The 72,089-nt window shown below is 35.9% G+C and overlaps 1 protein-coding gene and 2 long non-coding RNA genes across 4 annotated transcripts; 2 read left to right on the plus strand and 1 right to left on the minus strand.

Annotated features, from left to right (window-relative positions):
• Nucleotides 1-2,471: 2,471 nt before the first annotated feature.
• LOC111472826 (probable isoprenylcysteine alpha-carbonyl methylesterase ICMEL1) lies at nucleotides 2,472-9,614 on the plus strand. Its single transcript, XM_023118440.1, has 11 exons — nucleotides 2,472-2,742; nucleotides 3,162-3,238; nucleotides 3,310-3,379; nucleotides 3,452-3,544; nucleotides 3,664-3,738; nucleotides 3,988-4,089; nucleotides 4,205-4,342; nucleotides 4,449-4,514; nucleotides 4,578-4,721; nucleotides 9,172-9,262; nucleotides 9,359-9,614. Exons 1-11 carry the CDS (start codon nucleotides 2,504-2,506, stop codon nucleotides 9,518-9,520), a joined length of 1,257 nt encoding a protein of 418 aa, XP_022974208.1. The 5' UTR covers nucleotides 2,472-2,503; the 3' UTR covers nucleotides 9,521-9,614.
• Nucleotides 9,615-28,977: 19,363 nt separating this feature from the next.
• On the plus strand, nucleotides 28,978-39,852 carry LOC111472828. Its single transcript, XR_002715493.1, has 3 exons — nucleotides 28,978-28,988; nucleotides 32,409-32,410; nucleotides 39,725-39,852. It is a non-coding gene; the product is annotated as an uncharacterized LOC111472828 (long non-coding RNA).
• LOC111472827 lies at nucleotides 39,531-40,945 on the minus strand. Of its 2 annotated transcripts, XR_002715491.1 has the most exons (4): nucleotides 40,812-40,945; nucleotides 40,475-40,619; nucleotides 40,328-40,399; nucleotides 39,531-39,631 (listed from the first exon to the last, which is right to left on the minus strand). It is a non-coding gene; the product is annotated as an uncharacterized LOC111472827 (long non-coding RNA). The 2 variants fall into 2 exon arrangements; XR_002715492.1 differs by lacking the exon at nucleotides 40,328-40,399 and having other exon boundaries at nucleotides 40,812-40,936.
• Nucleotides 40,946-72,089: the final 31,144 nt, after the last annotated feature.

Below are 72,089 nucleotides of genomic sequence, written 5' to 3' on the forward strand. Positions count from 1 at the left end.
CAACTTTTCTCTTGAAGAATTTTCGGATGAGACACCTACAAAGATCTATAAATCTTTAGTTGATATATATGCATCATGTCAATTTGCTCCTACTGTTTCAAACCCAATAAGTTATGAAGAAGCCGCAAAAGGAGAGTGGAAGAAAGCCATGGTGGAAGAGATGCAGTCCATTAAGAAAAATGGAACATGGGATATGGTTGACTTGCCAAACGAAAAGTTCTATGGAGATTTACATGGGACATGCAGCCCATTGGGGTGGCCTGTTTATCAGTTTGATGGAGATGAGAGGTTTATGTAACACCGCCAGAGGGATTCATAAAAGAAGACAAAGAAACAAAGGTATACAAGCTGAGACAGACATTGTACGGGTTAAAGCAGACATACTTACGAAGGCCTTGTCAAAAGAAAGCTCTATACTTAACATCTGCAACTTTGAATCAAGGGGGTAGTGTTGAGATATGATTAAAAGTATTCAAAATGTAGATATGATTTAGAGTAGTTGAGATATGTTTCAAATATTCAAACTACCAAGATTTTAGGAAATTGTTATAAGATTTGAATTTATCTAGATTTCCATAATGTACTAGATTTCCATAATTTACTGTTTTTGGTGTAGTAGTATAAGCCTATAAACATTGTAATTGTGCAACTTTTTAAGCATTTAGTTAGAAAACAATAATAAATCATTGCACCTTTGATCTATTTTATCTATTCATATCTCTCTCACTATCCCTTTTTCCAACATTTCCAGCGTCGATTTTTCTCTCCTCCGTTCGTCGTTTTTGACGTCTTTTTCCGTCCTTTTTGTTCCTCTTCCTCTTTTTTTGCTTCTCACCCTTTCTCCCACGAAATTTCATGGCTAATGGACGTCGGGGAAGGCAGATCTCATTTCCTCCAAAATTTCGATTTTCAGATTCCTTTTTCGATGGTGGCCACGATGATTCGCGACGTATACTTGCTTTGTGTGGTTGTGTATTAGGTTGGTGGGCACTATCGCGGTGTTGGTTGGTCGGTTTAGGGGTCGGAGTTGAGATTTAGTTCGTAGGTCTCTTGCCAAAAAAACTCAAGATTTTCTCTCTCTCTCTCTCTCGGTTTTTCTAATATTTTCTTCCTCTGTGCTGGCGATCGAGGTGATACTTAAGTCTAGAGGAGGAGGGAGGGGTGCTTTTGGGGATGGTCCACTAAGGTCATGGTTGTGAGATTCGAAAATATGGTGATCATCGGAATTTTTTTAAAATCCTTTGGTCGTTACAGATTAAGACCCAAGATCTAAAGACAAAAATAGTATTAAGATCCTCATACCAGAACCAAGATTAGACCTCAGAATCCAAGGACCAAGGTCCGTAATAAGAATTCGAAGCTAAGAATTGAACCAATGGTTCCATTCTTTGTCCAAACGATCCCAATCTCATTTTTTTATTGGTTTTTGTATTTTACGATGATGTTTATACTTGTATAATACATACATAAATCTATAATTTGAAGAACATTAAGATATTATTGTTCAAAGAAATTCCTTTCAAGGGCATCTAAAGAGGGTGTATTATGGTATCTAGGAATATTATATTAGGTTCTCATGACCTTCATAGGTTATACATTTCTTCATTTAATGTATCGGTTCAAGCACACCGCTAGTAGATATTATTCAGAAGAATTCTTTTACAATAATGTTTTTAATGTTTATTTATGTATAAGAGATGATGATATAAAAAGGTAGTGACTTTAGGTTAGTAAAAAATCTAGAGTCGTTACAAATGGTATTAAAGTCAAACACCGATTGATGTGCCAGCGAGGAAGCTGAACTTCGAAGGAGGGTGGACACGAGGCGGTGTGCCAGAAAGGACGTTAAACCCCTAAGAGGGGTGAATTGGGGGTCCCATATTAATTGGAGAAGGGAACGAGTGCTAGCAAAGACGTTGGGCCCCAAAGAAGAGTGGATTGTGAGGTCACACATTGGTTGAGGAGGAGAGTGAAACATTTTTATAAAGGTGTGGAAACCTCTTCCTAATAGACACGTTTTAAAAATCTAAGGTAAACTCTAAAAGAGAAGCCCAAATAGGACCATATGTTTAGGCTTAATTCATTAAAAAAACACTCTCTACTCAATAAATAAATAAAGATACAGAAATAAAAGCAATGAAACTATATTCAACTCTTTAAAATTATATAAAAAGAAAAACAAAGACATCGGCATTCAGCCAAATTAATTAAACACTAAATCATTTTAAAATAAAGCTGATCCGAAATAAGAAAAAAGTAAGTCAATGTGTTGCACGAGGTAATAAGAAAATACTAACATTTCTTATATGTTTTGAAATAAAAAAATTGGAGAACCGTCGTTTTCAAAATCTCATTGTCACAAAAGTCAGAATATCATTTGCGTCTTGGAAAATATGCGTGCGTGAAAACGGCAGAATCAACAAAATATGAATGAGATGAGTACGACAGGTGCAGATGTTTTGGAAGGGAACTCAGAAATTAAGATTAGAAAGTTGAAGAAGCAATGATATCTTCTTCTTCTTCTTCTTCCACCATCTCCGCCTCTGCAGACACAATGTTACTCAAAGAAGATTGTAATAAGGAAGGAAAGAAACATTCCTTTCTTTTCCGGCGGACAAGTCAAGCCACCGCCGCCAGCAACCTCAACCGGCAGCGCTATTCATTGTGCCACAATGTTGGGGATGCTGTGGCCGTGACCTTTCAGGCGGTGCGCTTATGTTTCAAAATTCTGCGATACCTTTGGTACGTTTCTCATATTCGCAATTTGCTGTTTCTTTTGTTCAATTTTTTTGAACTTGTTTGCTTTTTAGTTCAAAAGGGTATGATGGGACCTCTTTTTGTGTATGAAGGATCATAGCAATCTTGAGTGTACTTTAGATAGAATTCATGCTGGGGCCTCCTTTTTTAATTGCTCATAATTATTGATAAAAATTGTCCTTCAACAAAACCTCCAAAATAGATTAAAACCATGTGAGAATTGATTTTCCAATCAACCCACTTGAAGTTTGTAAAGCATGACATGTTGTTAATAAGTATACTTAAAAGTTCATTAAATATAACTTTATTCGCATTCTTTATCAACACCCAATTGAGAATAAATTACAAAACATTCTTAGAATACTACTACAATTTACTTTAATTAACATAGGATTTGTATTCAGGGTAGGGTATGAATGGATGGCAAGATTTGTATCCCTTGGATGTTATGCTGTGCTTATTTTCCCTGGTGTTCTTCAAGGTAAGTCCCTAACTTGCGTGTGCCTCTTTTGAACATTATCGCTTATTATAATCTTTACTTTTACATTGCAGTTGCATATTATTATGTTTACTCCAACCAGGTTCGACGAAGCATAAAGTACGGTGATCAGCCAAGAAATAGGTAGGACTTGCATCTCTTACTCCCTTCATACCCTTCTTGTCTTTCATTTTCTGTTCATTCTTCATTGTGCAGCTTGGATCTATATGTACCACAATCTAGGGATGGCCAAAACCCAGACCCAAAGCCAGTGGTTGCATTGGTAACAGGTGGAGCCTGGATTATTGGGTAACAACACACCCCTTTTCTCTCTTCTCTCCATGGGACAACTCTCTTCTCTCCATGGGACAAAAGTAAATATATTTTAAATTACATGTTTACTTTGAGAAATGCAATTTTCTGCGCAGTTATAAAGCATGGGGTTCCCTTCTTGGATCCCACTTATGTGATCGAGACATTATAGTAGCATGCCTTGATTACAGGTGAATTGATGTTATTTAATGATAATAGATTGATTTGCATCTTAGGTGTCAAATAATATTCTAGAATTTAAAATTATGATACTATGTTGAGGATTGTTGGGAGGGATGATCGCGAGTTTATAAGTAAGAAATACATCTCCATTGGTGTGACGCTTTTTGAAAAACCGAAAACAAAACCATGAGAGCTTATGCTCAAAGCGGACAAAAAGATACTAAACCTTTTACTTAAATGCTCTTCCTTTCTAGTAGAAATTTTCCTCAAGGTAGCATGAGTGATATGATCAAGGATGCTTCTCAAGGCATCTCATTCGTATTCAATAATATTGCCGAGTATGGAGGAGATCCTAACAGGTAGTATTATTATGTTTGCATCTCCCTCCTGTGGCTATCTATTTTATGTTTTGAGTATTTCTGGGTCTCCCACTAAAAAAAGAAAGTAACATAATAGGTTGTGGTGATATTGTAGGATTTTTGTGATGGGACAGTCAGCTGGTGCACATATTGGTGCTTGCACAATTGTAGAGCAGGCAATGAAAGAAGGTGGTGGTGAGAGGGTGTCTTGGAGTGTGTCCAACATAAAAGCTTTCTTTGGTTTATCAGGAGTGTAAGTGCCATTGAGATTGTGTTTTTTGGTTGCCGTGAGTTTTGAGGTATACACGAAACTTGACTATTTCTTCTTGGTGTATGCAACCACCAACATATGGACATAGGTACAATTTGTACAATTTAAAGGACTACTTTCACAGTCGAGGTCTTCACAGATCTATCTTTTTAAGGTACATACATTCTTCTTTTCCTTATTCTCCATAAATTTGTGATGAATTAGATGTGTAATGTAGCATCATGGAAGGAGAAGAGTCGTTGGAAAGATTTTCCCCCGAAGTTATGGTGCAGGACCCAAAGATTAAAGATGCAGCTTCCCTGCTCCCACCCTTCACTCTATTCCATGGAACTGCAGATTATTCCATACCATCACATGCCAGGTCATTACTTTCTTTCATAACTTCACTGCTTCCTATGCCTTACAATAAAAGGTAATATGTCTTTTAACAATAGGCCTTATAATAATGTTTAGAACTTGAATTATCCAAAGGAGTCCTAAAGGCATTTTCGTTATTTTACCTTCTAATTCTTGATTTAGTTACGGAACATTTTCGAATAATTTTCAAAATTCACCAAGTCATTATTCATCATAAAATAAGGCTTATTAAAAAGTTTCATAGCATTTGGAGATCATTTAGATCATGAACGGAAGATAAGTTATCTTAAGGGCATTATAGTCCTTTTATTCTGTTACTTGGTTTAGCTACTTAGCTTTGTCCAATGACCACCAAATTTCATATACAACTTTAACATTCCATAATCTGCTCAATATTAAATTTTCATAGGTAGTAAAGTTCATTTAGTGGGTCTTTTTAACATTACTTAAATCCCGAGCAATTCAATCGGTTGAGTTCTTGTGTTTTTCTTTCATATTACCTTAATTCATACTTGGTTTAAGTTTCTTACTAAAATAAACCAAGTGATTCCTACAAATATTTCTTAAGAAAAGTCTAAGATGGCTACTTACCTCTCGTTGATGTTTGGACCTTTGTTCTCAGCTTCGACACTTGTATTACTTCAATTTTTCTTTGACAAAATTCTTAGGGTGTCTAGTTTCTGGAACCATAAAATTTTTCATCAAATCAGTCCAGAAGAGGGTTAAAATTGAAAAAATTGAGGGAGGGTTAAGTTTGAGTTTGACATGTATGGTTCAGTTGAACCGGCCATGTCTTCATCTTCTTCCTCTAGACGGGAGAAGAAGATGTGTGCGACATTTGCGCCGCCGCCTAGAACTTCGCCTCCTCTGCTTTGTATACGGCATGAATCCCCTCTATTTCTTCATGAAACTTAAAGATGGTGTTACAAGGAAGAGCTAGGAATTATGAACCTTCTCGTGGATTGTAGCCTAAGTTATTCTCCTCCAAAGTTCGTTGGAAATCGTTTTCCTTGTCAAAGCTCCACCTAGAAAAAGCTTATTGGGTAGCTATTTCTAGGAATTTTCAAGGCCTAATTTTTATCGAATCTCTTCTTTATTCTTCCCTCTAGCTAAAGGAATTGGTTTAGATGATCTTTAAGTGTGTGGCCTTAATTTAGAGAAATTGTTCTCGGTCCGCAACTCACCTGAAAACGCAGAATTCAACTTTCTTGCGCAGCTTGATCTACGAAATTTTGGCTCTCGATTTCATCATCAAAGTTGCTCATCTCAATCCTCTTAAGCTAAAGGAATTCTAAATTTGAAGAAAAATGGACCGTATATGGAAATTCGATACTTACCCCCAATTTAAACTCGAAATTGACTTTCTTCAATTGAGAACGTTCTTGAGGTTAATTCTTTTCATGGTTTTCTGCAAAAACAATCCTTGGATGTGTTGAAATCGAATGGGATTGACCTTACTCGACAAGTTTGCATGTAGGCTCGGATTGAATTTTCAAGCTTTTACTTCCTTCTTTAATAGCAACAATGGTTGGGAAAATGTGTTCTAGGCTCTTTCAACATTCGATTCCTTCATAAAACTTGTGGGTAATCTTGTTTAGAAGTCGTAGGAACAAGTATGAAAGAAAATAGTGAAAAATTGATCTAGAACTTGGAAGAGATTCGAGAGCAGGAAACCTAAAAACTAAACAGCTATAACTCATTGATCTAAATGAATTATCATACTTCAGACTTTATAGAAGGAGTTTAAACTGATGTTGAAACCTCTAGAATCCTCGTGATTTGGAGATTTTATTTTATAAATTTTTCGTTGGAAATATCCTCTTTGATCAATAAGCTATCAATCTCTAATTTGAATTATAGTCATTGGACGTGATGAGGTGTGTCTCCTCTAAAACATACTCAAATTTTAGGAAGATTCAACATTTGTATCCGAAGAATTGGAGATAAGATCATTGCTCACTACAGATCTGATTTTTTGATCAATGGTATTTTCATAATTATCTTGAAGTTTAGGGGTATTTGGGTAATTTATTAATTTATGAATATTTTATTATTATTTTTCTAAAAAATAAAAAAAAAAAAATTCTCAAAATTCTTCCTCATTTCAGGTGATTTTCTCCTTCTTGAACATCTTAAAATTCATTTTGGATTAGAAATTAAATATCTGGGAATTTCCTTAAAAATTTTGAACGCTTTAAATCCCTAAGATTATTTGTTAAGGTATTGAAATGACTTGGTTAAGACCTTCATCCTTGTTTAATTTTTTTAATTAGTTTCATTGGATCCTTTAAATTACTTTTAACTTAAAGTACTGATTTTATAGGTAGCTTCAAATTGAACCACATTCCTTTTGTTTGCATAAATTGGCTTACCATGCTAGATGTGATATAAATAAATGGACTTTCATCGAGCGTTTTTCTATCCTTTCTTATGCCTTATTTTTTTTTTTTTGGTAGCTTATAGTTTAAAATTTTGTTCATGAGGAGTCCCAACTATCTTATTCCCAAGTTAACCTGTTTCTTCTAGTAATTAATGATATGTTGCTGAATCAATTCCTAGGAAAAACTCTAGTTTTCTTAGGTCTTTGCTTGCAGCACAAAGTCTTAGAGCATTGATTTGCATCCCATTGTTTTCTTATCTCTTGGAAAATCTACCGATTTCCATGTAGAATTTTGGCTTGGAGCATTCATATCCTCCATAAGTTAGCTCCGATTTGGATCATATTAGTTTTATGGTATATAAAAGCTCTATGACTGTTTTACAATTTTGAATATAAAAATATAGTTTGCATTAAGACATTTGGAATTTTGGAATAAAGTTCAATTACTTTGAAGATATCAAGATCATAAACCATAGGTCGACATCTTGAATAGAAGAGATAAGATCAGAAGCTTTAGTACCTAATGCATAATCATTCATGAAAGTTTTAGTTTGAATCAAATATTATTTTGCTTCTATTATAGAAATTCAAATTTTTATAGTCATTCTCCTCCTAAATTAGAAGTTTCTACAAAACTAGTGAAATTAGAAGAAGGTGACAAATGATATTTAGTATTTGATATTGAAAAACTAGTAAAACCCTTGTATAGTTGAGACAAATAAATTTTGAAAGAGACAACATTTCAAATATTATCTTCCTCTAAAGTTGGTTTCTTCCTTTTGATTTCTTCTCGGAAGATAATTATGGTTACAAAGAGGTTGATTTTCTAAAAAATGATATCCATCGAGTAAAAACATTTTTTTTTTAACATTATCGCTCAAAGAATTGCATTTAATCCCTCTTTGATCTAATATAGACTAAAAAGAACAAACTATATACTCCTCAGCAGCGCACCCAAAAGTTTTTAAAATGACTTTACTAGATTGCTTCCCCATAAGTATTTTTGAATATGCATAGAAAATATTATTGTTTGAGCAACATTTAAAATGTCTATTTTTTACTTCGACAATATCACTTGGTTGAAAATAGATTAATGAACATTTTTATCCTTTAAATTAAACACTCTAATGTTAATTGAAACTCTTAGTTTCACCAGCAGATATTGATTTTGATTTGAAATTGAGTTTCAAACGTATTGTAAAAACCTTATAAGATATTGTGCAATTCTTTTTCTTCTTCTTTTGACACCATATAAAATTATTGACTCTAGAGATATAGTAATATGGAGAAGACTAAATTAATAAACCCAAGACACATGAGATCACCAACGAAAGTCGCGAACCATAATTCTTTGAGTCACAACTTTAGAAGAGCTCCTCATAAACCTTTATGAATATTTTAACTCCTAAATCACAATTATTAGCCTCACTAAATCAAGATGATTTCATCCAAGGAAGAAGACATAACACGTTTACTTTACTAGTTAATTTCAAGAGTAAAGAAAACTTATTTTTAAACTCCAAAAATTCGAATCAATCTACAAGATAGCTTGATAAAGATTACTGGAGTGATTTTGACATGCAAATCTAAACCTAAGAAATGCAAAAGAACAAACATATAACTTAAAAAACATAAAATGCAATTTTTATTTTAATATCCAAAATCTTAACGTAGAGCAACAACATGAATGACTTATATAGCCTTGAAAATAAACCCTAGAGGGACTTATGGTTAACGAAAAGGTTGTAACTCTCATGTCCATTAATATCATGATGACAACTCACTAAATTGTAACTTAAAACCTCCTAAACAAAGAAACCTCCCTAGCTATTTGAAACAACGAGGTTACCGTGTATGCTTATTTTTTTGTGCGTCCATGCTTCGGCATATTATTTCAGTAAAATTCTTCATTTATTTTTTGAGGATTAAAATTTTGTTTATGATATTCTGTTCCTTGTTTTTTTTTTTTTTAATAAATGAATGTGAAAATAAGTTCCTTTTCCTAATTCTTCCAAATTCTTTTAAAATTGGGCATTAGTCATAATATTTAGGTTTTCCATATATTTTTCTTCAGTAAGAGCTTCGCAGAAGTGCTTGAAAGAGTTGGAGTAAAAGTTGAAGCAGTTGAATACACAGGAAAGACGCATACGGATTTGTTTGTTCAGGTGAACAATGTTTTTGGCTTCCAAATTCTTATCGTAAGCACTCTAAGCTTATGGCTTGGTTTCGGGTTTTAAAACTTTTCTCAAATTCCAACCCAGGATCCAATGAGAGGTGGTAAACATCAGTTGGTTGAAGATTTGATTTTCATCATTCATCAAAATGATACAGAAGCTCTCGCCAGAAATGCAATGGCTCCCCGAAGAAGACGCCTAGTACCTGAGTTCATGTTGAAGTTAGCTCAGCGTGTTAGCCCATTCTGATCTTCTAACTTTAGTTCTTCTTCTTACCAATGCTGAGTGTGTTGTGTATATATATATATTGATTTACAATATATTAAAGCAGACTAACATAGAATTGTAATTTGCCTTTTTTCATTTAGTGCTTTGCAGCAGAGTTGTCCCCATTCCCCTGCACAACCAAGGATAAGGATAAGAATATGATTACATTACACACAAACTCAAATATGCTTAAAATCATTGAATCAAATTAAAGTAATGGTTCTTATTCTTCTCGCAAGCATGCATTATGAAGTCTATGTATTGAGTATACTTAACCTTCCGTTACGGTTTTTCATATTTGATTCTTTTATTTGATTCTTCATGATAAGCTAATTTCTTGTATGGTTGAGGATGCTTAGCCTTCCATTACCATTTACACATTATATTTGACCCTTGATTTATAGGCTAATCTTGTATCACTTTCCTACTCATTTTTAATCTATTTGATCTTATTCAATTTTATTTAATTCTATAAACTACTCTAAATAGAAACTTTTCCACACCAAATATTTGATCTTATTTGATTTTATTTGATCTTATAAATAGAAAACTCTTACCACATCAAATATTCTTATGGTATCAGACCACATTCGATTATTAGAGAACATTCGATTTAGCAACTCGATCCTTTCTTCTTCATGGCTTCTAAATCCTCTTCTCATCTTCTTCCTTTCAACACTTTAATCCATGTGATCACCATTAAACTTTCTTCATCCATTATTTTTTTTTGAAAAAACAAACTTTTACCGCTCCGTAAGAGTTAAAAACATGTTGGGCTACATTGATGGAACATTGGTTTCACCCCCTCGCTTTGAACCACAACCTACTCATTACTCAGCACTGATCAACAACTTCTTTGTCTTATGCTGTTAGGGAAGCAACTTGGGGTTGACTCGATGGTGTAAAAAGATGGACCAATTTTGCAAAATAAAAAGAATAGAATTTAAAACCGATTTTTTTATAATATCGTTTGCTGTTGAGACTATTTTTTCATTCGATGACCTAGGTAACTTGATCTTAATCCTGAGCTAACTATGAACTCCTGTTTATTTGGAATTATCCTTAAATTTGCAAGGGTGAGAGTGTCCCGAGTTCACCGACTCAATAAGCCTCCCATTTCAGGGGTCAGGGTGCAAGATGAAATTCACTCCTACCTGCTTTTAGGGATAGTAGAGAGGTTGTTCCCTTAAGTACTGACTCTAAGTCTTGAACACGGGGCCCCACCCTCTCATTGGCCCAAGAGAGATTCGGTTTAGTGGTTGGACCACAAACCAATTATTCATTAGAGGATCAGTGGAAGTTAAGGAACAAGGAGTAACTTCAGGGGTAAAACGGTAAATTGACTCAGCTCTAGTTTCAAACAACCTGTGAATGATCGACTTACTAATCATGGTTATATCAAATGGACATAAAACTACTAGTCTTATAGTGGAGTGTCCTAGTAGTTAACGAATGTTGGTTAACAAGGTTAATGAGTTTAGCCGGTTAATCTTGGATTGTTGGGACCCATGATCTGTAGGTTCATTAGGTCTCCCTGCTAACTCATATCGGGCTAAACCTTAAAACAATGTGACAAGGAAGTTCGTGCAAATTAGGGAATATGTGCTAAATATATACGATATATTTAACTACATTTTGTTTTAATTATGAATTAAACCGAAAGAGAGAATTGGAGACACTTAAATAAGATTTAAATATTTTAATTATGAATAGGGATTCATAATCAATATGTACCGGAATTGATTGGGATTGACATTTGATTTAGTATTAAATATTAATTAAATTGTTTAATTAATCATTTAATATTATTTTAATTTAAAATTAATTATTGAAATTAATGGTTGAATTAAAATAAAGTTAATAAAAAAATCCATGTTTGAGTTAGTGAAGTGTAAATATATGGCTTAACTAAATTTGCATGGGTTGCATGGGTTAGTGAAATATTGAGGGTAAATATATGGTTTAACCAAACTTGAATGCTTGCTACATAATTCTACAAATTTGAGTTAGTGAAGTGTAAATATATGGCTTAACTAAACTTGCATGGGTTAGTGAAATATTGAGGGTAAATATACGGTTTAACCAAACTTGAATGCTTGCCACATAATTCTACAAATTTGAGTGGAATTTTGAGTGTCAAAATTTGGTTAACTTAAACTTGCATGATTGCCACATAATCCCACAATTTCAGTAGAATCTTGAGTCAAAATAGGTAAAGGAAAGGCATTGGAGCTCGTCGTGCTGCCCGTGGCGTAAGTGATCGTTGACCCTTTTCTTATTCTTCCCTTCTTTGTGATTGCGCTTGAACTAATAGAAATAGAAGAAGGGCCTATCGCTTGGTAATCTCAACTATAAATGGAGTAATCAAGGTACATGAAAATTCTCTTGGAAAAACTTTGAGAAAATCCCTCCAAACTCTCTCTTCACATATACTAAATTCCTTTCAAGTCTAGTTACTCACCGGATTCTACAATTTCGTTCTAAGACCGGAGAATAGTAGGGAAGATACTAGTGGTGGTTTGAAACCGGTTCGTATGGAAAAAGGACAAAAAATATTCACATATACTCTCTTGAGTTATGAGTTCTTGTCACAAACTCTCTTGAGTTATGAGAAATATTCACAAAACTGGTTTTTTCGCATGCATGAGTTATGAGTTCTTGAGTTATGATTCGAAATCAATTTTTTTCGCTTGAGTTATAAGTTCTTGTCACAAACTCTCTCTCCACATATACTAAATTTCCTCAAAGTCTAGTCACTCACCGAATTCCACAATCCCGTTCTAAGGCCAGAGAATAGTAGAGAAGATACTAGTGGTGGTTCGAAACCAGTTCGTAAGGGAAACCGGGAGTGGTTTCCAACCATCAAATTGGGGCATTCCCCACAACAATGCTGAGAAATATTTTTTTTGCATGCGTGCGAAAAAAACTGCACCCATGGAGCAACTTTTTGGAACCATTTGCAAGCGAAAACGCGCCAGTGTCGCAAATTCATTTCCAAACAATCGAATTGGGGCATTCCCCACCACAATGTCAAGAAATATTTTTTTCCCATGCGTGCAAAAAAACCGCTCCCAATGAGCAACATTTCGGAACCGCACAAGAATGCAAAAGAAAACGCGTCAGTGTCGCAAATTCGGTTCCCAACCATCGAATTGGGGCATTCCCACAACAATGACAAGAAAGATTTTTTTGCATGTGTGCGAAAAAATGGCACCCGTGGAGCAGCATTTCGGAACTTCCCTAGAACACTAGCGAAAATGCGCCAGTGTCGCAAATTCGGTTCCCAACCATAAAATTGTGGCATTCCGCACCACAATGCCAACAAATATATTTTTCGCATGCGTGAGAAAAACATTTCCCGAGGAGCAGCATTTTGGGACCGCCCTAGAACACAAGCAAAAATGCGCCGATGTTGCAAATTCGGTTCCCAGCTATCGAATTGTGGCATTCCCCACAACAATGCCAAGAAATATTTTTTTGCATGTGTGCGAAAAAATCACACGCGTGGAGCAGCTTTTCAGAACTGCCCTAGAACACAAGCAAAAACGCGCCGGTGTTCCAAATTCGGTACCCATCCATTGTGATAAGATAAGGAACCATTACAAGGGGAGTAAGATTCGGATTACCTTGTTGAACGAATATCTCAAGGCAAGAACATTGTTTGAGATTCGAATCACTCCACAAGCAAGATTGATCATGTCAAGCTTGAATGATTCTACATGCAACCTAAACTACATAGAATTGCAAATAAACTTAGCCATTGGCTAAAGAAAGCACAAATGCTTCTTTTACTATATATTTTCAAGTCTTACAAATACAATATACATGGCTTTATAGAGCTTCAAAATGAAACTATTAGAGGCATTCCAAGAGTTATTACATTCATACTTAATGGCCATAATTAACCATGATGTAATTGTAACCTAAAGTAAATAAAAACTCTTAAAATACATTAATCAAATACAATAACTCTAAATTGTAATCCACCCAAAATTTATCACATGAAACTTCATTTTCCTTGGCATGAATTGAAATATCTTCGGATAATTTCAACAATATTTTCTTCACATCTTCATTGAAGCATATTGTATGATTGATGATCCTTGGTTCATATCACATTGAATTGGGGCATTCCCACCACAATGTCAAGAAATATTTTTTTCGCATGCGTGCAAATATCACTCTCGAGAAGCAGCATTTTGGAACCGCCCAAGAACGCAAGTGAAAACGTGTCGGTGTCGCAAATTCGGTTCCCAACCATCAAGTTGGAACATTCCCACCACAATGCCAAGAACTATTTTTTCGCATGCGTGTGAAAAAATCTCTCTCGAGGAGCAACATTTCGGAACCGCCCTAGAACACAAGCGAAAACACGTCAGTGTTGCAAATTCGGTTCCCAACCATCGAGTTGAAGCATTCCCCACCCAATGCCAAGAAATATTTTTTTCGCATGCGTGCAAAAAGACCGCTCCCGTGGACCGATATTTCGGAACTGCCCTAGAACACAAGCGAAAATGCGCCGATTTCGCAAATTCGATTCCCAACCATCTAGTTGGGACAATCCCCACCACAATACCAAGAAATACTTTTTTTCGCATGCGTGCGAAAAGACCGTTCCCGAGGACCGGCATTTTAGAACCGCCCTAGAACGCAAGCGAAAACGCGCCGTTTTCATAAATTTGGTTCCCAACCATCTAGTTGCAACATTCCCCACCACAATGCCAAGAAATATTTTTTTCACATGCATGCGAAAAGATCGCTCTCAAGGAGCGGCATTTCGAAACCGCCCTAGAACGCAAGCGAAAACAAGCCAATTTTGCAAATTTGGTTCCCAACTATCAAGTTGGGGAATTCCCACAACAATGCATAGAAATAATTTTTTCGCATGTGTGTGAAAAGACTGCTCACGGGGAGCGGCATTTTGGAACTGCCCTAGAACGCAAGCGAAAACGCACCGGTTTCACAAATTCGGTTACCAACCATTGAGTTGGGGCATTTCCCACCACAATGCCAAGAAATGTTTTTTTTACACGCGTGCGAAAAGATCGCTCCCGGAGAGCGGCATTTTGGAACTGTCTTAGAACGCAAACGAAAACGCGCTGGTTTCGCAAATTCGGTTCCCAACCATCGAGTTGGGGCATTCCCCACCCAATGCCAAGAAATATTTTTTTTCGCATGCGTGCGAAAAGACAGCTCTCGGGGAGCGACATTTCGGAATCGCCCTAGAACGCTAGTGAAAACGCGCTGGTGTCACAAATTCGGTTTCCAACCATCGAGTTGGGGCATTCCCCACCACAATACCAAGAAATATTTTTTTTCTTATGGGTGCAAAAAAAACGATCCTGAGGAGCAGCATTCCGGAACAGCCCTAGTCATATGAACCAAGAGACATCAATCATACTATATATTTCAATGAAGATGCAAAGAAAATGCTGTTGAAATAATCAAAAAATATTTCAATTCATGCCACATTGAAGAAGCATTTTGGAACCACCTAGAATGCAAGCGAAAATGCGTCGGTGTTGCAAATACGGTAGCCAACCATCGAGTTGGGGCATTCCCCACCACAATGCCAAGAAATACTTTTTTCCACAAGCACGTGAAAAAACGATCATTTTGGAACCGCCCTAGAACACAAGCGAAAACGCGCCGATGTCGCAAATTCGGTTCTCAACCAACGAATGGGCCATTCCCCTCTTAGGATTGATACCAGTTGTTAGCTCTGCTACCAATTGTTAGGATCTCTCAACAACGCATCCACTCGATCAAGATGAACACAAAGAACAGGAGATAGAAAATACAAGGAGGAATATTGGCTAAATATTTTATGAAGAGGAGTACACTTTGAGAGCACTACCTAATGGGGTATATATATGGTTTCAATTTACTAAATATACTCTATCATATCTTTACAAATATCTTCCAAATATATCTCTACCAGATCTAGGCATCATGCTCCATATCCAACATCCCCACCACAATGCCAAGAAATATTTTTTTTCCGTGCATGCGAAAAAACCTCTCTCAAGTAGTAGCGTTTCAGAATGCCCTAGAACGCAAGTGAAAACACGCTAGTGTCGCAAATTCGGTTCCAAACCATTGAATTAGGACATTCCCCACCACAATTAATAAGGCAACCCTAATCCTCAGCACAACGATCCAAGCTTTTGTTTTAGCAAGAACCCTTGAATCAAAGTAATTAACACTTCCTTATACGAAATTTGGATCAACCAAGAGATAAGGCTAGAATTAGATTACCTCTTACGTTCGAAGATCTAGAAACAAGATTCGGAACCTGGTTCTAAATTGAGTCACTCCATAATCTAACTTGATCAAAGCTTGATTGAATGGCTTGGGTGCAATTCTATCACAAGAATTGATTGAAACTTAGAAATGACAAATATGATGCTCGAATTTCTAAGGGAAACGTCTAAATCTGAGATCTGAATTATATTCATCCACGAATCTGAGTTTTACATAACATATTGTGGGTATTTATAGTCTCTCGACAAAAGACGTTTGTGAACGGGATTTATTCTCGATCCCCTTTAATCTCCACAAAAGAATAAGTGAAATTGATCATTTGACTTTTACATAATTTATGAAATTAAAAATAGTTTTTTCTAACCAATGTTAATTTGCTTGAGTGGCTAATGCGATAGGTTTGAAATTAATTGAGCTTTCTGCGTGTAGGTTCGAAATCAATTGTTGATATTTTATCTGCGTTTCGAATTCTGTTGTCAACATTTTAAAGTTTTCCAACTTTAACCGTGCAAATATTCAATTGTCATTCGTCAATCGTATTAGCTTTTAATTCTAGAAATGATGGTTGAACCGAACCGATCCAATTTTGTAGATGAAGAATGAATGTTTGTTGAATCTTCTTTGCCTTAGATCGTGTAATAGGTCCAGAAATGCGACAGGTTCGAAATCAATTGAGCTCTCTGCGTAGGTTCGAGGTTCGAATTCTATTGTTGACATTTTAAAGTTTTCCAACTTTAACCGTGCAAATATTCAATTGTCATTCGTCAATCGTATCAGCTTCTAATTCTAGAAATGATGGTTGAACCGAGTCGATCCAATTTTGTAGATGAAGAATGAATGTTTGTTGAATTTTCTTCGCCTTAGATCGTGTAATAGGTTCAGTTGGAATATTTGCAACACCGTGATTCTTATCATCTTCCCCCTCTTCAAAAGGATTCGTTCTCGAATCAGTAAAATCATCACCTACATCAAAAGAACTCAAGTCAACAACATTGAAAGTAAAATATACTGAAAAGTCCCCGGGAAGATCAATTTTATATGCATTGTTATTAATTCTTTCAATGACTTGATAAGGGCCATCCACTCTTGGATGTAACTTTGTCTTTCGTTGAGATGGGAATCGCTCCTTGCGAAAATGTATCCAAACCCAATCACTAGGTTTAAAAATGGTTTCCTTCCGTCCTTTGTTAATCCTTGAAGCAACTTTGAAATTTTGGTTCTCAATTTTCTCCTTCACCTCCTTGTGCAATGTTTTGATCACATCGTGATTCTTATCATCTTCCCCCTCTTCAAAAGGATTCGTCCTTGAATCAGAAAAATCATCACCTACATCAAAAGAACTCAAGTTAGTAACATGGAAAGTAGAATGTAGTGAAAAGTCTCTGGGAAGATCAATTTTATATGCATTGTGATTAATTCTTTCAATGACTTGATAAGGGTCATCCCCTCTTGGATGTAACTTTGTCTTCCGTTGAGATGGGTATCGCTCCTTGCGAAAATGTATATAAACCCAATCATCAGGTTTAAAAATGATTTCCTTCCGTCCTTTGTTAATCCTTGAAGCAACTTTGAAATTTTGGTTCTCAATTCTCTCCTTCACCTCCTTGTGCAATGTTTTGATCAAGCCTGCCTTACTTGTGGCTGCGTCACTCACAAACATATTAGAAGGAATAGAAAGCAAATCAATAAGTGGATTAAATCCATAAACAACTTCAAAAGGAGAACAATGAGTTGTACTATGAATTTCTCTATTATATGCAAACTCTACCAATGGCAAACATTTATCCCAAGACTTAATATTCTTAGAAATAATAGACCTAAGCAATGCTACTAATGTTCTATTAACCACCTCAGTTTGTCCATCCGTTTGAGGATGACATATAGTTGAAAACAACAATTTGGTACCCAATTTACCCAACAATACTTTCCAAAAGTGACTTAGAAATTTAGCATCCCTATCACTAACAATTATTTTAGGGATTCAATTCAATCTTACTACTTCCCTACAAAATAAGTCAGCAACATGTTTTGTATCGTCCGTCTTGTTACATGCAATAAAATGAGCCATCTTACTAAATTTGTCTACCACAACAAAAATACTATCTTTACCCTTTTTAGTGTGCGGTAAACCAAGAGCAAAATCCATAGATATATTAGTCCAAGGTTCATTAGGTACGTTCAAAGGAGTGTACAATCCATTTGGTTGTGATCTAGATTTAGCTTCTTTGCATTTAAAGCATTGACTACAAAACTTATGAACATCATGCTTCATTTTCGGCCAAAAGAAGTGTTCATGCAACATATTATAAGTTTTATTAATCCCAAAATGTCCCATTGAGCCACCACCATGTGCTTTTTTTACAAGCAAATCTCTGATAGAGCATTTAGGAATACAAAGCTTACTTTTCTTAAATAAGAATTCATGAAACACATAATAATCATCTACAACTGTTTTTGTAAGACAAGATGCATAAATAATTCCAAAGTCTTGATCATCTCGATAGAATTCTTTAATATGCTCAAATCCAAGAATTTTTGCACTAAGAGAAGTAAAAAGATTGTACCTTCTAGATAATGCATCAGCTACCACATTATCCTTACCTTGCTTATATTTGATGACATATGGAAATGTCTCAATAAACTCCACCCACTTTACATGCCTTAGGTTCAGTTTGATTTGACTCTTAAGATACTTCAAGCTTTCATGATCAGAGTGGATCATAAATTCTCTAGGCCATAAGTAGTGTTGCCACACCTGAAATGTGCGAAAGCAAACAATTCTTTATCATAGGTAGGATAGTTCAATGCTACCCCATTTAGTTTTTCACTAAAATACATTAGGGGTTTTCCATCTTGCATCAAAACAGCATCTATTCCCAAACCACTTGCATCACACTCAATTTCAAAAGTTTTATCAAAGTTAGGCAAGACAAGTAATGGTGCATTGGTTAATTTATTTTTAAGCTCATTGAATGCATTCTCTTGCATATCTCCCCATTTTAAAACAACATTCTTTTTTACTAAGTCATTCATTGCTAAAATATTTTAAAAATCTCCTATAGAAGCTAGCTAACCCATGAAAACTACGAACTTCACTTGCATTTTTTGGTGTTGGTCAATCCCTGATTGCTTTAACTTTCTCTTCATCTACTTCTACTCCATTTTTACCAACTATGAAGACAAGAAAGTTAACTTTTTCCATGCAAAAACTAGACTTATTAAAATTAGCATAAAATTTCTCTTTTCTACATGCTTCACATGCTCATGCAAAGTCTTTGAATAAATTAAAGTATCATCAAAATACACAACAACATGTTTTCCTAAATATTCTCTCAAAACGTGATTCATTAATAGCATAAATGTGCTAGGAGCATTCAAGCCATTCATACAATCCAAATTTAGTTTTGAAGGTGGTTTTCCATTCGTCTCCTACATGCATTCTAATTTGATGATATCAAGATTTCAAGTCAATCTTTGTAAATAAACATGAACCATGCAATTCATCAAGCATATCGTCTAGCTTAGGAATAGGATGTTGGTACTTTACCGTGATTTTGTTGATGGCTCTACAATCCACGCACATGTGCCACAGTCCATCTTTCTTCGGCACCAATAAGACTGGTACAGAACATGGACTCAAACTCTCTCGTATATAGCCCTTCTCCATGAGCTCCTCTACTTGTCTTTGAATTTCTTTAGTCTCAGTTGGGTTGACTCTATAAGCTGGCCTATTAGGAATGACTACCCCTGGAATAGAGTCTATTTTATGTTCAATACCTCTAATGGGAGGTAGTCCTTTAGAGACTTTATCTTGGAATACGTCATCAAATTCCTGTAAAAGAGATTGAAACATACTAGGCAAAGACAAATTGTTATCGTTAGAGACCAAACATCCTTCGTTGTACACAAGTACAAAGATGATTTTTTTGTGAGAACATTGCCCTTCTAACCTCTCCAACTCTAGCCAAACAACTCATCTTTCCTTTTTTTTCAATTTCATTCTTTTTTTCACTATGTGTTTCTCTTTGACTTGTCTCTGTTTTTTCACTCAACTCTTGCTCTTTTTCCTCAAACTCTTTCTTTTATCTTCCAACTTTAATTGATCAGCAAATACATTTGCAAAACTCAAAGGTACCAGAGTGGTTTTTCTACCATCTTTTACAAAAGAATACCTATTCAAATAGCCATCATACATAACCCTCCTGTCAAATTGTCATGGTCAGCCAAGCAATATGTCTCCAACATGCATTGGTAAAACAACACAAAGAACTTCATATTTATATTTTCTCAGAGTAAAAGATATTAAATCTTGAGAAGTTACCTTCATTGTTCCACTGTCATTGAGCCATTGAAGCTTGTAAGGTTTAGGATCGTGTTGGGTTGGAATTAGCAACCTTTTGATCAGCATGGAACTTACGACATTGGTGCAGCTTCCATTATCAATTACAAGACTATAAGGAGTCCCCTTGACTAAACACCTTGTGTGAAATAGGTTGTCTCTTTGATCATCAACATCATTCTTTGTAACTTGAGTTTTAAGAAGTCTTCTGGTAACAAGTACCAAACGACTCCCATCTTCCAGTTCCTCCTCATTCTCCTAGATTTCTTCTTCAACTAGCTCATCATGGTCACTTTCCTCACTATCTGTGACAACTTGTCCATTCTTGATGATCATGACTCTCTTGTTAGGACAATCACGACTAAGATGACCAATTCCTTGACATTTCCAACATTTGATGTCTCTATTTCTTTCTCGAATCTCCTTATATTCCTCCGCTTTTTCTTTACCCTTGGAGGTCTCAGCTTTGTTCTTTTTGTCAAGATCATACTTGCCTCCAACTTTGAAATCTATCTTTTCAATATTTGCATACATTTTCCAAGTGTTGAAAGTAGTAGACTTTGAAATACCATACCTCTTGGAGTTCTCCTTCTCCCAAGCTAGTTGCCCTTCGATTTTGACAGCAAGGTGTAACAATTCTTGCATATCGAAGTACGCTTGCCTATCCACATGATGAACAAGTTGTCAGTTTAACCCACTAAGGAATCTAGCCATTGTATCTTCCTCATCTTCATCAATACATGCTCTATTCATAAGGGTCTCCATTTCTTTGTAATATTCTTCAACACTCTTGGATCCCTGTTGTAAAGTATAGAGTTTTTGCTTGAGTACTCGAGAATAATGCTTAGGAATGTACCTTTTTCTCATTAATGTCTTCAATTCCTCCCACGTTTCAATTGGTTCTTCATAATTTCTTCTCCACTCTGATTTCAAAGATGTCCACAATATAATGGCGTAATCACAAATTCAGCCACAACAAGCTTCAACTTTCTTTCTTCACTGAAATTATTGCAATCGAAGACATGGTCAATTTTGCTCTCATATTGCAAATACTCATCTGGATCAAATCTCCCATAGAAAGTTGAAATTTTTAGCTTTACTCCCCCAACTCCTTTTTCTTTTTCTCTCTCATACTGGTACTCCCTCTCAATTCTTTTTGGTGCTAAAATTTCTCTACCAAGTAAGTAGCGATTTGGATCCCACGAGCTGTACTTGTAGGAACCGCTTGGAATAAGCATGCATGCTATCATACCCATACACTTAGCTGGCCGAACCTAGCATATTAGTATGGAAACCATGAAAATGATATAAATAAGGAAACCTATGACTTTTAAATATGAATGATTATGTAATCTGTTTAGATTGAGATTCTGATAATGTATGTATGCATGAGAAGGATGGGAAACTTGTAAAATCTGCTCTCCAGGTGAAGATGAACATTACATTCCCATTGAGCATGTTTGTTAATATTGCGTGAACTGCTGCGTGTTAACTCCTATACATGATGATTGCTTGTGTTATCTTTCTTGATGGGAAGAAACTTTGAGCTTAAATTAGGGTGCTTGTGACTAAGTAGGCTAGACAAGACCTTAGATTGGGGGACCTCTAGAATACCGTGCATTTAGACCCGCGAAACGATTACCGGTGGATCAAGAGCTCATAATTCGAAACCTGATAGGTTTGTGAGACCTTGCACGAGAATCCTAGAGATGCATGAATCCAAGTCTAAGCCACCAAGTTCCACCCTAGAAAGAATAGTCGGTCACCATGGTAACTGTAGGTAGCCCGCTAGAGTTGAGCAGTGTGGATAGTGTCTTCAGAATCTCCGCTTCCCTCTCTACTCCGATATTGTACTGTAGAGACAGAGCTTCGGTACAGAGATCATTGAGCTTGGCAGATCGAGATAGGGAAGTGTGATAGGTGCCCAGACACTTTTGGTGATAGCTAAGGGGTCTTCTGAACAGGACTCTTGGGCCGTAGAAACCCGTCCCTGAGTGGGGGACATGGAGCCATGTAGGATGACTCAGTAGCTGACCGGCACACAGGGGGTCGTACCCCAAATTTAGTGGATGTATGGTCCCGTGTGAGGGTTGTCAGCTAACCTCCACGGATGATGTTTAGAGAGAGTCACGTATTCAGATCCAGCCATACAATCCCCTCAGATTTATTTATGAGGTCGCGCCTCACCTTAGGACATTGATCATTTCACTGCATAAGATGGGCAAGCCTCCTAAGATACAGAAAAGAGAGTTGTAGCATGATTCGTACTCACTAGAACTCAGAAATAAGACCGTGGGTACCTACTAAGATAAGGATGCGAAAAGAGTCTACAAGTAGGTTGCTTACTAAGTATATTTTTATACTCACCTCTTTCTTCCCTTTTTTTTCAGGTACCAGTCGATACGGGGAGGTGTTCGAGAGCTGCACTGTCACAGAGGGGTGTCATTCCAGAGCGTCAGTCCCTTTTCGGTTTTTTTAGAGTCCTTTGTTGTTTTCATATTTAGAGTCTTTTGTATTTCATTTAATATTTGTAATTTCTTTTGTAATAATTTGAAACAAATCTTTTCTCTATTTTGTTTTAATTAAATGGTATTTTTATCTTTTACTTTTTTTCTTTTCTTTTTGTTTGTTTTCGATTTCGTTTTATTAGTCACAATTCGATTTTTCGAAGCCTCGAAAGTCGGGTTGTGAATTTTGCGAAACCGGCGCATTTTTGCTTGCGTTCTAGGGTGGTTTTGAAATGTAGCGAGAGCGGTTTTTTCACTTGATAGCGAAAAAATTATTTCTTCGCATTGCGGTGGGGAATGCCCCAATTCGATGGTTGGGAGCTAAATTTTGCAAAACCGGCGCGTTTTCGCTTTTGTTCTAAGGCAGTTTTGAAATGGAGTGAGAGCGGTTTTTTCGCTCGGTAGCGAAAAAATTATTTCTTGGCATTGGGTTGGGGAATGCCCCAACTCGATGGTTGGGAGCTGAATTTTGCGAAACCGACGCGTTTTCACTTGCGTTCTAGGGCGGTTTTGAAATGGAGTGGGAGCGATTTTTTCCCTTGGTAGCAAAAAAAATTATTTCTTGGCATTGGGGTGAGGAACGCCCCAACTCGATGGTTGGGTGCCGAGTTTTGCAAAACCGGCGCGTTTTCGCTTGCATTCTAGGGCGATTTTGAAATGGAGCGATTTTTTTTGCTAGGTAGCAAAAAAATTATTTCTTGGTATTGGGGTGAGGAACGCCCCAACTCGTTTGTTGGGTGCCGAATTTTGCGAATCGGCGCATTTTCGCTTGCGTTCTAGGGCGGTTTTGAAATGGAGCGATTTTGTCGCTCAGTAGCGAAAAAATTATTTCTTGGCATTGGGGTGGAGAACGCCCCAACTCGGTGGTTGGCAGCCAAATTTGGCGAAACTGGCTCGTTTTCTCTTGCGTTGTAGGGCGGTTTTGAAATTCAGCGATTTTTTCGCTCGGTAGCGAAGAAATTATTTCTTGGCATTGGGGTGGGGAACGCCCCAACTCGATGGTTGGGAGCCGAATTTTGTGAAACTGGCATTGAGGCATTCTCAACTCTTGAGAAGGATGTGATTGACTAGAAGTGTTAGCTCCATCAACAACTCTTGTTTAAGGACCAACTTGATCAACAACTCTTGTTGTTTTATCAGTAGCTTCTTTAGAAATTTCACTTTACTAGTTTGCTTCAAGGATGATGATTTCTTGCGTGATCTTCTTCTAAGAATGTAGCGTTTGTTGATACAAACACTCGATTTTCTTGAGGGTCATAAAACAAACCACCTTTCATCTCTTTGGAGTATCCTACGAATAGGCATAATTTTGAACAATGTTCTAATTTTTGGGGGGTTTTGTAACAACACATGTGTTGGGCATCTCCAAATCCTGAAGTGACATAAACTACCTTTATGCCCTCTCCATAACTCATAAGGTGTTTCTGAAACACTCTTAGAAGGAACTATGTTCAAAATGTATGCAGTAGTCTCCACTGCATGTCCCCAAAACGAATCAGGTAATTGAGCGAAAATCATCATAGAGCGAACTATGTCTAACAGAGTTCTATTCTCCTTTCTGATACATCGTTCTGCTGAAGTATACCAGGGGCTGAGAGTTGAGACGTTATTCCATGTTCTATCATTTAGTCCTAGAATCTTAAGTTCTTATACTCTCCACCTCGATCTGATCGAAGTGTTTTAATAGTTTTTCTTAATAGATTCTCAACCTCAGTCTTATACTCTCTGAACTTTTTAAGAGCTTCGGACTTGTGATGCATTAGGTAAAGATAGTCATACGTTGAATAATCATCAATAAAACTGATGAAATATTCATACCCTCCTCGTGCTTTGACATTCATTCTATCTCCAAAAAAACAACTTTAAATTTCCAATTGATCTTATTGATACAACCTCTCTTGTTCTAACCCTGAGTGTTATCTTGCCTTTCGCAAGCATTCTCCAGGAGCTAGTTCCTGAAGAAAAAAAAATCAAATATGATTAGTGGCCCCTGAATCTAGTATCCAAGTTGAGTTATCATACTCTACTAATTATATTTCTACAACTAGTAAATCATATTTACCTTGTTGTGCCTTTTCGACTTTATTCTCTGCAAGGTATTTTAGGCAGTTTCTTTCCCAGTGTCCGTTTTCTTTGCAATGGAAACATTTTTCTTTATCTGCATCTTGAACCTTGCGTTTGCTGTCAGTAGGAATCTTATTTTTCTCCTTATCCTTCTTAATCGAAACATTTTTAGAAGTTGAAGGACTAGACTTATTTTTGGAGAACAATCCTCCTGCTTGTCCCTGGGACAAGCAAGAGGATTGTCCTTCAAAGCAATAGCTGTTTTATCGAAACATTCTTAGAGACAGTAACATTTGCTTCTCTTGCTTGTCCCTAGTCCATTAAGAGGGATTGATAAGTCTATGAGAAGAGCAGTCAAGTTATATTCTATCTTGTTCATCATCGCATTAGTGTGGAACTGTAGGAAGCTCTTCGGAAGAGACTCCATGATAAAACTGATCTGGCTCTTCTCATCAATGATAACTCCATTTTCTTCTGCCACATTGAAATGGAGCATCATGTCTAGGACATGTTCTCTAACTGAGGTACCTTCTTTCATACAGCAGTTGCAAAAGTATTTTACGATGTCACGTCTAAGGGAGAAGGATGGTTGCCAAAACATCTCTTTCAGAGATTCCATAATCTCTTTAGCAATAGCCATAACATCGTATTTCTTAGCCAAAACATCAGATATGCTGGCTAAAATGTACACTCGGGTTTTGTCATTTGCCGTTGAGCCCAAAAATAAATAAACAAATAAAAAAAATTATAAAAAAAATGGTTAAAATAATAATAAAAATAAATAAATAAATAAACAACAACTTTTCTCCCCTTCTCTCCACTAACCTCTCATCCCTTTACAGAATTATCTCTCATCAACCCATCCTTACGCCAAAAAAGTAAATGTTAGCAAAAAAGACAGAAAACAATAATTGTTAGACTTATTTAGGAAAAAAAAAATGGCCTTTACCGAGTTAAGATTCACCAGAGATTTACGTGAATTATATTAAATTTATATCAGTAGCCAAATGAATAAATTAAAAATAAAATTGCCAATAAAATTTGTGAACATAAACACGGAGATAAATAAATATTTGGAAACAGAGATCCACTCCAAATTTGGAATACATGAGAACAAAATTAAGAGGCAACAGATACAAAAAAGAAGATTAAGGAATTAAAAACCACAAACTAAATATATAGAGAAAGGTAAATACAGAGGTATTAAAGCCCAAACTTAAATAGTTGTATATACTTTCTTTTTTTATACAACAGTAACCATGAAAAATAAGATTTTTAATAAAAATATAATTATAGACATATAACATTTCAAAACTTTTAACAATGGGCCTATGTAAATTAGAGAAACAATTTTGTGGATTTCAAACTTGAAACTAATGTCATGGATTTCGTGACGACTTAAGCTAGCCAGATAAGTGACCTTACTATCGACATGATTATGTTTGCTGTTGACACGTGCCCCGTGGTTCTGCACGTGTCATATATATTGATATGTGTGAATTGTCTGTGGATCGATAAGCTTCTTATTTGTTATGTATATGTTTCAATATGTGAATTGTTTGATAATAATTACAATACGATGTGTTCGAGATAGGATACGAGAAGGATGCACAAAACGAAATGTAACGATAGGAGTAAAATACGTTCATGAAACGTTAAGATTAGGTTATATATTGGAGTGATATGGATAAGAGAGATTGATGGAAGAATACGGTTAGACTACGGGTAGAAAGGGATAGGTTTGTGATAGATTGATCGAACGATAGCGTTAGGATTGATAGAACGATAACGTTAGGTTTGTTCTTGTGATGATATGACTGAGGTACGTTCACGTAATGATATGTCTGTGATAGGTACAAGAACGTTAAGGCTATGATAAGTTAGAAAACGATATGACTACGATTTACATTGTGGTGCAATATGTCATGGTATGATGTGCATATAATGAAATGTTATGTTAAAAGCATGATATGAATGACATGAAATAAGATAAATGGCATGAAATATAACCCTGTTAGAATTATGTATGATTTGAGAACTGAAGAATGAGAAACGATACGATATGAATGATGGATGATATCTGAAACAATATGAAAAATGATATGATATGTACATAATGCTAGCGGGGTTGTATTAAAGGATAATGAAAATGGAAAAGTTTTGGGACCTCATGCATTATGTATGCTCATGCATTTGGGGGGGGTACCCCTAACCCATCACGAGGGTACGGACGCGTACATCCAATGGCAAGACAACGATCGTTATGCTTTGCATAGCGCTGCCGTGACAGATACTAGTTCTAATGTTCCGGCAGGGGCTCCCAGAGTATGCCCACCGGATAAGGAAAGTGGTCCAGCGGTGTGCGAACTAACTAGTGAGCCCATACTCGCACGTATGGGCTGTGTGTAGAGTATATAGTACACGTCCAAAGTTTACCCGTTAGGACAGCACCGTAGGGAAAACGAAACGAAATGAAAGATAGGTCCCATCATTTCATTGCATGTGATTGTTGCATTTGACCCCAATAGTGGGGTCACATACCGAGTATTTCTTTAAATACTCAAGCCATGTGCTACTACATTTTTTCAGGTTAAGGCAAGACATTCCTGCACGGATGACGACGGTATCGCAACTCGAGACCATGGCACATGCATAGGGTAGTGGTATTTATTTTCTTAGACTTAGGCTAGACTAGGTTGTTTTTAACTTAAACTCTTATTCATTTTATTTAGTCTTTTGTGGTGTCGTTTTAAAGATGTTTTCGAAACACGTAAGTCCATGGCAGTGTTTTAAGATAAAGGTCATATTTTATGAAATTTTAATGAAGTCTTCCGCATTCAATGTTTATGGTACGCCGATAGCGACCTTAAATTAAGTACAAATTTTGGGTCGTTACATTGTCCATTGTCATATGCATACCGAACTGTTCCGTTTGCATTTGAACTTGGGTTTGGAGGACATCCTCAATTAAAACAAACCTTAAATCATCAATTACAAGTATTGTGTTTAGATTTGATTTCTAAGTTGCGTAATTGTCACCATTTAATTTCTCAGAAGCGAGTAATTATACTATTGAGCTTGTCAAAATTCTATTAGAGAATTGATTTAATCTTTTTTAATCCAATCAGGTTTAGTAAATATAATAATGTACCCAAAAGTTATTAATTTGCAACAATACTTGAGTGAGTTAGAGTAACTGCTACCGAGGGGAAATGAATCACTCCTTTACTAAACCAAGGCATTATTGACTTAAACACTAATCCTAGAATAACTCTTTATTCCTATATTGTTTTAGTTATTGCCACTTTAGTAAAAAATATACTAATTCTTAGTAATTCTTCGTAAGTGTGACCCGCCATTTTCAGACCTTAGAGATCAGCCCCAACAATGCTATCGAATGAAAAAGCCAAAGTTGGGAATGGACCTAAGAAATCCTATCCAGTTCTAGAGTTTGCATTGTTCCTTCTCCCATGATACGACCCTCCGAATGGGTAATTGCTCTAGGGCAAGATGCAGGTGGAACATGAGAATCTCACAGTGCAACCTAGTGGTGGAGACCATAGGATGTGTTGATATACTTCCTTCCACTTACTATAAATACTTTCTCTATTCACCTTGTTATTGACTCATGCAAATATGTTCTGAATGGAGGTTGCTCCCAGGGCGACACGAGGCCGATCATGAATCTCACGGTGTGAATTTTCCAGAGAGCGTAAAAAAGAAAATGATGTATCTCATATACCTTTTTCCTCCTAAGTATTTTAGACGGTTGGGTATACACATTACTTACTTATTCTGGCTAATTAAATATAACCTAAGTCTAGGTGATTTTTCCAAAAGAAAAAACTTAAATCACTCACGCATGCTCATAAAACTAGCTAACTAAGCTCAAGTAGTGGCCCGATCTCCATGTAGTAGGTGCTTCGTAAACCGTCAACTTAAGTACATCCAACCTTAGCCAAGATCATGCCAGGTGAGCTTTCTTATAACCACAATTTTACAAGATATCGACCAATTTTAACTATTAAAATTGATCGTGCTTGGTTCTTAACCCTAAGTGAGCATGCACTTATCTTTATTATAAATTTTAACGTCTATATCGTTTTATGACGTTGAAAATAACCTATAACATGCTTTATATGACAATTATATCATCATCTATTCCATCCAATAATATAACAATTTATATCTATCACTCATGGAACCTTAAACATGCATACTATACATTATAACACTTATAACATACTTGTAATGCATGAAACATACTTAGCATAGGGTGGAATTTTAAATTTATATGGCATACTTTATGCCATATAAATGTATAGACATTTTCTATTTAATTAAAACATATATTCACAATGCATAATTAATTAAATACACTAAAGTGGACTGGTTTTGGCATTTTAAAGCAAGTAATTAACTAAATTATTACATTAATAATTAAAAATTAACTTGATCCACTCCCTCGAGCCAGCCGCGGGTTGGGAAGCAAAAATTCTTCCTTCTTCTTCTTCGGTTCAGCTTGCCATCATTTCTATTGTCGATCAATTACAACCTTAAATGGACTCTAATGACTCCATAAAAATTACAGACCTTTTTTCACTCATTAAAGCTCATACACATTAGGCTAATTATAATAATTGTATCAAATGGAAGCATAAAAAAATGTCAAAACCATAAATATCCACTTTAGCCGCCACCATTTTTCATTCATGAAATGGTACCCACCATGCTCGAATTAATGTAAATAAAATGCCTAAAACTTGCTCTGATACCAATTGATGGTGTCATTATAACACATAGGAAAAACAATTCGGATCTTAGGCACTCTAAGTACATCAATTATAGTAAATTAGCTAGCATGTTCATAAGCATTAAAACTTAAGGAGTTTGAGTACTAACCTTTTATAGTTCAAATTTCTTTTTCCTCAAGAACCGGTTTCGAACCACCACTAGTGTCTTATCTACTATTCTTCGGCCTTATAACGGGATTGTGAAACCGGTGAGTAGTTAAACTTGGAAAGGATTTAGTATCTGTGAAGAGAGAGTTTGTGAGGGTTTTTCTCAAAGTTTTTCTAAGAAGACTTTCCATGTACCTTGATTACTCTATTTAAAGAGTCATATTTGCATGTTCATCCAATTTTGAGATTACCAAATTTTGACACTCAAAATTTCACTAACTCAAACATGTATTTTTCCATGAGGTGAAATCAACATTTTGACTTTCTCCATTTTAATTCAACAATTAATTTAAATAATTAATTTCAAATTAAAGTAATATTAAATGATTAATTAAACCATTTAATTAATATTTAACATTAATTCAAATGTCAATCCCATCCGACGTATTATTAAAATATCTATATCTTATTTAAATATATCTAATTCTCTCTTTTTGTTTAATTCCTAAATAAAACAAAAAAGCAATTAAATATATCGTATATATTTAGGGCATGAATCCTAATTTGAATTTGAAACCGCCCTAGAATGCGATCGAAAACGCGCCGGTATCGCAAATTTAGTTCCCAACCACAACATCAAGAAATATTATTTTCGCATACACGTGAAAAATCACAGCTGCCGGGCAGCTGGCATTTTGTTACCACCTAGAACGTGACCGAAAATGTGCCAGTATCACAAATTTCGTTCCCAACAATCGAAATGGGGATAAAACCAAGAAATATTTTTTTCGCATGCTTGCGAAAAATCCAAACTCCTGGGTTGCTGGCAATTCAGAACTATCCCAGAACGCGACTGAAAAACATGTCAGTATCGCAAATTCAATTCCCAACCATCGAATTGGGACATTCCAACACAATGCCAAGAAATATTTTTTTCGCATGAGCGCGAAAAACCTCGGCTCCCAGGGTGCCGACATTTCGGAACCGCCCTAAAACGAGACCGAAAACTTGTCGGTGTCGTAAATTCAGTTCCCAACCATCGGATTGGGGCATACCCCACCACGAAGCAAAGAAATATTTTTTCGCATCCGCGCGAAAAATTCCGGCTCCTTGAGATACGACATTTTGTTACCATCCTAGAACGTGATCGAAAACACGTCGATGCCGCAAATTCAGTTCCCAACCATCGAATTGGGGCATTCCCCCCACAATGCAAAGAAATATTTCTTTTGTATGCGTGCAAAAAATTATGGCTCCTACATAGTCGAAATTTTGTTACTGCCCTAGAACGCAACAGAAAACATGTTGGTGTCGCAAATTTGATACCTAACCATCGAATTGGGGCATTCCACACCACAACGCCAAGAAATATGGTTTTCGCCTGCGCACGAAAAATCCTATCTCCTAGGGAGCTGAAATGTCAGAACCGCCCCAGTACGAGATCGAAAATGCGCGGGTGTCACAAATAAGGCTTCCAACCATCAAATTGGGGCATTCCCCACCACAATGCCAAGAAATATTTTTCTCGCATGACGCAAAAAATACCAGATTCGGGGAGCCAACATTTTGTTACTGCCCCAGAACACGACCGTAAACGCACCAGTGTCGCAAATTCGGTAGCCAAACATCGAATTGGGGCATTCCCCACCACAACACCAAGAAATATTGGTTTCGCATGCGTGCAAAAAATCCCGTCTCCTAGAGAGACGACATTTCGGAACTGCCCCAAAACGCGACAAAAAACGTGCCAGTGTCGCAAAGTCGGTTCCGAACCATCGAAGTGGGGCATTCCCTACCGCAACGCCAAAACATATTGTTTTCGCATGCGCGCGAAAAATCCCAGCTCCTACGGAGCCGAAATTTAAAAACCGCCCCAGAACGTGACCGAAAATGCGTCGGTGTCGCACATAAGGTTCTCAACCCTCTCCACCACAACGCCAAGAAATATTTTTTTTTGCATGAGCGCGAAAAATCCCGGCTTTCGGGGAGCCAACATCTTGTTACTGTTGGGTTTTATGTCCTAAAACTCATAGTTTGTAAACAAAAACATATTCTATTTTCAATAAAGTTATTATTGTTGTTTATTCCGCAAAGATGGTTATTGAATAAAGTGAACTTTACGATCATTAATCTAAATCCAATAAACTAAGAACACTCTGACTATAGTATGATTACTTGAACTATATGTAGAGACATAAGAGTTGATCAAGTTCAAGTATATAGTCAAAATGATCTATAGTATAAGGATAAGGCTGAGTACCTTATTCTGGGGGCACTATGGATGCGACCCACTTTTGTATATGATATAAACAATGTGATCACTAAAATTGTACTCGTGGAGACATGTGAGTGGGGGCGTCCTATGCAATGAGTATTGCATAAGATCGGACCATGAAGAAAATCACTCTCACTTTATAATGTCGTTTACTGTTGAGACTGATTTTCTTTTCATTCAATGACCTAGGTAACTCGATCTTAATCCTGAGCTAACCATGAAGTCTTTTTTATTTGGAATTATCCTTAGATTTGCATGGGTGAGAGTGGCTCAAGTTCGCCGGCTCAATAGGCATCCCATTTCAGGGGTAAGACTGGGTAAATGGCTGGGGACGTGGGGTGTAAGATGGAATTCACTCCTACCCACTTTTAGGGATAGAAGAGAGGTAGTTCCCTTAAGTACTGACTCCAAGTCTTGAACAAGGGGCCCCACCCTCTCATTGGCCTGAGAGGGATCCGGTTTACTGGTTGGACCACAAACCAATTGTTCATTAGAGAATCAGTGAGACATAAGAAACAAGAAGTAACTTCAGGGATAAAACGGTAAATTGACCCAGCTCTAGTTACGAACAACCTGTGAAGGATCGGCTTACTAATCATGGTTATATCAAATGGACAGAAATATATCTATAGTGAGGGGAGTGCAACCACTAAGCTATAGTGGAATGTCCTAATAGTTAACAAATGTTGGTTAACAAGGTTAATGAGTTTAACCAGTTAATCTTGGATCGTTGGAGCCCATGATCTATAGGTTCATTAGGTCCCTCTGCTAGCTCATAACAGACTAAACCATAGAACAATGTGACGAGTGAGTTCGAAGTGTTCGAATTCAAATTAGGGAGAATGCGCTACATATATACGATATATTTAACACACATTTTTGTTTTATTTACTAATTAAACAAAAAGAGAGAATCTGAGATATTTAAATAAGATTTAAATATCTTAATCAAATATGTCGGAATTAAATTGGGATTGATCCATTGTTTGCCAGTCTTACAAATTTATAGAATTGACAACAAAAATCTAATTAATTGGATACATGAAAAATGAGATTTGATTATACTTGATGGGGTAAAATATTGGATAGAGGAAATAAGATTTGATCCTAAATTAATTTCTTATAATCATAACTATAAATGAGAAGGAAATGGATTTTACCGTAATAAAAGACCAAAATCTCTAAATCTGCCATCATTCAAAGTCATTTTACTTTTTTCTCCAAGACATTTTTCTATTTATTTTTGGACGAACTATGTAATGGGTTGAAGAGAGAGGATGGATTGGGATGAGAGGTTAATGGAGAGATTGGTAAGTTTTATTTTATTATTATTTAGTAATCTTTTTTTAGTTATTTATTTATGAATTATTATTATAACTATTATATTTTTTTTATTTGTTTATATTTTATATATATATATATATATATATATATATATATATTTGGCTATTACGTCATATACCTCTAAAAGAAACTTTGGTCCCCGAAAATGTTTTAATCTTGGAATAACTCGGGTCCTTATTCTAAAAGTTCTTTGTTAAGTCTTCAAGTACCACTGAGTAAAAATTCTTAACAAGTATACCCTAATCCGTATGAGTCATAAACATTTATTTGCATGCATAAAACTTTCCTAAGTCTATCACTTGGTATTCGTAAAATCTTTGATTCCTTATAACGTGTCTTGACAGATAGTTATATATTTTAAATCTTAATTGATACTCCAAAATTTTTATAATTCCCTAAAATCTTTCATACTTAGTCTTCTAGGATCTTGAAAACGTCATAGAATTTTCATAAGGGTCTTTTGGTCATTTACCCCCCAAATCTTGATTTAGTTCTTCAACATATTCCAATGGTTTTATAACTTTGTGTAATCCCTTTGCACCATACAGCATAACATAAGGCTCCTCATCAAATTTCATATCATTTAGAGGTCACTTTGGTCATAAACTACTGGTACATAATTATAGGGGCATTTTAGCCCGTATCATAACCTAATGGTCACAAAATTTCTTACATAACATTGTCATGCCATATTGAGCCTTCTTCTAAAATTTCAAGCTTTATGACTCAACCACTTCATTGAAATAAATGTTCATGTGCATAATAAGGTTGGCAAACTTACTAAATCCGAATAGTTGCTCACTTTTCTTTTTTCGTTCCACTATGATTCCATCTATTGGATCAATTAGTTTGTGCTTTACATGGTTCTCCAAATCAAATTCTCTAAAATTAGCTAAAGGTTCACTAATGGACCTTTTTTGTCCATACATTCTCAAAATCACATTTTAAAAATATGGGATCTCAACTACACAAGAAAATTGTTGATAAAACTCCAAAATGATATTTTCTTTTGATCCATTTTTTTTTTCTCTCTCCTTATCATTAAAGAAAGACAGAAAAATTTCATGATAGAAACATTCTCCACAATTTCTCTTCAGATGAACTCATAGCTGATGATAGAACTAGAATAGATAATATTTTCTGTTTCCTACTCACACGCACTCATATCTTTGCTTCTCGATTAATCTCTAATTCTAATCTTCCTCCCCAATAAGATATTACAGTGCTGGTATAGACCGAAATTTCGTTATAGTCCAATTCTGACTGATCACAATTCTGTACAGTCTATACTATAGAAGTTCCCAGTGAATTCATTAGAGAAATGTTTCCAATTAAAATTGTTAGTTCTCTAAATTTTTAATAATTAAAAAAGAAAAAAATGAATTATTTTCCTTTCCTCATTATTGTTTGTATTTGTATTGTTTTTAAGTGTCCACTTGATTTGGTTCATAGTTAATGTCTCATCTTTGTAGATGAATTCCATATACAAATTTACCTATGTTCCCATACAAAATCAAGAAATTTGTAATACTTTTCTCTTTCGACTACCTACCCCAATTCTAGTACATTTTTGGAGTCAAAATCATGACATGAAACTGGTTAAAAACTCCACCATAACCCAATGCAAATTGAATGCATTAGTAAATCTCATGGATTTACGAACAACTTACCATATTTGATTTGTGGTCAAGCTAGAGTTTGAGAATTTGGTAACTTTCATTGGAAACATTGTCAAATAAGCTTTTCTCTTTGTATACCTTATCTAGTATAGCCCAAAACTAATGTTCTTATAACCATAACTGAAAGGCATCACAACCCTTCAACGCTTTTGTAATATGAATAATGGGCTTAACAAAATTCTCTTCTATTGGTATTATATAAGCATGGTGTATATCTTCAGATGCCATAAAACTTCGGATACTTAAAAGTCAAACTTAAAATGAGAGTCTTGAAACCTTAACTATGGTAATACCTTTTAACCAGGTTGACATTGCTAGGAAAAATTCATCGATAATTGTCTACAACAATTTGTTTATGTTGAGGTTCCTGGAGTGCAATCGTGTACCATAAGGAGGATTACCACAAAACTTTTAGTTGATTTAGAGACAATGTCCCACTGTAATCCTCGTGTATCCCCCACCCAAGTCCATCTTAAATCATGGTTTCTTAAATTTAAGGTATCTTGACAATCTCAAACGATAGTCCCTCTCGATATACCTCTAAAATTTTGACCATAATCGTAATGCCTCATCCAAACTATGGCTCGATACTTTTAAATCACCTCACAACTTCCATAATTGATGTTGTATTATTTATTATTATTTTTTTAATTTTCAACTTGTATTAAGGCAGGAAAGTTTTCTACAATTCAGTACTTCCAAAGTTCAACTTCTATTAAAGGCAGTAAACGCACCAGTGTCGCAAATTCGATTCCCAACCATCGAATTGGAGCATTCCCCACCACAATGCCAAGAAATATTTTTCACATGTGCGTGAAAAATCCTAGCTCCCGAGGAGCCGGCATTTTGGAACCGCCTCACAACGCGAACGAAAATGCATCGGTGTCGCAAATTCGGTTCCCAACCATCGAATTGGGATATTCCCAACCACATTGCCAAGAAATATTTTTTTGCACATGCACGCCAAAACTTTTGGCTCCTAGGGAGCCAACATTTCAGAACCACCCAAGAACGGGATCTAGAATGCGTCGGGGTTGCAAATTTGGTTCCCAACCATCAAATTGGGGCATTCCCTACGACAACTCCAAGAAATATTTTTTTCACTTGCGCACGAGAAATCCCGTCTTCCGGGCAGCCGACAGTTTGGAACCCCCCAAAACGCTTTCGCAAATGCGCCGATGTCGCAAATTCGATTTCGAACCATAAAATTTGGGCATTCCCCACCACAACGCCGAGAAATATTTTTCACATGCTCGAGAAAAATTTCAAATCCCAAGGAGACGACATTTTAGAACTGCCCCAAAACGCGTCCGAAAAAGCGTCGGTGTAGCAAATTCGGTTCCCAACCACAGCGCCAAGAAATTTTTTTTTATGCGCACAAAAATTCTCGGCTCCCGAGCAGCCAGCATTTCGGAACCGCCCTAGAACGCGACCGAAAATGCGCCGGTGTCGCAAATTCGGTTCCCAACCATTGAATTGGGGCATTAACCACCAAAATGCCAAGAAATAGTTTTTTTCACATGCGCGCGAAAAATCCCGGCTTTCAGGGAGCCGACATTTTGTTACCACCCCAGAACCCGACCGAAAATGCACCGGTGTCTCAAATTCGGTTCCCAACCATCAAATTGTGGCATTCCCTACCATAACGCCAACCAATATTTCTTTTGCATGAGCGTGAAAAATTCCAGCTCTCGGAGAGCCGGCATTTCGGAACCACCCAAAACGCAACTGAAACGCACCGTCTCGCAAATTCAGTTCCAAACCATAGAATTTGGGTGTTCCCAACCATAGTGCCTAGAAATATTCTTTTCACATCCAAGCAAAAAATCTCGGTTCCCAGGTAGCCGACATTTTGGAGCTGCCCCAGAACACGATCGAAAATGCGTCAATGTCGCAAATTCAGATCCCAAGCATCGAATTCAGGTATTCCCCACAACAACACCAAGCAATCTTTTTTTCGCATGCGCACGATAAATTCCAGCTCCCCGACGGCCAACATTTTGGAACCTCCCTTGAACGTGACCGAAAACGCGCCAGTGTTGCAAATTCAGTTACCCAGAATCGAATTTTGGCATTCCCCACCAAAACGCTAAGCAATATTTTTTTTGCATACGCACGAAAAATCCAGGCTCTTGGGAAGTCGGCATTTCTGAATCACCCCAGAACAAGACCGAAAATGTGCTAGGTCGCAAATTAAATTTTCAACCATCGAATTGGGGCGTTCCCCACAACAATGCCAAGAAATATTTTTTTCACATGCGCGCGAAAAATCCTGACTCTCGGGAAGCCATCATTTCGTTACCACCCTAGAATGCGACCGAAAATGCGCCGGTATCAAAAATTCGGTTCCCAACCATCGAATTGGAGCATTCCCCATCACAACGCCAAGAAATATTTTTTTCGCATGCGCACGAAAAATCCTAGCCCCTGGGTAACCAACATTTCAGAACTGCCCCATTACGCGACCAAAAATGCATCGGTGTTGCTAATTCAGTTTCTAACCATCGAAATGGGGTATTCCCAACCCCAACACAAAGAATAATTTTTTTCACATGCGTGCGAAAAATCCCAACTCTCGGAAGCCATCATTTTGTTACCGCCCCAAAATGCAACCGAAAACGGCCGTTGTTGAAAATTCGATTCCCAACCATCGAATTGGGGCATTCCCCGTCACAACACCAAGAAATACTTTTTTCGCATGTGCGCAAAAAATCCTAGCATCCGGGAAGCCGGCATTTCGGAACTGTCCTAGAACGCGACCGAAAACGCACTAGTGTTGCTAATCGAATTGGGACATTCCCCACCCCAACGCCAAGAATAACTTTTCTCACATGTGCGAGAATATTTCCAGCTCCAAGGAAGACGACATTTCGGAACCGCCCAAAACGCGACAAAAAATGCGCCGGTGTCGCAAATTTGGTTCCCAACCATCGAATTGGGACATTCCTCACCACAATGCCAACAAATTTTTTCGCATGCACGCAAAAAATCCTGGCTCCCAAGTAGCCGGTATTTCGAAACCGCACCAGAATGCAATTGGAAATGCCTCGGTGTCGCAAATTCGGTTTCTAACCATCGAATTGGGGCATTCCCCACCACAACGTCAAGAAATATTGTTTTTGCATGCTTGCGAAAAATCTCAGCTCACGAGCTAATCGACATTTCGAAACTGCCCTCGAACGCGACCAAAAACGCGCCGGTGTCACAAATTCGGTTCCCTACCATCAAATTGGGGCATTCCCACCATAACGGCAAGCAATATTTTTTTCGCATGTGTGTGAAAAATCTCGGCTCCCGAGGAGTCAGCATTTCGGAACCGCCCTAGAACGCGACAAAAAACGTGCCAATTTTTGTCACAAATTCGGTTCCCAACCATCGAATTGGGGCATTCCCCACTAGAAGGCCAAGAAATATTTTTTTCGCATGCGCGTGAAAAATCCCAGCTCCCGAGTAGCTGGAATTTTAGAACCCTCCCAGTACCCAACCGATTACGCATCGGTGTCGCAAATTCGCTTTTCAACCATCGAATTGGGGCATTCTCCACCACTATGCTAAGAAATATTTTTTCGCATGCGCAAGAAAAATCCCAGCTCCCGAGGAGCAGACATCTTGTTATCACCCAACAACTCGACCGAAAATGCTCCTGTGTCACAAATTCCGTTTTCAACCATCAAATTGGGGCATTTCCCACCACGATGCCAAGAGATATTGTTTTCACATGCACGCGAAAAATCTCGACTCCTGCAAAGCCGACATTTCGAAACTACTGAAGAACGCGACTGAAAAACGCGTCGTTGTCGCAAATTCGGTTCCCAACTATCGAATTGGGGCATTTCCCACCACAACGCCAAAAAATATTTTCACGTGAACATTGTGATGGTGTTAATATAACATATGCGTAAGTAATTTGGATCTTAGGCACTCTTAGAACATCAATTATACTAAATTAACTAGCATGTTCACAAGTATTAAAATTCAAGGAGTTTGAGTACTAACCTTTTGTAATTCAAATTTCTTTTTCCTCACGAACCGGTTTCGAACCACCACTAGTGTCTTCTCTACTATTCTCCGGCCTTAGAAGGGGATTGTGGAATCCGATGAGTGACTAAACTTGGAAGGGATTCAGTATATATGAAGAGAGAGTGTGTGAGGTTTTTTCTCAACATTTTTCCAAGGAAGAAGTTACATGTACTTTGATCACTCTATTTATAGTCATATTTGCATGTTCATGAAAATTTGAGATCACCCAATTTCGACACTCAAAATTCCACTTAAATGTGTGGGATTATGTGGCAAGCATGGAAGTTTGAGTTAAACAAATTTTGACACTCAAAATTCCACTAACTCAAACATGGATTTTTCCATTAAGTGAAGTCAACATTTTGACTTTCTCCATTTTAATTCAACAATTAATTTGAATAATTAATTTCAAGTTAGAGTAATATTATGTAACACCCGCTCATTGTCAATGCGATTCATAGGAGCTACCACTAACATCGATAATAACTCTGACAACCAATCATAAATTTCAAAATATTTCCAAAACATCTAGTAAAAACATTTAAAACCAGTACTATTTAAAACTTAAAACGATCAAAGCAAAACGATCAAAGCAAATTCTTGACAGCGAAAGCATAAGTACACAAAACAGACACAGACATGGATTCCCTGAAGTCTCTAGCCCATTGGTCTCGTCCTTGGTTGGCCTGCATCAACTAAATCTGGAAAGAAAAGTTTAAAATAATTTGATGAGTAATTAAATTACCAGTGAGTAGCCAACTTATTTTTCATGAGTTCATAACTAATCTTTCTAGGTGTTTTTAAGTTTTATTTATCATTGACTCCTAGTTTCTCTAACTAGGGTCATCTGTTCATTAATGAGGTATCTCAGCTACCTCCAGCTTAGGTTACTGACTCTCTCTCGATATGCTTATCTTGAATTTTCAGACTCGTATGTAATTCTTGCTCTCTCGGTCAAATACGGCCCGTCTACTAATTGCTCTAACGGCCTGTAAATCTCATATACCAATGGTTAGGAGTACTCATTCTCTCTGACTGAGCACACAACGCGTTGGTTAAGAACTCCACGGGAATTAGTAGACTACAATACTCATATAAATAAGTCATGACTCAACAATCTATAAGCATATCTTAGAGTCATAACTTTTCCATTAACATGCTTAGCATACTCACATCTGATACATGCTTTCATACGTTTATAATGTTCGACTCATAGTAACATTTTAGCAATCATTTATTACATACTTACATCACAGGCAAGCAGTCACGATATACATTTAGACAATCAATATCATCACAACACGTATTAACATACTAAGCTCTTAATTAGGTAAACAACATACTCACATGTTGTAAAATAAGTTAAGAACTAGTTCAAAGATCGATATGCTACTTACCTGGTTTCGAACTCCTTTTCCCTTGGACGTACGTTTAATAGGGTATTTCAACACAATTCCTTCAAATTAGACCTATATGTCACAATTTTTAAGATAAGTATAGACCAATCTTGATAGGAAAAGTCAAAAGGAGTTGAAGGGACAAACCAGAAGCCGAAATGAGGTCTTACGCGCCCTCACATTATCGGTGTGTTTGTCCCACGCGCCAGGAGAACTCCGAGTCCACGCCCAGTCGCGGCTCCTCACACACCTTGCGTGTAGTGCACGCGCTCCTTCTTCTTCCTTGCGTTTTCTGCAATTTTCCCAACTTTTCTATTAATGCCGATTATGTCCCAAAGCCATATTCTACCTCTACCGCCCGTATTTCCACTACAACGTTATAGATCTCCTTATTATGGTTCTAACAAGCCCTATTTCATAACTTATTACACAGTATAGACCAAGATATCAGAATTTAAATGTTCGGTGTTATGGGTTTTCTTACCTTCGAATAAACACCTAATATGGCTTATCTCTTGAGCTTCCAACGCTGATAGTTTCCACAAGCGTTCCTCTAATCTCAAGCTTCCGCCCCGACAAGGAAATCATCAAACCATGAGTATTTCCGAAAGATTCACCAATTTTAACTCTCCTCCCGTGTTTCCCAATTTTTATTTCTTTTCTATTATTCATTTTTAATCACACACCACAACTCTCTAATTTTCCACCACTACAACAATCTCTACCACCCTTCAGCATCCCACGCACCTCCATCTTCCTCTCTTTTCCCCCTTTAATCCACCCGTCCCTTCCTCCTTTCTCCATGGCATGCCTTTCTTTCTTTTTTTTTTTTTTTTTTTTTTTTTTTGACTAATTCATTTATTTACTTATTTCATAATAATAATATTATTATTATTAATTTAACACAAAACATACCTACCTAAACACATATTATTTTATTTTTGGTTCATTACATATTAAATGATTAATTAAACTATTTAATTGATATTTAACATTAATTTAAATGTCAATCCCAATTAATTTCGACACATATTGATTAAAATATTTAAATCTTATTTAAATATCTCAGATTCTCTCTTTTTGTTTAATTCGTAAATAAAACAAAAATGCGGTTAAATATATCGTATATATTTAGCGCATATTCCCTAATTTGAATTCGAACACTTCGAACTCANTCGTCACACTGTTCTATAGTTTAGTTCGATATGAGCTAGCAGGGGGATCTAATAGACCTATAGATCATGGGCTCCAATGATTTGAGATTAACCGGCTAAACTCATTAACCTTGTTAACCAACATTCGTTAACTACTAGGACACTCCACTATAGCTTAGTAGTTGCACTCCCCGCACTATAAATATATTTCTGTCCATTTGATATAACCATGATTAGTAAGTCGATCATTCACAGGTTGTTCGTAACTAAAGTTGGGTTAATTTACCGTTTTACCCTTGAAGTTACTTTTTTATTCATTATGTCCCACTGATCCTCTAATGAACAATTAGTTTGTGGTCCAACCAGTAAACCGAATCCCGCTCAGGCCAATGAGAGGGTGGGGCCCCTTGTTCAAGACTGGCCTGAGAGGGTGGGTCCCTTGTTCAAGACCTTGAGTCAGTACTTAAGGGAACTACCTCTCTTCTATCCCTAAAAGTGGGTAGGTGTGAATTCTTCTTGCATTACATGTACCTAGCCATTCACTCAGTCTTACCCCTAAAATGGGAGGCTGATTGAGTCGGCGAGCTCGAGCCACTCTCACCTATGCAAATCTAAGGATAATTCCAAATAAACAGGAGTTCATGATTAGCTTAGGATTAAGATCGAGTTACCTAGGTCATCGAATGAAAAAAAAAATCAGTCTCAACAGTAAACGACATTATAAAGTGAGAGTGATTTTTTTCATGGTCTGATCTTATGCAATACTCATTCCATAGGACACCCCCACTCACATGTCTCCACATATATAATTTAGTGATCACATTGTTTATATCATATACAAAAGTGGGCCGCATCCATAGTGTCCCCAAGATAAGGTACTCAGCTTTATCCCTGTACTATAGATCATTTTGACTATATACTTGAACTTGATCGACTCTTATGTCTCTACATATAGTTCAAGTAATCATACTATAGTCAGAGTGTTCTTAGTTTATTGGATTTAGATTAATAATCGTAAAATTTACTTTATTCAATAACATTCTTTACTGAATAAACATCCCTAATAACTTTATTGAAAATAGAATATGTTCTTGTTTACAAACTATGAGATTTAGGACATAAAACCCAACAGGCGTTATCTCGTAAAATTCACTATCTTTGGTGGGGACAACATGGTGTGTGCTAGCCTACTCTCAACATCCATGGGAGGTTAGCTGGCCAACCCTACCATCTAGTCACCCATTGTTGTGCAGTGTACCCCATGCACTTGCCAGCTGCTAAGACTGCCCGCACAATTCTATGTCCCCTCTCAAGACGGATACGATGTGCAGGTTAACTCAATTGAGCTATCAATCACACAACCTTAACCGGCCTAGGCCTGGCTCCACAGTATTGGTTCCAAAGTGGAACGGAAAGTAGAAGCTCTGTTGACACAGTACCAATTGTTAATCTTTCTACTCTTTGACCTTGGTAGCTTACTTTGCTTACGTAGTGAATGACTAATGACCTGAATTAAGGCAAGACCTCATAAAATTATGAAGCGAGAACGTGGTGACTTCTAGTCTGCACATCATCCAAGGGTCACCTAATCTTGAGGGATGCGATCACCATGTCCTGGTTAGCTACTAGACTATCAGACATGGTCCCATGCTTCCCTCTCAAGAATAAGTGTACAGCATAGTGACCCTGTTAAGGAGACCACTGGCCATTCCATGAAGTTGAAGCTCACACTACCCATGTTGGCCTGTGCCTAGTTCGTTACCGGAGTGGAAAGGGTAGTGAAGGGTCTGAAGAGGCAGTCACACTACTATCAGACTTAAGAACTACCTTGGTCAACATTGGTTGTCGTGGGGGCCTACTAGGGTATAAGGGCTTCTAGGTGGTTTAAATCTTATCTCTCATTTTTAAAACGCCCAGGGTTAGCTCCTCGAGCCTAATCCAAGTGATAAGGATCACGGTGTTCCAAATGTTCCAACTAGACCTATTACATGATCCAAGGCCAAGAAGATTCCACAAGCATTCATTCTTCATCTACAAAATTGGATAGGCTTGATTCAACCATTATTTCATGTGTTACAAGCTGATTCGATTGAGAAAGGACCATTTAGAGCTTCAGAAGTGAATATTTGCACGGTTGAAGTAGTAGAGGAAGTTGCTATAAATTACATTGATAATTTGTTAGAAAACTTTATTTATTATTTTAATTTCATAATTTCTTGTAGTGAGCAAAAGGGTGGGAAATTACTTGTCGCCATAATCTTTTTTGTGGAGATGGCGGTGGGAGTAAATCATAGACACTAACGTATTTAGTGGGCATTTGAACATTTGGAAGTTTCTTTTGGGGAGAACCTATAAATACCCACAACTTACAAGGTAAAAGACAGATTTTGAGGAATGAAATTTAGCTCTCAACTTTCACTCTTCGAAATTTGAGCATCATATGTTTCATGCAATTCTTGTGATAGATTGCATCTGAGTCATTCAATCAAGCATCATTTTTTCTATATCTCTGTTTCATGCAATTCTTGTGGTAGATTGCATCTGAGTCATTCAATCAAGTCTTGACTAAGTTTGATTGTTCAGTGACTCAATTTAGAACAAGATTTCAAATATTGCTTCTACATCTTTTATCTTAAGAGGTAATCTAATTCTAGCCTATCTTTTGGTTGTAATTTTGTATAAGGAGGTGTTAATTTCTTTTATTCAAGGGTTCTTGTTTCAACCAAAGCTTGGATCATTGGGCGGAGAATTATGGTTATCTTATCAATTTGGTATCATAGCCTCTTGTGACCTAATTCCAGAATTGACTTTATCTTTCATTTATGATATTGTTTATCTCTTCTTCAAATTTGTACATTTATTTTCTTTCTGTCATTTCAACCATTCTTCCACATCTTTTGACTTTGTTTTTTTTTATCATATTTCAATCTCGAAAAAAAAGAAAAAGAGAACTTCTAAGAATTTTGCACTTAAGATAACTTACACTTGAAGATCTAAATCTGCAATTTTATTGACATTTTTATCTTTGTTTGATTGACATTTTTTCTTAAACGATCTAGATCTGGAATCATTGTAAATATAACTCTTTTCTTCGGTGGGACATGGATCTCGATCTGTATATTCATAATTTACACTTGAAGAGAACTTCTGAATTTGCCTACCTTGATCATAATTTAGTCACTTTTCCATATAGTCTACATTTGTGTGTAATAAACACGAGTGTCCTTGAGTGTAAAATCAGTGAGTTGAGTATGTGAGGTCCTAAACATATTTAACTAATGTTTGTACAATCATGAACCTAGGTAGAGGAAATGAAGGGGGAGATCAATGAAGCTAGGTGGAGAGAAGCACAAGTTAGAACCATTACTCGTTTGAATCAAGTTATTAGTATATTGACATACCAGATGGAGAAAATTGAAATAGCTTTAGGCAATCTTCAAGGAATCCCAAGTACTCTTGAATTAAGGAGTTGAGAATGAAGAAAATGACAATGTCACCCTTTTAGCGGGACATAGTCCTAGGGGAGGGAGAGATGTCGGTCGAGGGAGAGGAAGAGGAAAAAGAAGGGAGAGATATCTCTAGCAGTGTGCTTGGGTTGTTACAATTTGGTATCAGAGTAGTCGGGTTTATGTTCTATAGACTTTTTCTCAAGGTAGAGAGTCATATACCTCTGTTACTCAGCTCGACTCTACGCCTCTCCGCGACAAGGTATGCAGTTATAAGATTTGTATGAATTTGATGATTTCCTCGGGATACATGGTAGTGATAAAGAGGTCTTATAATTGTGAACGTTAACTCTAAAAGTAATTGCTCGTATCAAGTTATAGTGTTTATGATACACTGATGAGGCTGAGAGGAGGAGTGAGATAGCAGACTAGTCTTAGGAAGAAAAAGAGTTGACGTTGTAGAGTGCGAGATGTCCAACCCACGAGATGGCATGAGATACCTTAAGGTTTGGTATGAGATGGTGTGTTCATGCATTGGGGGATGCTTCTCCTTTTACAATAGTTCAAATGCGTACATTATGAGGCAGGTAAATGATCATTATGTTTACTACCATAATGCTGTCATGACGGTTGCTATTTCGAACGAGTGTCTGGCATCAACAGCTGCCAGAGAATGCTCGCTCGACCAGAAAGAGGCCTAGGAGGTGTGCAAACCGATTGGTGAGTTCATACTCGCACGTGTGGACCTTGTGGAGGGAAATTAAGTACACATCCAATTGCCCACTTAGGATAGCCACAGTAGGAAAATAGACTATTACGATAGGTCTCACTCATGAATTTTATATGTTTGTATTTAAATTCAATAGGGGGTTGCTTACTTTTTATTTCTTAAAGTACTCAAGTCATGTGCTATTCTTATTTTTTAAGTAAAGTTAAGGCTCCCCTGTATGGCTGATAGTGACATTGCAACTAGGAGACTGTGACACAAGCTTAGGGTAGTTTTGCAATTTGAATTAGTAGACTATAGGATTAGATTGCATTTCCATTTAGTAGCATAGAGGTTAGTATAGGGCATTTTTACTTTATGTTATTTTTCTTATTTAAATTTGTATTAGTTTGTTTAAAGACCTTAGATGAGACATGCAAGACCAAGGTCATATTTTTATTATAAAGTTTTCAATGAAGTATTTCCACATTAAATATTCATGATATGTATATAGTAGCGGCTTTAGGTTAAGTATAAAATCAAGGGTCATTACAGGTAGTTAGGCTAAGAAATTAGGTATTCTTCTGTGAACCGATATAGAGTGAGACAACGACCTCGTACCCAATAGATTTGAAAGGTTTATGTTAGAATTGTTCGATATAGAGAAGGTGAAGATATACCACTTCATCACGGGTCTAAGGATGAGATCTAGGGCTTGAGATAATATAGGCTTCCTCAGTTTATGCAGGAATACTGTGTGAGCGAATGTCCATGGTCACGATTCATTTAAGTTATGGTGAGACAAACGTAACAATTTGTGCAAGGAAATTGGACAAGAGATGTCCTACCTTTGAGAGTCAAACATAAGAAACTTTCAAGGATGAAAGATTTTGAGGGGAGAATTTGTAACACCGGAGTACGAGAAATGTAAAAGAGAAAATCCCATTTTCCTTTTTAAAATCAAACCTTCTTTATAAGTTTAATTTCAAGATGAGATAGAGCTTAGAAACATTCCAAAAAATCAAGAAAAAATAGAAAAGAAAATTGGAAAAAATGGTCAAAGTCACCGAGGGTAATCGATCCTTTTGACCCTCATTGCCTAACTAAGGATCAGGACTATCCCTTATTAGAAGACTGATGATGGAGAAAAGGAAAATAGAGAAAAAGAAAACTGGGGTTTAGGGTTCTTGAGAGAGAATTAGAGAAAAAGTTGAAATCCACTCCAAACAGCGGTTTGGAGTAGAAATTTCGTCAAGCTTCCTTCACAAGAATTTCTCATTGGCTTTGGGAGAACCATTTTCAACGTTTGATTTGTTAAAATCTGTCGAGAATCAAGGAATAGCTAAAGGTAAGCATTTCGGGTTTTTGATTCCAATTTTTCCTTCAAATTCGAGATCTTTTATAGGAATTAAGTTTTGAAATTTTTGTATATTGACATTGGAGGGATTTCGCACAAGTTTATGAAGGAAGCTAGAAGAGATTCGGATCAAAAGATGGTGTTTCGATCAACATCAAGCAACTGTAAATTTTTTTAAGTTTTTTAGTTTTGACTATCTTTGGACTCAATTATTGCTGGTTGTGATTGACTAAAAATATGAGAAAAATGCGTCAATAAATATGGATGAAAAGTCTACCATTTTCATGAAGAAACTAAATTAATTGTTGAGAAAGTTTTAAAATTTTTTACAAATATAGAAAAGAATAGGAAACTGGTTTGGAAATCTAGAAAAGGTATCTCGGGAAGGAACGCATCATCCAAGTGTAACCACACATATTCTAGGAAGTCATACTTGTAGAAATTGTTAGGACGTGCTAGCATGAGAGTATTCCTTACCTTAGGTGGCAGAAGATGCATGTTAAGGACTTCGAAAGGAAGTTTTGGATGAGTATGTATTATGCGTATGTCATGGTAAAATTATAATTATGCCCTAGGTTGAGATTATTTTGAGAAGCATTGTATTTTATGTATTGTGATAGGCTAGAAAAAACTATGCATGGCTAAAATACGAGTTGGGCAATATGGATGAGTGTGGTATGCATAATGTAAGAAACTACAAAATTGCCCCTATGATGAGATTTGTGATGAATGATGTTTGATATGCCTTCCGTTATGTTAGAAAGTAGGATGAACTATTGTGATCTATGCTCCGAGTGATTGATGGATGTTATCTCCCCATTGATCTTGTTTGCTTGTATGTGTGCATGATACATTATGTGTTCTCCTCGTAGAGCGTGTTTATTTGCATAGCTAAGGCGCTAGAGTTAGATTGGCTAGATGATGACCTAGGTCAGGATGCCTCAAGTAGATTAAGCACCTTAGAATCATGAACAACTGTCAGAGGATCTAGACCCTAGCGCTTCAAGACTAAGAAAGACTCAAGGAGTCAGAAACAAGTAACCTAGAGCCAAAAGTCTGTGTTAAGCCACCTACCTGCCCTAAAAATCTAATAAACCTTCTCAACTCCCATATATGATAGAGGCGAAGTTTAGGTTATGGATTACGTGCTTAGGTGATGGATAAGTTTATCTCCCTAGCAATGCATACATGAGAGAACTCGATTAAGATTAGGGTGCTACAACTAATGTGATTTACACATTGACCTAAGTCAAAACAGTTCTAGTAGACCCTGCACCCTAGGATCATGAGCAACGATCAAAGGTCTAGACCTGAGTGCACCTAAGGACTAGGATTAGCCTCAATGAGCGCCTAAGCGTTATAAAAATGATAAATGAGACTTAAACCGCTTAGAAGCACCTAAGAACCTAATAGACCTCCACGACAACCAAGGAAGACCAAGGTAGTTCTTTATGCTGATAGTAGTGTGACGGTGTCTTCAAACCCTCTACTAGCCTTTCCACTTTGGTAGCGAGCTAGGCACAAGCCGACTAGGGTAGTGTGAGCTTAAGCTTTGTGGAATGGCCCATGGTCGCTTCAACAAGGTCACTGTGCTGTAAACTCGTTCCTAAGAGGGGAGCATGGGACCACGTCGGATAGCTAAATAGTTGGCTAGGATACAGGGATCGCATCACCCAAGCTTATGTAACTTTATGGTTCTGAGGGTAGGTCAACCAACCTCCCTTGGATGATGTTCAGACTAGAAATCACCACATTGTCTCACCGAAATTTTATGTGGTCTTGTGTCAAGTCAGGTAACTTGTCATTCACTGTGTAAGTAAAGTAAGCCGCCAAGGTCAAAGAGTAGAAAGATTGTAGCAACTCAACAAACAAAGGTAGCCTCTAAATGTTACCAATTGGTATGGTGTCAATAGAGCATCCACTTTTCTTTCCACTCCGGTACCAGTACCGTCTAGCCAAGCCAAGGGTGGTTAGCATTGTGTGAACAATAGTTCAATTGGATTACTCTGCATAACATATCCGTCCGGAAATGGGAAGTAGAATTATGCTCGTAGTAGCTAGCAAGCACAAGGGGGTCGCTCCCTCAACCTCCTGTGGATGATGAGAGCAGACTAGCACACACCACGCTGTCCTCACTAGAGAAGGGGTTTTATGAGGTAGCACCTTGACCCAAGACACTGGTTACTTACTACTTAGGTAGAGTAAGTCTAAGAACATAAAAGTAGTTTACCTTAGAGATGAGATTTGTTGTCCAGAAGACTTGTGATGCAGAAATTGGTGAACTACCCCCTTTGTACCCATCGTGGGTATGTGAATAGCTAAAGTACCCCTTGGAATTTCTAAGTACCTCAGATAATCAGGTTGTAGTAGAGACTAGGCTCGAACTTCTTAGAGCCAGGGTAAAACCCGTAAATACCTACTAGGTTAATGGTGCAATGAAAGCCTACAAGTAGATTTTTAATGGTGCAATGAAAGCCTACAAGTAGATTTTTTATAGAGTATATTTTGTCACCTATTTTTTCTTTCTTCAAGTCTTTGTAGGCTGTAGGTCGAGGTGGAGGAGCGTTCAAGAGCTATGCCATCTCAGAGGGTGTAGTTTTGGGGCATTGATTTTCTTTGTAATTGAGTCTTTTGTATTTTGTTAAGCATTTGTATCTCAAATCTATTTTTCCCTAAATACAACCCCTCTTATATTTGGATTCTATTTTGTATTTAATTTGGTTGGTGTTATCTTTAGTGTGATTTAAATTTTATCAGGTTTTCATCTTATGTTTTATTTTACATTTTTTTATTTCGTCTTCATCTTTTTAGTTACATTCTATTCAAAGTCGTAAAATAGAGTCGTGATAGATTTGAACCTTTAACATTTTAGTTTAGTTTTGAGCATATATTAATGCCTTATTTATCCTTAGATACAGGTGTCTGCATTCCACAACGTGAACACATGTCATTTATTCTCATACCAAGCTTGGTTGTATAAAAATTACCGTTTAAGAGGATGTTCTTGATTTGTACTCAAATAAATTAGTCTACAAAAAAAAGAGGCATTACCTCTGTCTCATGATGGTATGAGAAAACAAAAACAACTAATTGATTCATTAAAGGGATGGTTGACAATGATTAAAAAATCAAACTTCAAGAAAATGTATGTAAGAAAATGTATGTAACGAAATTAAATTGCTACTTACGAGCCGCTACATTCATCAATTATTTTTATGCGGAAATAAGTATTTAAACTCTATCATAAAATATAAACTTGATTTTAAGATACTGTCATGGACTTACGTGTTCGAAGACATCTTTAAAATGACATAATAAAATACTAAATGAAATAAATAAGCGTTAAAATATAAACACCTTATTCTAACTTAAGCCTAAAAAAATAAATGCAATTATACTATGTATGTGTCATGATCTCAAACTGCAATGTCGTCGTCAACCGTAGAAGGATGTCTTGTCTTTACGTGAAATAAAAGTAGCACATAGGTTGTGAAGAGAATGAACTCTTCATCCACGTAGTGAAAGTATTGGAAACTGTTTTGATTTTTATTAAGAATAAACAAGGCAATAAATACGATAGTAAGAACTCTACCTTTGTAGAAACCCTAGCTTGTAAGACTCTTCGGCATATTTCAACCATGCAGAAGTTATTCAACATTCCACAAGATTTTCTTTGCTATGACTCGAACACAATGAGGCTTGTGAGAGCCTCTTGAAAGAAAATCTCAAAGAGATTGGAGGAGAAGAAAGAGTTTCGAGAATTCTCTAGATATGTAATTTCATTCTCTAGAGAAAGTGAGAGAGATTGATGTGTCTCTTATTCAACCCGAGTGTACTATTTATAGGGACTTTCGGAGAATATTTGCCAAATAATATATTTGCATATTTAATATATTAAAATATTATATCTTATACCAATCATATTTAGATATTATAAGATATCTAATATATATTTAACTAATTTGAATTTCATTCAAATTTCAAATATATTTTTATTTAATGTGATAAATTGATTTAATATTTAACGGTATCAAATATAATAAATATATTTTTTTTAATATATATAATATATTAAATATTAATTTGAACCCATCAAATTAATATATTTTTCTCTATTTATATTTAACTTATCTAATATATTAAATAATAATTTCAACCTTCAAATTAAATATATTTTATCTATATATTTAATATATTAAATATTAATTTGATATTTTAAATTAAATTTATTTTCTCTTTTATATTTAATTGAACCTTTCAAATTTTCTTTTAGTTAAGTTAGCGGGACCTTAAGAACCTATATATTATAAGCTCCCATGCTCCAATGATACAAAATTAATTAATTAAACTCTTTAATTAATCAATTTTTATTCATTAATTATAGGTCACTCCACTATAGATCTAGAGTTGCACTCTTATGTCCTGTAAAACAAATTATGTCCATTGATATAATTATTACAAGCAAGTCGATCCTTTTCACGAGTTGTTCATAATTACAACTGGGTTAAAAATTTATTTTATCCCTGTAATTACATCTTTCACTTTAAGTACCGCTAATTATCTAATGAACAATTTGTCTATGATTCAATCATAAATCAAATCTCTCTCGAGCCAATGAGAGGGTGGGGTCCATTGTTCAAGTCCCGAAATCAGTACTTAAGAGAATAACTCATCTACTTTCCGTACATGGAAAGGAGTGAATTTCATCTCAGATATTATGTTCCCAACTCCCTATTTGGTCCAATCCCCAAAATAGTAGGCATATTGAATCGAATAGCAGGGTCATTCTCACCCATGTAAATTAAAGGACAAGCGCTCACAGGCAGGAGTTCATAACTCACTTATGATGAAGATCGAGTCGCATATGATCATCATGTGAAATATTAATCTTCTCAATCGGATTTATAAATAGAGATTAAATATTTCTTAGTCCAGTCTTATACAAACTCATTGTATAGGATACCCCCACTTACATGTCTCCACATGAATGATTTGGATCAAATCATTTGTAACGATTACAAAGTGGGCCGTATCAATAGTGTTACCAAGATAAGGAACCCAACTTTATCCATATACTATAGACTTTCTAGGTTATTAATTAAACACGATTCTCTTGTATGTCAACCACATCATGTTTAAGATTACATTAATAACCTTGGATTTTCATTCAAAATATAACCATTAAATTACAAATAAAATAATATAAATTATTGTTAAAAACTAAATAATTAATTACAGACTTTAGGGCATAAATCTCAATACGTCGAGTATTTTAAGAAATACTTAGTAAGTGACCCCACTATTCGGGTTATGCAAACCCATACAATTTCATGAATGGAACCTATAATATCAGTCTATTTTTCTATGGCGGCTATCCTAACGGGCAATTGGATGTGTACTAAATTTCCTTACAGACGGTATACATGTGCGAGTATAGACCCACTAGTCGGTTCACACACCTCCAGGGTCCCTTTCTTGTTGGGCGAGCATTCTTTGGTAGCGGTTTATGCTGGACACCTGTTAGGATTAACGACCGTCACGACAGCATTATGATAAACATAATGATCGTTCCTCTGCCTTGTAGTGTACGCGTTCGTACTATCATGAAGGATAAGGGATATCCCTCGATGCATGAGCACACAATAATGCATGAGATCCCAACGTTTTTCCATTTTCATTATCGTTTAATACTATCCCACTAGTGTCTTCTTTCATATCATATCGTTTTTGTCATATCATTTCTCATATCTTTCATGCGTATGCCTGGGTTGTATTTCATGTTAATTCATCGTTTTGCATGTCAATCATATTACATACATGTCATATCATAATGTTTTATCCTTACTTCCAAACATAACAATTCTCATCATTTACCTATCATACTATATCATATATCACAACAGTCATATAACATAAACATATCAATTTATTACATATATCATACCATAACATATATCTTCTCATTCTCATATCATATCATAGTCATATTGTTTCATAACCAATTCATACGTATTAAATATATGACACGTGCAAAACCACATGGCAAGTGTCACACACAACATCAAATATAACCATGTCGATAGTAAGATCACTTAGTTGGTTGGCCTAGCCAAAGTTATTATGACTCCTTGATGCTAGCGCTGCTTAACGCTGCTCTCTAGAGTTTAATTCTGCCTAAGGAATCCAACTAAACATAATTACGCATAAATAATTTAAACTCGATTCCAAAAATTTAACTAGGCAAAATGTAGTCGTACTAACCTTAAAGGCTTTCGAAAGGTTGAAACTAAGAGAAAAAAGTCCGAACGTATTAGCTCCAAGCCGGATAAGCCAAAATGCTAGCTTTGAGCTCTCAGAAAGTATATTCTCTAACCGGCTTTGAAGCATTCAAATGGGATACTAACCCCCACTTCTAAGTTTGAAGGATGTGGGACAATTTTTTTTTTTTCTTTTTTCTTTTCTAATTTTTAGGTTATTACAATGTAACTGAAAGTTGCGGGAGTTGCACTTGTGAATTTCTTAAATATGATTGTTAGAACTATATATATATATTATAAAACTATTATCATTAAAAAAAAAAAAACCTTAAAAGTTATTTCAATTATATAACCAAGTGTTTGGTGGTGTTTTTCAAATAGCTTACTGTTTAAATGATTTTGAACAAATTTTTATTAATTAGCATTATACTAAATTAATTTTAGAGTGTTCGTATGAATTTTATTTTCTTTTATTGGTAAAATAATTTTATGTTCGTGAGTTTAAATTAATTTATTACTCAACAAATAGTCGAGTTAGAGTTTGAATTTTTTTTAGAAAAAAGATATATTTTTATTAGATTCCAAAAACATCTTTAAGTTTCGGTAAACATAAATATTCACAAATAAAATTTATAATTAAAAATATTTTCAATTTTTTTTGTGTTTAAATAATTACATCTTACTATCTTCACCCTACCTAAATCCCAAAATATCCAAAATAAATTATAATAAATCTATAGAAATAACATCTCTAAAGTCGCTACGGTTATCTTAACCTAAGCTCTTAGATTCTTAGATGGAATTTAACTCTTAAAACATCGTCCTAAAATCATAACATCATCATTAAAAATACTGTTATAATCTTATGTGTTCAAAAACATAATTTAGAAACAAAACAAAAAATGATAATAATAAATAATTCAAAAACATGAAATGCATAACAATTTATTTTAACCTAACCCTAGGAATTTAAAAATGCTTCTAGCCTATGCACGTGTTATGGTCTCTAATTATAATATCGTCATCAATCGTACAAGGGCGCTTGCCTTTACCTGAAAAAGGATATAGCACACGGTCTGAGTATTTCGAAGAACATTCAGTAAGTAGCCCCACTACAAGGACCATGAGAATGCAAAGACATGCAAGTCATGCTCGGACCTATCGTTAATAACATCTTAGGGGTGACCTCCAGTCCAGACTAAATTGGATGTGCAGTACTTCCCTACACACGACCCACTTGTGCGAATGTGAATCCCAAAGCGATCCGCACCCCCTAAACCTATCATAGTCAAGCTAGCTATCCGTAGCGATGTCTGGAGGTCAATAGACCCCTGAGTGTCATGCACAACATGATCACTATCATCATTGTAATGTATGCGTCCGTGCTCATCATCGTAAAAGAGGAAATATCCCGATGTTTATGTACACACAGAAATGCATGAGATCCTTATAATTTCTCGTCTTAAAACATATTTATGACACAACCATAATTCCATCCTTATATTACTATAAGTAATATATAAGCATTAGTCTTCATTATATCATCATCATTAATATTAACTAGGTTGTGTCCGATAAAAATTATCCTCATAATGTAATATGACATTCATAGCATGTTTCTCATCTTAATATGGAAAACTAACGTCATATTAAGGAAATAACATCATCTTACTTCGTCATGTTAGCATGCATTGTCATCATCATTCAACGTAATCATAAACACATCATAATCATTGAAAAACATAATAAGACGTCATCATATAACTCATACACGTCATCATACATCATACATCATACAACATACATCATAATCATCATTAAGGCATCATAAAATAAAGCATAAAAGACACGTGTGAGAGTCACTAAGCATGTGTCGTCATACATCAAGCAATGATTTAGTCTACCCTATAGTATAGTCAACGACTAAGCTGCTTAAGTCGAAGGAGTGTCTGGCTACAGGCGCGACACGTGTCATTATGGGAACTTGATGCATCGCGATTTGCTTCTAGGGTCGAGGCACGGGTCGAGTATTGCTGTTTTGGGTCACTAAAGGCCCCCCGAGTTACAGCCGATATTGGGCTGACTACAGATCTGGGTCGAAGCCTATGTTCGGCCGAGGTGGCTCTCGGGTTGGGCTGTGAGGTCGTTGGTTTCGAATTGGGATGTGTTGCAGATTTGAGCCTTGGGTGTGGGTTGCAAGTGTACGCAGGCAGGTTGGAGCTGGGTTGTTAATTGGACAACCGACCCAGATCAGTATTCGACGTAGAAGATCGTCTTCCTCGCCTGATTATCACGATTTTTCCTCCTCCGTACGCGATCACTCGACATCTCCTTTTTCAGTTATCTCAGACTAAGAGATATGTCAGTAACTGTGGTAAGGATGAATTCTCTTACATAGATGAACAGCCTTACGCATCGGTTATTTTCGAGTGAACCTATTTTGAATTCCTTTCTTCCTTTTATTTTATTTTATTTTATTTGATTATTCCAGATGTCATCAAATCTTCTTTCTCAAATGTGATTAATTTGAATAAGATGTTAATTAGTTGTCTAAGAGTGTGTTAGATAAAATCTAGATTTTCCTTATTTAAATTTACTTAGTTGATTGAATACATTCGTTTGACCATTTGACAATATTACCAAAGTTTTAGATGACAGGAAATGGCACAGATTTAGTTGTCACTCTCAAACCATTTTTATGATAAGTTAGATATTTAAAAAGTTCTCTCTCTATTATTTTTCGAATCTTTATTTTCTTCCAACAACTTCCCGTCAAACGATTTCCTCTCAACGAGGAGGATTTCAGTTGCCGATTATTCTTACCGATTGTCGAAAAATAAAACCAGAGTCAGGTCGAAGCCATCGGTGATATATCATTTCGGAGGAGCCAATCTTATCAATAGTCAAGTTGAACAGCTTAAGTGGTTAGAGCGTTGACCTAACAACACACAAATCTCAAGTTCAAGTAGAAGGAAATGCGAAGCGTGAAAACATCGTGAGGTCCATCTCGGGTAGGCTCACTCACAAGCTCAAGCTTCTTTAGAATCTTACTACTTAATACAAGTTTTCTGCGAGATTGATGATTTCTTATGTGGTCTTCCTCTAAGAATGTAACGTTTGTTGCGTTCTAATTTCTTGGTAGGAACCATGTTCAAAATGTATGCGACAGTCTCCACTTCATATACTCTACTCAAAACGGATCGGATAATTGAGCGAAACTCATCATAGACCGAACCATGTCTAACAGAGTTCTATTTCTCCTTTCTAATACACCATTTTGTTGTTCTTTGGCTCTATAACCTTTTTCGGAAAACGATCGTTTAGTCATTTTACCCTCAAGACAAGACTCACATGAAGGAGTTGTCTTCTAACTTATTTAGAAGTCCTCTTTTAACCAATCTCTCAATCCTATTGAAATTAATGTGGCCTAGTCTTAAATGCCAAAGGTAGGTATTAGGAGAAATCTTTTGTCGTTTATTTTGAGTTTCAACTGTTTTAAACATCTCGGTATTTAAAATAGCTTTTGTTTTGCTCGGTTTTAACATATATAAGTTGTTTTCTAGTTTTGCAGAACAAATATGAATATCTTTTTTGCAAATGAACACTTCATTGATTTCAAAAGATACTTTATACAATTATTCTAATAAACAAGAGATAGATATTAGATTTCTTTTCATTCCTGGAACAAAAAAGTACATTATCTAATATAATGAATCTATCTCCAAAAAACAACTTTAAATTTCCTATGGATCTTGCTGAGACAACCTCTCCTGTTCTAACCCTGAGTGTTATCTCGCCGTCCGCAAGCATTCTCCAGGAGCTAGTTTCCTGGTAAAAAAAACAAATATGATTAGCCCCTGATTCTAGTATCCAAGTTGAGTTATCATACTCTACTAAACATATTTCTACAACGAGTAAATCATATTTACCTTGTTGTGTCTTTTTAGCTTTCTTCTCTGCAAGGTATTTTGGGCAGTTTCTCTTCCCATGCCCATTTTCGTTGCAATGGAAACATTTTCCTTTATCTGCCTTTTAAGCCTTGTGTTTGCGGTTAGTAGGAATCTTATTTTTCTCTTTACCCTTCTTCTTCATCAAAACACTTTTAGAAGTTGAAGGTTCAGACTTATTTTTGGAGGACGATCCTCGTTGTAATTTCTTGGAGATAGCAACATTTGCTTCTCCTGTACGTCCCTTGTTCATTAATAGGGACTGATAAGTTTGTAGCTCATTGAGAAGAGCAGTCAAGTTATATTCTATTTTGTTCATCACCACATTTGTGCGAAACTGGAAGAAGCTCTTCGGAAGAGACTCCATGATAAAACTGACTTGACTCTTCTCATCAATGACAACTTCATTTTCTTCTCCCACGTTGAAATGGATCATCATGTTCAGGACATGTTCTCTAACTGAGGTCTCTTCTTTCATATGGCAGTTGTAAATGTATTTTATAGCTTCATGTCGAAGGGAGAAGGACGGTTGTCCAAACATCCCTTTTAGAGATTCCATAATCTCTTTAGCAGTACCCATAACATCGTGTTTCTTAGCCAAAACATCAGATATGCTGGCTAGAATGTACACTCGGGCTTTGTCATTTTCCTTTATCCATCTGTCATACGCATCCCGAACTGTTTGGTTTGTATTTGAGCTAGGGTTTGGAGGACATGCCTCAGTTAAAACAAACCTTAAATCATCAATTACTAGTATTGTGTTTAGATTTGATTTCCAAATTGCGTAATTGTCGCCGTTTAATTTCTCAGAAGCGAGTAATTGTACTATTGAGTTTGTCATGTTGTGTGATAAAGAAAATTCTATGAGTGATTTGATTTAATCCTATTTAATCCAATCAGTTTTAGCAAATGTAATAATGTACCTAAAAAATTATTAATTTGCAACGATACTTTAGTGAGTTAGAGCAGCTGCTACCGAGGGGCAGTCAATCACTCATTCACTAAACCAAGACTTTCTTGACTTAAACACTAATCCCAAAATAACTCTGGTTCCTATAGTTTTTTAGTTTCGTTATTTTGGTAAAAAATATACTAACTCTTAGTAATTCTTCGCAAGTGTGACCCACCAATTTCAGACCTCATAGATCGGTCCCAACAATGCTATCGAATGAAAAAGCTAAAGTTGGGAATGGACCTAAGAAATCCTATCCATTTTTGGAGTTTGCGTTGTTTCGACTCCCATGTTACAACTCTCCGAATGGGTAGTTGCTCTAGGGCAACATGCAGGCGGAACATGGGAATCTCACAGTGCAACCTAGTGGTGGAGACCATAGGTCGTGTTGTATACTTCCTTCTTCCACTTACTATAAATACTTTCTCTATTTATCTTGTTATTGACTCATGCAAATACCTTCCGAATGGAGGACGCTCCCAGAGCGACACGAGGCCGAGCATGAATCTCGCGGTGTTAATTTTTCAGAGAGCGTGAAAAGGAAAACGATGTATCTCATATTCCTTTGTCCTCCCACTAAGTATTTTAGACGGTTAGGTATACTCATTACTTAGGTATATTTCGGCTAATTAAATATAACCTAAGTCTAGGTGATTTTTCCAAAACTTACATCACTCAAGCATGCTCAAAAAACTGGGTTAACTAAGCTCAAGTACTGGTTCGATATCCAAGAAGTAGGTGTTCCGTAAACCGTCAACTTAAGTACCTCGAGCCTTAGTCAAGATCGTGCCAGGTGAGCTTTCTTGTAAGCACAATTTTACAAGACATCGACCTATTTTAACTATTAAAATTGGTCATGCTTGGTTCTTAATCTTAAGTGAGCATGCACTTATCTTCATTATAAATTTTAACGTCTATCTCGTTTTATGACGTTGAAAATAACCTATAACATGCATCTAACATGCTTTATATAACAATTATATAATCATCCATTCCATGCAATAATATAACAATTTATATCTATCACTCGTGGAACCCTAAACATGCATACTATACATTATAACACTTATAACATACTTGGAATGCATGAAACATGCTTAGCCTATGGTGGGATTTTACTATGACATACTTTATGCATATACATTTTCTATTTAATTAAAACATACATTCATAATGCATAATTAATTAAACACACTAAAGTGGGTTGGTTTTGGCATTTTAAAGCAAGCAATTAACTAAATTATTACATTAATAATTAAAAATAACTTGAACCGCTCCCGAGGATCATGAACTGGGCGAACCAACCCTTAAAACTGTTGAACTGGACTCCAAAGGCAGGAAAAACACCCGAACTGCCTCTTCCATCTTCTTCTTCGGTTCAGCTTGCTATCTCTTCCATTTTCAACCAATTACAACCTAAAATGGACTCTAATGACTCCATCAAAATTACAGACCTTTCTTCATTCATTAAAGCCCATATGCATTAGGCTTATTACAATTGGATCAAATGGAAGCATAAAAAAATGTCAAATCAAAACTATCCACTTTAGCAACCACAAAATTTCATTCATGAAATGATACCCACCATGATCAAATTAATGTAAATAAAGTGCCTAAAACTTGCTTTGATACCAATTGATGGTATTTATATAACACATGCGGAAGCAATTTGGATCTTAGGCACTTTTAGAACATCAATTATAGTAGATAGCTAGCATGTTCATAAGTATTAAAACTTAATGAATTTGAATACTAACCTTTTGTAGTTCAAATTTCTTTTTCCTCACGAACCGGTTTCAAACCACCACTAGTGTCTTCTCCACTATCCTCCGGCCTTAGAACGGGATTGTGGAATCCGGTGATTGACTAAACTTGGGAGGGATTTAGTATATATGAAGAGAGAGCTTGTGAGGATTTTCTCAAGGTCTTTTTCAAGGAAGAAGACCTTCCATGTACCATGATCACTCTCTTTAAAGAGTCATGTTTGCATGTTCATGCAAATTTGAGATCACCCAATTTTGACACTCAAAATTCCACACAAATGTTTGAGATTATGTGGCAAGCATGCATGTTTGAGTTAACCAAATTTTGACACTCAAAATTCCACTCAAACTTGTGAGGTTATTTGGCAAGCATGCAAATTTGGTTAAACCAAATTTTGACAACTCAAAATTTCACTATAGATTTTTCCATTAAATTAAGTGAACATTTTGACTTTCTTCGTTTTAATTCAACAATTAATTTGAATAATTAATTTCAAATTGAAGTAACATTAAATGATTAATTAAACTATTTAATTAATATTTAATGTTAATTCAAATGTCAATCCCAATCAATTCCGACACATAATTGATTAAGATATTTAAATCTTATTTAAATATCTCAATTCTCTATTTTTGTTTAATTCGTAAATAAAACAAAAATGCAGTTAAATATATCGTATATATGTAGCGCATATTCCCTAATTTGAATTCGAACACTTCGAACTCACTCGTCACACTGTTCTATGGTTTAGTTCGATATGAGCTAGCAGAGGGACCTAATGGACCTATAGATCATGGGCTCCAACGATCCAAGATTAACTAGTTAAACTCATTAACCTTGTTAACCAACATTCGTTAACTACTCGGACACTTCACTATAGCCTAGTAGTTGCACTCCCCTCACTATAGATATATTTCTGTCCATTTGATATAACCATGATTAGTAAGTCGGTCTTTCACATGTTGTTCGTAACTAGAGCTGGGTCAATTAGTCGTTTTACCCCTGAAGTTACTTCTTGTTCCTTATGTTCCACTGATTCTCTTATGAACAATTGGTTTGTGGTCCAACCAGTAAACCAAATCCCTCTCAGGCCAATGAGTGGGTGGGGCTTCTTGTTCAAGACCTGGAGTCAGTACTTAAGGGAACTACCTCTCTTCTATCCCTAAAAGTGACTAGGAGCGAATTCCATCTTGCACCCCACGTCCCCATCTATTCACCTAGTCTTACCTCTGAAATGGGAGGCCTATTGAGTCGGCGAACTCGAGCCACTCTCACCCATGCAAATCTAAGGATAATGCGAATGAACAGGAGTTCATGGTTAGCTCAGGATTAAGATCGAGCTACCTAGGCCATCGAATGAAAAGAAAATCAGTCTCAACAGTAAACGACTTTATAAAGAGAGAGTGATTTTCTTCATGGTCCGATCTTATGCAATACTCATTGCATAGGACGCCCCCACTCACATGTCTCCACATGTACAATTTAGTGATCATATTGTTTATATCATATACAAAAGTGGGCCGCATCCATAATGTCCTCAGAATAAGGTACTCAACTTTATCCTTATACTATAGATCATTTTGACTATATACTTGAACTTGATCCACTTTTATGTCTCTACATATAGTTCAAGTAATCATACTATAGCCAGAGTGTTCTTAGTTTATTGGATTTAGATTAATGATCGTAAAGTTCACTTTATTCAATAAGAATCTTTACTGAATAAACATCAATAATAACTTTATTGAAAATAAAATATGTCTTTGTTTATAAACTATGAGTTTTAGGATATAAAACCCAACAATAACATTTCAAGTCATTGGTAAGTTTACCGATGAACATTAGGTTTAAATTGAATGAAGGCACACATAAAACATTGTTTAATTTAAGGTCAAAATTAAAAGAAACATTGCCGGTATGTGACACATGTGTTGTCCCTCCATTAGGAAAATTTATTGTAGATATAGTGGTAGCCTTTGGTTCAGTCATAATAGAAGCTTTGAATACTATATGATCTGTAGCTCCACTATCGAGAATCCATAGATTATAACTCGTAGAGTTAATAGATAATGCAGATACTGGAAACAAACCTGCAATATTGATGTTATTATCAGAATTACCAAAAGAACGATGATTGAGTGTAGATAAGGCTTGTACAATCTGTTGTAATTGCTCAGAAGAAAAATTTGGGATGGAATTATGTGATTGTTCTTCTGTATTCAATTGAGAAACATCGGCCATATTTACAGAAGATCGATATCCTAGATTGTTGCGTTGATTGATTTGTACTGCCCTTCTAGAATTATTTTTCTGTTGATATCGATCTTCTATCACAAAATTTATAGTGAAACTTAAGGAATCGACACTCATCAATTGTATGACCACTTTTATAGCAGTGTTCACATGATTTATCCTTGGCGAATTTTGAATATGTTGTTTTCTTCTGCATTGCTGATGCAATCGAGAAATTCTCAGTAGGTTCAAAAGTTACCTGACGCTGCATCTCTTCTTATACAAGTAATGAATAGGCTTGCTTCACATTAGGTAATGCAGTCATCATCAATATGTTAAATCTCACCGTTTTATAAGACTCATTGAGTCCCATGAGTAGTTGCATCAACTTGTCTTTTTCGTGTTGATCAATATGTATTTGACATTGATTACAGGTAAATGGTGTGCGGTATGCTTTCAATTCACCCTAGGGTGCTTTGAGCTTGGTGAAATATACTGACAGTGTCATGGTTCCCTGTGACATCATTGCTATAGACCTTTGTATCTGAAAAATTGTTGGAGCATTCTTTTGTGAGAATTGATCGTGAAGATCAACCCACACTTGATGAGTTGTCTTGGCGTGAATAATACCCTCAGCGATATCTGCCTCAACTGAATGAGTTAACCAAGATATTATCATACTGTTGGACTGATTCCATAGTTCAAATTCAATTGAATTTGCATCTTGAGACGGTTCTTTAATTGTGCCATCAATGAAGCCAATTTTCTTTTTGGCAATAAGAGCATGCATAACTGATTTACTCCAGGATTGATAATTTGTTCCATTTTATTTGATTGGAACAAGTGAATATCCTGGCTGATCAGAGTGATGAATATAATAAGGATGTGTTAAATCAACATTCGAAATTTTGAAGCTGGATTTGGCTGATTCTGCTATAGAGAAAATTTTGATATTTAAGAATACCAAGATCAGTGCTCGTGTTAAGAATGAAAAATAGAAATAGAATTGGGAAGATATATATTATCATTTACTAGGTTAAAAATGAGAAATAGAAATAGAATTGAGAAAGTTTGTATTATCATTCAATTGATATCCTTTAAATAGGATACAAGCTAACATACATAAAAATGAGAAAAATATAAAATAATTAAATATTGAAAAAAAATATATGATAAATCAAATCATAAATAAAAAATATTAAGATATAATATCTAAAATAATAACATTTCATCATTTATAAAACCATTTTCTCCCTGTTTTAAATCCTAACTGCCCAAAAATTCGTGCATTAATCGAGGGCTTAGTGGTTAAAACCTATTCCCCTCATCTCACTCACACAAAGAAGGAAAGCTTAGAAATTCAATTTGAGTCTAAACACGGAATCGCCTTTCCCACCTATCCCAATTGCTTCTTGGTGATTTTAAGGAGGAATTCTCAAGAAGATCATGATGCTTGATAATCTCTGAACCGAGGAGAATCAGAGATTTTTAGTTTCATTAAGTTTTGAGGTAATTGGAGGCAACTTCAAATTTCTTCTCTACGGTCCCTCTGGTTTAAAATTAACCATTTAGGGGGCCTAAGAAGGTGTGTAACGAGCTGCCCAGGAAGAAAAAAATCTCATGAAGGTCGACCTTTGACATGAGAGTATTGACTTCAAATTGTGGAGCCTCCACCTAAACTCTTCCTAAAAAAACCAACCTTATGTTAAGAGATTTATAGAAGGAATCGTGGCCTGAAAAGGTATGAATGGGCTCAGAAAATTTATGGTTCGCTCCGGCTAGAAAACATGCTTTGATGCTATAAATTTTGGACTACATACCACGATAAGGTATGAAATTGACCTCCTCTTCTTTGCAACTTCATTTATGACTTTCTTGAAGAGAGGCCAAATATCCACTTTTCAGAGACAAGAGGATGTGGTTTCCAAATGGTCATGGCCACGGGAGAATGGTCTTCTCCCTTTGCCGGAGGTTGAAGACGATGATATGGTCGATTCAACCGTTAAACTAGACCAATTTTGTATTTTTTCTATTGGACCCTTTTTTTAAACTAGCTCTCGTGGATTCCTTCATAAATAATTTCTTAGTCTGTGAGGATAACTTTTGAAAAATTCAACTGAAGGAGTAGCAGAGGTAAAATGCCCAAATCCATGGACAAACTCAATAAGCGTCATGCCTAGCCATGCAACTTCTTCCGTACAACCTATTATCAGGTTTGCATCAGAGGCCTTGCAGACCCTGTTTTGAGGGCTGCCTTTCATTTGTCTCCTAGTCTAATTCAAATTTGATGGTATCCACTTCCGAGATACACTTAAACTATGTATCCCATCAATTAAATGATGAAAACAAGGGACAGGAAACCGTATTTTTGTTGATAGCTTTGATGTCCACTCACATTCTACTTGTGTCATCCTTTGGGAGATAATAAAATTGGAACAACATCTTTAACTTGAGTGGCACAAGTATGGACAATTCTGGAAAATTCTGCAACATCTTTTAACATCTCATGTTTTCCCTCCAAGCCTATATAAATGCAACATTATACAAACCTTGAATTTTATTGGTAGAGATGTTGAAGATTGATGACTAACCCATTGTATCCGTAACAAAATAAATGTTCTAAAAGAAATTCTCATTTTTTTTAGAGGTACCATTGGCCCTTAGCTATTTCTAGAGATTGTTCTATACCAAAAAAATAAAAAATAAATAATTTTAAACCAATATCATAATAAAATCCTAAGACAACTTGAAAGGTTAGTTTTCTAGGCATACTATATTGAGTCATTTTTAAAGGGTTACCCTTGACTATTTCTGAAAAAATAATTTTAGGATTGAATTTACATATTTTTAGAGATTGTTTCAATCGATAGCATCTCTAAAAATATATATATATATTATGATAATAGTTTCAAATATATATATATATATATATATATATATATATATATATAAAAGGATAATCAAAAAAGAAAAGAGAAAAAAAAAACTAAGATTATTTGAAGGCATGTAGTGAAGTCAAGATCAACATTTTTGAATTTTCCTGTTGGAGATGTTGAGTTTTAATAAATTGACGTATTTTATCAAATAAATAAATAAATGTTTTAAACAAATTTCTCATCTTATTATTATTATTATTATTTTGTCAATTTTTAGGGTTATAGTTTGCCAAATTTCCGTCATTTTTAAAGGTTATCTTTGACTATTTTTAAACCACTTTCATGATTATTTTTTTTTTACTATATATCTTAGATTTTGTTGCTTAAAAAAACTAAAAATATTGATATATGAATGGATATTAATATCCTAATCATAGCATAACTCACAACATTCCCAAGTCAACTATAGTATTTGGTTGCATAATCAATATTAGGTAGCTAAAATAGATGTAAACCAAAATCCACCAACTTTGTATGGATAATATTATTCGTATTTCCAGCCATACAATTAAATTCCAATACCATAACTAAAGGAATAAATGGAAGAAAAAAAAAAGACAAAAGCACATCATGAAGGCTGGTAAAGGTTGTCTCCTTGCTTTCCACTTCCACCCATACCTTCAACATTTTGAAGAAGCGGTAGACTAATCAATTTTAAAGGAAATGCTCGTGAATTGGTTTCTACGCTTAAAATATCATCCCAAGTTTAATATGTCAAAGCCTAGGAAAATTATTTAGGAAAATTATGTGGGATGTTAATATTCGGAGAATAAGAGGCAAAAGCAATCTAGGGTTTAAAATTGAAACCCTAATTTAGAAACCTTAGTTTGTCAACTTAAAGCACGCGCCCTAAATCTTTAGTTTGTCATCTTAAAGCACGCGCCTGAAACAACTGAGTTGCGGACAATGTTGCGTGAAATGTTCAAATTCCATTATTTCGACCAAAATTTTGAAGAAATATAGCCTATAAAAATGTACATACGTGCCTAAAATTGAAACTCTAATTTCGAACCCTAATTGGGTCGTTCAAAGCACCCGCATAGTCGAGACATGGTCAATATGTTTCGACATTCTTGTGGGGGATATTAATATTCAAGTATTTTGAAGAAAAGACCAAAAGCAATCTACCTATGACCTTAAATTTGGAATCCTAATTTTGAAACGCTAGTTTGACCACTTGAAGTGTAACACAGAAGAATCCAAAGATTTCTAAAGGAGGTACGAGGTTTGAAAAAAGAAAATGAGAAAATGAAAATTTCCAATTTTTCCAAACTTTCTAGATTTTAACGATTTTCAAGATGCTCAACAAGGAAAAATGGCCAAGAAGGGTAAAGAATTTTTGGGAAAATTCTGAACTTTTTAAGAAAAATAATGTTTAAATAATAAAAATGACGAATTATCAAAATGTCACAGAAGAACGAATAATTACAAAAATGCAATCCTGAACACAATTAGAGCATCTACCGTGACTGTCTCCACCAAATGCTTCGAAACTCAAATCTAAGCCATTAGATTTCCTCAAATTTTGGATATGATCTAGAACACTCACACCTCATCACATCCAACAGTTAGAATTCAAAACCATGAATGGTAAAGCCCTGGTCGGAGCAAATAATTTCGGAGCAAATAATTTCAGCGAATGATCCAGAAAACTCAAGGATGAAATTGCGATGATTCTAGACATTTCAATGGTGGTGGATCATTCAATCTATAAATTATGAAGTGGTGGAAACTAATAGGAACAAGAAACTAGCTCAATCGAGACTTAAATCAAGTGTTAAGAGAGTTTAGGGTATAGTGTTCTCGGAATGACTCCAAATTTGGAAACCACAATCCATCTTTCTCCTTCAAACTTGTTCCTACACGTTCTAAAGAGTATTACCTAGAGGTTTGATGAAGGAAGGAAGCTTCAAAAGTACCTCTATCCTATTCCCCCCAACTCTTTCCGCCATTGAAGGAACTCAAAGGAATGCTCAAAATCCAATTCGAGGCTATAGTCATATTTGTCGGACAAATCCTATCCCAATTGACTTTTGCACATTTAAGGATCATTTTCGAAGAAGACCATGAAGGGAAACAACCTTAGGAACCAGCGTAATCGAAGAAATTAGATATCGGGTAAGTTTTGGGGGGAAGAAATTCAAATTTTTGCTTATGATCGTTAATACCCAAAATTGATGATTCCAATAGCTTGAGGGGACTAAATGGAGTATGTTTGATAAAGGAGTCAAGACATAATACGTCCTAGTTCGAGCTACCCAATAGAAGAAAAAAACGTGTTCTTGGTTGAGTTGCAGACCGAGGGAAGGAACTCAAAAATTCACCACAACCATGCCCAGACATCTCTTAAAAAGTATCCCTCTAGTTTAAGTGAGGTATAATGAAGGTCTTTCGTAAAAGAGGTGTTTTCTGATAGTGCCTGCATCGTCGTAACCAATAACCAAATTTCTTGGATTTACTCCAGCAACAAAACAAGTTTTTCCTCGACTTTGGATGCTTATAACTTACGCTGTAGTTCACGAGAGATATCTATCCCGAACTCTTCCTTAACAGTCTATCTTTAAGTTTCACGAAGGAATCAAGGGGAGAAACGCTCTAGAATGGGCTGGCGGACTCCGTTTTCAGATGGAGGAGCAACGTCACGCAACGTCTTCTTTCCCTGCGGGAGGAAGAAGGCGATGACGTGGCCAGTTCAACTGAACCGGCCACATCAATCCTAAAACCGATCCTCTTTTGTTTTTCATCAAACTAAACCCTTTTCTGGTCGATTCTCATAAAATTCTCAATGGATTTTGTGGATGATAAACTAATGGATTTTTTTTTTATGATAAATTAATTGGATTTTGACAATCAATTAAAAAAAAAAAGAAAGAAAGAATGTTTATGGATGTTAAATGCTTTTTTTTTTCTTCTTGTTATATGTAACTTTGATGTGTTACTATGACTGAATTAAATGCCCTTATTCATCTTACTTCTTTAACATTTTTTTTTTCATTCGGATTGCTCTTTTAATGCTCTTGTTTGTTTGTGTGTGAGTGTGCTGTCTATTCACTTTGAATTGCACTTAACTCTATAACGTAGCTTGCCTCATATCCCAATTTGTTTTGGAGTGTGATTTATCTGTGCTCATTGTGAGGATGAGTTTGTAAGGGAGTGATACAGTGATTAGTATGTGCTCATTGTGAGGATGAGTTTGTAAGGGAGTGATACATTGATTTGAGTGTTCAGTGCTAAACACGAGTGAACTACATTAACAAGAGTGAACACACATGAGGGAGTGTTTGTGAGGTCTTTTTTTTTTTTTTTCTCTCTCTCTCTTTTCAACTTTCTTTTGTAGCATGGAAAATCCAGAAGACAATCCTAACTTTACTAATACAAGATGGAAAGAAGCAAAACAACGAACTATGGAAAGACTAATTCGAGGAATAGAGGAGTTGACATATCAAATAAGAAGATTGTAGATTCAAAATCAAGCTCGAGAGAGGATTCTACTACCTGCACAACACGTTGATCAATATAAGGGAGACAACTCTAATTAACAAGAGGATAATTCACATGTGGTTGGTCGTGCCTTGATGCGAGGGAGAGGCCGTGGAAGATGGCATCATAATTTTCAACAATGAGTTCCTTATCTAGAATTGATCGTAATGTGGGGAGCATCAAATTAAAACTTCTCAAGTTTTATGGAAAACCAATCTAGAGGAGTACCTTGAATGGGAGAAAACGGTGGAGTCAGTGTTCAACTGTCATAATTTGAGTGATAAAAAGAAGGTACTATTATGCACTGCTCAATTCAAACAATATACTCAAATTTGGTGTGATAAATTGATGTCAAGTAGGAGAAGAAATCTTAAAGCACCAATTGAAGCACCAATTATTTCATGGTAAAGTTCAAAGAGTCTATGAGGAAGCATTTCGTTCCACAATCTTTTAAACAGGACATGGCGCAAAAGCTTCAAGCATTGAAACAAGGACTTAAGTAGGTGGAGGATTATTACAAGGAAATGGGTACATTGATGGATGACTGATCTCGATGAGGACATGGAGACTCTCATGGCATGATTTCTTAATGGGTTAAACACGGTATTGTAGACAAGGTTGATGATATGATAAGGAATCACTACAAGGGAAGTAAGATTCGGATTACCTTGTTGATCGAATATCTCAAGGAAAGAACATTGTTTGAGATTCGAATCACTCCACAAGCAAGATCAATCATGTCTAGCTTGAATGATTCTTGTTGATCAAATATCTCAACGCAAGAACACTTGTTTGAGATTCAAATCACACTGCAAGCAAGATTGATCATGTCGAGCTTGAATGATTCTACATGCAACCTAAACTATAAAAAATTGCAAAGAAACTTAGTCATTGGTTAAAGAAAGCAAAAATGCTCCTTTTACTATATTTTCTAAGTCTACTTATAAATACAACATACATAGTTTTATATAGCCTCAAAATGAAACTATTAAAGGCATTCCAAGAGTGGTAGCATTCATACTTTATTGCCATAATTAATCATTATATAATTGTAACCTAAAGTAGATAAAAACTCTTAAAATATATTAATGAAATACAATAACTCTAAATTATTCTAAATGGTAATCTACCCAAAATTTATAACATCAAACTTCATTCTTCTTCACTATGACATGAATTGAAATATCTTTTAATAATTTAAATAGTATTTTCTTCACATCTATATTGTATGGTTGATGTCTCTTAGTTTATGTCAATTGATCTACTGCCTTTAACTCTAGCCGATTCGTTTTTGTAGGTTCTATATATATTTGAATGTTATATTTGCTTTCCAATTTTACTTCTTTGGGTCACTTGTTTTAAAAAGGGAATTTTTTTTACCGCCCTTTTCACTCTAGAGTGTACGTAACAGTTATTGATTTGTACCTCTAAAAGTGGGTCGTTCACCTATAGTTAGGCCAAGGAGGTACGTTCTAGTAGGCCTAAGTGCAATTGCATGAACCTTATAGAAAAATTCTATGCATTCAACCCTACTAAAAAAAGAAATAGTGTTTCATGTATATGCATTTTTCGACCTCAAAAATGGAGTCACATACAAAGTTAGTTTTCATCCTTTCATTAACAGTTTTTAGGTGAAGATAAGGAATAGATGCACGGTTGATGACTTCTGATGTGGAGGCCATGGAATAAAGATCTTTACAAAGTTTTTCGCTTTTAAACGTTGGTAGGACGTGTGTTAATATTCAAGATTTTAAAAGAAAGCTTTAGAGAGTTGTTGAAAACTTATTTTGTAAAAAAAAAAAAAGATTGTCAGGGAGGGAGGTTACTCACTTCATTTTAGCATCTCACTTAACATTCCGAATCCAGTTGTAGAATGCACTTTCTGAGGGCTCAAGGTTAGTATTTTGGTTTATCAGACTTGGATATGATATGCTCGAACCATTTCCTCCTGGTTTCAATTCTTTGGATAAGGCTAGTATGACTATCTTTAGCTATTTAGATTTTTGAAGTAAGTTAGAATATTTATGCATAAGCTTAATAGTTTAAATTATTTTATGTAAAATTAGAAGTAGTTTAAATAATTTGGAGTAAGTTTAAAGTATTTTAAGCAAAACTAGATGAGCCAATTCCCATGGTACAATTCTAATTTATGATGTTGAACTCCTTAGTCAGAATTAAATTTGAGAGAGCAATCTTAAGCTAGCATCAAGGAGTCATAGTAGCTTTGGGTTAGGTCAACCAAGTAAGTGGCCCTATCGTCGTTTGATTATGATTGTGTGTTGTATGATGACACGTGCATGTGGCTTCACATGTCATATGCTCGTATATGCAAACTATTATAAAATGATATGTATATATTGTGAGATATGATTGTTATGTTGTATTTGATGAATTAATATGTTTATGATATGATATGTTGAAGACATGCTCGGAATATGTTATGTGATTGTTATGATATGTGGAATGATATGCGCATGATGTGGATTGTTATGTCTGAAAGCATGAAAAACGTTACGATATGATACATGTGCGACATGAATGATATGATATGATTGACATGCAAAACAACAAATTAGCATGAAATCCAACCCCGACATATGCATGAAAGATATGATAAACGATATGACAAATGATATTACAAAGGATATGATATGAAGGAAGACACTAGCGGAGTTGTAATAACATGAAATTTTCTACTTAATTTAAGGTTGCCACTGTATACATATTATAAACATTGAATGCGGAAATACTTCATTTAAACTTTCATAAAATGTCACCTTCATCTTAAAACACAACCATGGACTTACGTGTTTCGGAAACATCTTTAAAGACAACAAGAAAAAAGACTAAATAAAATATATAAACGTTTAAATTAAAAACATCATATTCTAGCATAAGTCTGAGAAAATAAATATGACTACCCTGTGCATGTGTCATGGTCTCAAGTTGCGATGTCGTCGTCAACTGTACAGGATGCCTTATCTTAACCTGAAATAGAACTATCACGTGGCTTGAGTGTTTAAAGAAATACTCACTAAGTGACCCCACTATTGAGGGTTAAATGCAAGAACATGCGAACGCAATGACGGGATCTATCATACCAGTCTCTTTTCCTACGACACTATCCTAATGGGTAGCTTGGATGTATACCATACTCTACACCCAGCTCATATGTGCGAGCATGAGATCACCAGACAGTTCGCATACCGCTAGACCCATTTTCTTGTCGAGCAAACCAGCTATGGTAGCTCCTTATGCCAGACACCCATTAGGATTAGTAAGCGTCACAGCATGTAAAACATAATGGTACTTCACCTGTCTAGTGGTGTACGCGTCCGTACCCTCGTGGTGGAATAGGGGTATCCCCCAATACATAAGCACACATAATGCATGGGGTCCCAATATTTTTCCATTTTTATTATCATTTAATACAACCCTGCTAGCGTTCTGTACATATCATATCGTCTTTTATATCACTTCACATGTTGTTTATCATCCATATCATATCATTTCTCATTTTTCAGTTCTCAT

Source organism: Cucurbita maxima, unplaced genomic scaffold, assembly GCF_002738345.1.
Source record: "Cucurbita maxima cultivar Rimu unplaced genomic scaffold, Cmax_1.0 Cma_Scf00089, whole genome shotgun sequence".
NCBI lineage: Eukaryota > Viridiplantae > Streptophyta > Magnoliopsida > Cucurbitales > Cucurbitaceae > Cucurbita > Cucurbita maxima.

Excerpts from the sequence above, each read along its gene's own strand:
- LOC111472826 (XM_023118440.1), top strand. The coding sequence starts at position 2,504 with ATGATATCTTCTTCTTCTTCTTCTTCCACCATCTCCGCCTCTGCAGAC. Across the intron at positions 3,739-3,987 it reads GTAGCATGCCTTGATTACAG|AAATTTTCCTCAAGGTAGCA; the intron begins GTGAATTGATGT and ends CCTTTCTAGTAG. Across the intron at positions 9,263-9,358 it reads ATACGGATTTGTTTGTTCAG|GATCCAATGAGAGGTGGTAA; the intron begins GTGAACAATGTT and ends ATTCCAACCCAG.